The 70,852-nt window shown below is 51.6% G+C and overlaps 2 protein-coding genes and 1 long non-coding RNA gene across 3 annotated transcripts in view; all 3 read right to left on the reverse strand.

Moving 5' to 3' along the window:
* Positions 1-5,863: 5,863 nt before the first annotated feature.
* Positions 5,864-32,354, reverse strand: mtnr1ba (melatonin receptor type 1Ba). Its single transcript, XM_062473551.1, has 3 exons — positions 31,707-32,354; positions 8,416-8,534; positions 5,864-8,028 (listed from the first exon to the last, which is right to left on the reverse strand). Exons 1-3 carry the CDS (start codon positions 31,900-31,902, stop codon positions 7,279-7,281), a joined length of 1,065 nt encoding a protein of 354 aa, XP_062329535.1. The 5' UTR covers positions 31,903-32,354; the 3' UTR covers positions 5,864-7,278.
* A 10,265-nt stretch (positions 32,355-42,619) lies between these two features.
* LOC134028799 (uncharacterized) lies at positions 42,620-44,607 on the reverse strand. Its single transcript, XR_009931578.1, has 2 exons — positions 43,353-44,607; positions 42,620-43,148 (listed from the first exon to the last, which is right to left on the reverse strand). It is a non-coding gene; the product is annotated as an uncharacterized LOC134028799 (long non-coding RNA).
* A 372-nt stretch (positions 44,608-44,979) lies between these two features.
* Positions 44,980-70,852, reverse strand: part of fat3a (FAT atypical cadherin 3a) — a 105,019-nt gene continuing 79,146 nt past the window's right edge. Inside the window, exons 6-24 of the mRNA XM_062473542.1 lie at positions 65,516-65,712; positions 64,359-64,512; positions 64,033-64,266; positions 62,270-62,656; positions 61,916-62,130; positions 60,548-60,685; positions 60,214-60,357; positions 59,508-59,705; positions 58,591-59,395; positions 58,196-58,357; positions 57,807-57,961; positions 57,319-57,573; positions 56,854-57,100; positions 54,389-54,542; positions 52,947-53,638; positions 52,317-52,430; positions 48,250-48,309; positions 47,099-47,134; positions 44,980-46,262 (exon numbers count right to left, since the gene is read on the reverse strand). Coding sequence (XP_062329526.1) covers positions 45,550-46,262; positions 47,099-47,134; positions 48,250-48,309; positions 52,317-52,430; positions 52,947-53,638; positions 54,389-54,542; positions 56,854-57,100; positions 57,319-57,573; positions 57,807-57,961; positions 58,196-58,357; positions 58,591-59,395; positions 59,508-59,705; positions 60,214-60,357; positions 60,548-60,685; positions 61,916-62,130; positions 62,270-62,656; positions 64,033-64,266; positions 64,359-64,512; positions 65,516-65,712 — 5,060 coding nt within the window. The 3' untranslated portion in view covers positions 44,980-45,549. The remainder of the gene's footprint in view (positions 46,263-47,098; positions 47,135-48,249; positions 48,310-52,316; positions 52,431-52,946; positions 53,639-54,388; positions 54,543-56,853; positions 57,101-57,318; positions 57,574-57,806; positions 57,962-58,195; positions 58,358-58,590; positions 59,396-59,507; positions 59,706-60,213; positions 60,358-60,547; positions 60,686-61,915; positions 62,131-62,269; positions 62,657-64,032; positions 64,267-64,358; positions 64,513-65,515; positions 65,713-70,852) is intronic.

Consider the following 70,852-nt stretch of genomic DNA (forward strand, 5'->3'; position numbering starts at 1 on the left):
GGGTGGTGGCAGGGTGGTGGCAGGGTGATGGCAGGGTGGTGGCAGGGTGGTGGCAGGGTGGTGGCAGGGTGATGGCAGGGTGATGGCAGGGTGGTGGCAGGGTGGTGGCAGGGTGGTGGCAGGGTGGTGGCAGGGTGGTGGCAGGGTGGTGGCAGGGTGGTGGCAGGGTGATGGCAGGGTGATGGCAGGGTGGTGGCAGGGTGATGGCAGGGTGATGGCAGGGTGGTGGCAGGGTGATGGCAGGGTGGTGGCAGGGTGGTGGCAGGGTGATGGCAGGGTGGTGGCAGGGTGGTGGCAGGGTGGTGGCAGGGTGGATGGCAGGGTGGTGGCAGGGTGGTGGCAGGGTGGTGGCAGGGTGGTGGCAGGGTGATGGCAGGGTGATGGCAGGGTGGTGGAGGGTGGATGGCAGGGTGGTGGCAGGGTGATGGCAGGGTGGTGGCAGGGTGATGGCAGGGTGTGGCAGGGTGGTGGCAGGGTGGTGGCAGGGTGGTGGCAGGGTGATGGCAGGGTGGTGGCAGGGTGATGGCAGGGTGATGGCAGGGTGGTGGCAGGGTGGTGGCAGGGTGGTGGCAGGGTGATGGCAGGGTGGTGGCAGGGTGATGGCAGGGTGGTGGCAGGGTGGTGATGGCAGGGTGGTGGCAGGGTGGTGGCAGGGTGATGGCAGGGTGATGGCAGGGTGGTGGCAGGGTGTGGCAGGGTGGTGGCAGGGTGATGGCAGGGTGGTGGCAGGGTGGTGGCAGGGTGGTGGCAGGGTGATGGCAGGGTGATGGCAGGGTGGTGGCAGGGTGGTGGCAGGGTGGTGGCAGGGTGATGAGGTGATGGCAGGGTGATGGCAGGGTGGTGGCAGGGTGATGGCAGGGTGATGGCAGGGTGGTGGCAGGGTGATGGCAGGGTGATGGCAGGGTGATGGCAGGGTGATGGCAGGGTGGTGGCAGGGTGGTGGCAGGGTGGTGGCAGGGTGGTGGCAGGGTGGTGGCAGGGTGGTGGCAGGGTGATGGCAGGGTGATGGCAGGGTGATGGCAGGGTGATGGCAGGGTGGTGGCAGGGTGATGGCAGGGTGATGGCAGGGTGATGGCAGGGTGATGGCAGGGTGGTGGCAGGGTGGTGGCAGGGTGGTGGCAGGGTGATGGCAGGGTGATGGCAGGGTGATGGCAGGGTGGTGGCAGGGTGGTGGCAGGGTGATGGCAGGGTGATGGCAGGGTGATGGCAGGGTGATGGCAGGGTGGTGGCAGGGTGATGGCAGGGTGATGGCAGGGTGGTGGCAGGGTGATGGCAGGGTGGTGGCAGGGTGATGGCAGGGTGATGGCAGGGTGGTGGCAGGGTGATGGCAGGGTGATGGCAGGGTGATGGCAGGGTGGTGGCAGGGTGATGGCAGGGTGGTGGCAGGGTGATGGCAGGGTGGTGGCAGGGTGATGGCAGGGTGGTGGCAGGGTGGTGGCAGGGTGATGGCAGGGTGATGGCAGGGTGGTGGCAGGGTGATGGCAGGGTGATGGCAGGGTGGTGGCAGGGTGATGGCAGGGTGATGGCAGGGTGATGGCAGGGTGATGGCAGGGTGGTGGCAGGGTGGTGGCAGGGTGGTGGCAGGGTGATGGCAGGGTGGTGGCAGGGTGATGGCAGGGTGGTGGCAGGGTGATGGCAGGGTGATGGCAGGGTGATGGCAGGGTGGTGGCAGGGTGATGGCAGGGTGATGGCAGGGTGATGGCAGGGTGGTGGCAGGGTGATGGCAGGGTGATGGCAGGGTGGTGGCAGGGTGATGGCAGGGTGATGGCAGGGTGATGGCAGGGTGATGGCAGGGTGGTGGCAGGGTGATGGCAGGGTGGTGGCAGGGTGATGGCAGGGTGATGGCAGGGTGATGGCAGGGTGATGGCAGGGTGGTGGCAGGGTGGTGGCAGGGTGGTGGCAGGGTGGTGGCAGGGTGGTGGCAGGGTGGTGGCAGGGTGATGGCAGGGTGATGGCAGGGTGATGGCAGGGTGGTGGCAGGGTGGTGGCAGGGTGGTGGCAGGGTGGTGGCAGGGTGGTGGCAGGGTGATGGCAGGGTGATGGCAGGGTGGTGGCAGGGTGGTGGCAGGGTGATGGCAGGGTGATGGCAGGGTGGTGGCAGGGTGATGGCAGGGTGGTGGCAGGGTGGTGGCAGGGTGATGGCAGGGTGGTGGCAGGGTGATGGCAGGGTGATGGCAGGGTGATGGCAGGGTGGTGGCAGGGTGGTGGCAGGGTGATGGCAGGGTGGTGGCAGGGTGATGGCAGGGTGGTGGCAGGGTGGTGGCAGGGTGATGGCAGGGTGGTGGCAGGGTGATGGCAGGGTGGTGGCAGGGTGGTGGCAGGGTGGTGGCAGGGTGATGGCAGGGTGATGGCAGGGTGGTGGCAGGGTGATGGCAGGGTGATGGCAGGGTGGTGGCAGGGTGGTGGCAGGGTGATGGCAGGGTGATGGCAGGGTGATGGCAGGGTGGTGGCAGGGTGATGGCAGGGTGGTGGCAGGGTGATGGCAGGGTGATGGCAGGGTGGTGGCAGGGTGATGGCAGGGTGATGGCAGGGTGGTGGCAGGGTGGTGGCAGGGTGGTGGCAGGGTGATGGCAGGGTGGTGGCAGGGTGGTGGCAGGGTGATGGCAGGGTGGTGGCAGGGTGGTGGCAGGGTGATGGCAGGGTGGTGGCAGGGTGATGGCAGGGTGGTGGCAGGGTGATGGCAGGGTGGTGGCAGGGTGATGGCAGGGTGATGGCAGGGTGGTGGCAGGGTGGTGGCAGGGTGGTGGCAGGGTGATGGCAGGGTGGTGGCAGGGTGGTGGCAGGGTGGTGGCAGGGTGATGGCAGGGTGATGGCAGGGTGATGGCAGGGTGATGGCAGGGTGATGGCAGGGTGGTGGCAGGGTGGTGGCAGGGTGATGGCAGGGTGGTGGCAGGGTGGTGGCAGGGTGATGGCAGGGTGGTGGCAGGGTGATGGCAGGGTGATGGCAGGGTGGTGGCAGGGTGGTGGCAGGGTGATGGCAGGGTGGTGGCAGGGTGATGGCAGGGTGATGGCAGGGTGATGGCAGGGTGATGGCAGGGTGATGGCAGGGTGATGGCAGGGTGATGGCAGGGTGGTGGCAGGGTGGTGGCAGGGTGGTGGCAGGGTGATGGCAGGGTGATGGCAGGGTGATGGCAGGGTGATGGCAGGGTGATGGCAGGGTGGTGGCAGGGTGGTGGCAGGGTGATGGCAGGGTGGTGGCAGGGTGATGGCAGGGTGGTGGCAGGGTGATGGCAGGGTGATGGCAGGGTGATGGCAGGGTGATGGCAGGGTGATGGCAGGGTGATGGCAGGGTGGTGGCAGGGTGATGGCAGGGTGATGGCAGGGTGGTGGCAGGGTGGTGGCAGGGTGATGGCAGGGTGATGGCAGGGTGGTGGCAGGGTGATGGCAGGGTGGTGGCAGGGTGGTGGCAGGGTGATGGCAGGGTGGTGGCAGGGTGATGGCAGGGTGATGGCAGGGTGATGGCAGGGTGGTGGCAGGGTGGTGGCAGGGTGGTGGCAGGGTGATGGCAGGGTGATGGCAGGGTGATGGCAGGGTGATGGCAGGGTGGTGGCAGGGTGGTGGCAGGGTGATGGCAGGGTGGTGGCAGGGTGGTGGCAGGGTGATGGCAGGGTGATGGCAGGGTGATGGCAGGGTGATGGCAGGGTGATGGCAGGGTGATGGCAGGGTGATGGCAGGGTGGTGGCAGGGTGGTGGCAGGGTGATGGCAGGGTGGTGGCAGGGTGGTGGCAGGGTGGTGGCAGGGTGATGGCAGGGTGGTGGCAGGGTGATGGCAGGGTGGTGGCAGGGTGGTGGCAGGGTGATGGCAGGGTGATGGCAGGGTGGTGGCAGGGTGGTGGCAGGGTGATGGCAGGGTGATGGCAGGGTGGTGGCAGGGTGGTGGCAGGGTGATGGCAGGGTGGTGGCAGGGTGGTGGCAGGGTGATGGCAGGGTGGTGGCAGGGTGGTGGCAGGGTGATGGCAGGGTGATGGCAGGGTGGTGGCAGGGTGATGGCAGGGTGATGGCAGGGTGGTGGCAGGGTGGTGGCAGGGTGATGGCAGGGTGATGGCAGGGTGGTGGCAGGGTGGTGGCAGGGTGGTGGCAGGGTGATGGCAGGGTGGTGGCAGGGTGATGGCAGGGTGGTGGCAGGGTGGTGGCAGGGTGATGGCAGGGTGATGGCAGGGTGGTGGCAGGGTGGTGGCAGGGTGGTGGCAGGGTGATGGCAGGGTGGTGGCAGGGTGGTGGCAGGGTGGTGGCAGGGTGATGGCAGGGTGGTGGCAGGGTGGTGGCAGGGTGATGGCAGGGTGGTGGCAGGGTGGTGGCAGGGTGATGGCAGGGTGGTGGCAGGGTGGTGGCAGGGTGATGGCAGGGTGGTGGCAGGGTGGTGGCAGGGTGATGGCAGGGTGATGGCAGGGTGATGGCAGGGTGATGGCAGGGTGATGGCAGGGTGATGGCAGGGTGGTGGCAGGGTGATGGCAGGGTGGTGGCAGGGTGGTGGCAGGGTGGTGGCAGGGTGGTGGCAGGGTGGTGGCAGGGTGATGGCAGGGTGGTGGCAGGGTGATGGCAGGGTGATGGCAGGGTGGTGGCAGGGTGGTGGCAGGGTGATGGCAGGGTGGTGGCAGGGTGATGGCAGGGTGGTGGCAGGGTGGTGGCAGGGTGATGGCAGGGTGGTGGCAGGGTGGTGGCAGGGTGATGGCAGGGTGATGGCAGGGTGGTGGCAGGGTGGTGGCAGGGTGATGGCAGGGTGATGGCAGGGTGATGGCAGGGTGGTGGCAGGGTGGTGGCAGGGTGGTGGCAGGGTGATGGCAGGGTGGTGGCAGGGTGGTGGCAGGGTGGTGGCAGGGTGGTGGCAGGGTGGTGGCAGGGTGATGGCAGGGTGGTGGCAGGGTGATGGCAGGGTGGTGGCAGGGTGGTGGCAGGGTGGTGGCAGGGTGGTGGCAGGGTGATGGCAGGGTGGTGGCAGGGTGGTGGCAGGGTGATGGCAGGGTGGTGGCAGGGTGATGGCAGGGTGATGGCAGGGTGGTGGCAGGGTGATGGCAGGGTGGTGGCAGGGTGATGGCAGGGTGATGGCAGGGTGGTGGCAGGGTGATGGCAGGGTGATGGCAGGGTGATGGCAGGGTGGTGGCAGGGTGGTGGCAGGGTGATGGCAGGGTGGTGGCAGGGTGATGGCAGGGTGGTGGCAGGGTGATGGCAGGGTGATGGCAGGGTGGTGGCAGGGTGATGGCAGGGTGATGGCAGGGTGATGGCAGGGTGATGGCAGGGTGATGGCAGGGTGGTGGCAGGGTGATGGCAGGGTGATGGCAGGGTGATGGCAGGGTGATGGCAGGGTGATGGCAGGGTGATGGCAGGGTGATGGCAGGGTGGTGGCAGGGTGATGGCAGGGTGATGGCAGGGTGATGGCAGGGTGGTGGCAGGGTGATGGCAGGGTGATGGCAGGGTGATGGCAGGGTGGTGGCAGGGTGATGGCAGGGTGGTGGCAGGGTGGTGGCAGGGTGATGGCAGGGTTATTTCAGGTCTGGAAACCTACCAGAGAGCTGATTTGCATTTGGTACAAGCAGGGTAAACTCATAAGGCAGTTCCAGAGTAGCACTGCATAAAAATGTGTTACTGGCTCAATTATTCATAGCTGTGAAATCCACCTCTGGTTCACCTCCAGTCCTTCTGGACCCGGAGGTGAATATATCAAAGGTTGAGGCGACGGTCATCTCATGGGACCTCGTTGTCAAAATACTTTAGAACATTGAATTCATTAGGTTTACAGTATGGTAAATGTTTACGACAATGGGATAAAAAAAAAAGCTCAAATTTCAAAATACATTTTTTTAATGAACATTTAGATCTTTACATCAACAACTTTTTTAATCTAATTTATTATCAATGTTTAATGTAAGTCACAGCAATAAATACTATGCATTTCTCCTTTTTTACTTTAAACCAAGACATGTCTGTAGCTGGTCCTCCCAGTGCTCTTCCATGCAGACATACAAGGTTCCACAACAGCATTTTCCTTCTTCCCATCCTCTTCCTCCTCATCACACTAAGCAGCATGTTGCATGGCAACCAGAAACCATCTCATCTCTTCAGAAAAAAGCTAAATAAACATCAAAAAAATAAATCAAAGCAGTTAACAGTTCATGCACGTTCTTCCTCAACGTGGAGTGCAGAGTCACAGGGACTAGGTCAGAGAGACAGAATCATTCACTTGGTTTTTGTACTAAGATTAACTTCATAACAGCAGTAGCTTTATTAGCATAGAGCACTGAATACTGCTGTCCTCAGCAGTGTTTAAGGTAAATGATATGAAGTGTTAAATGCATAGAAAATGTTTATTTGTTGTAAATACTAAGAGTACAAGTGAACTGTGTAAACTGCATTTGTACAGTGGTCTCTGGATTTTATTGTGCTTTTGAAGGACCAATGATGATGTTTCAGAATAGGCTCTCTTCAAAGTGACGGGAACATCACAACCAGCAGCTGATCTTCTGGTCATCCCTCTGGCTCCATGCCAGGTTCAAGCTGGTCCTGACTGGCCCTAACTACCGACCCGCCTAACCATCATCGGTGATCAGAGCTTGTTTTTGGCAAATCTTTAGTTTGAGGCGGAAAGAAGTAGGCACCTTTATTATAGTAAGAATGTGAGGCTCGTTTGAGACATTCTTGACCACACTGGTAAGTTATTTCACATCATATGAACTATGTACTAAAAAAAACTAAAGGGGAACTCACTTTAGAAGCTATGTAATTTGGCACGACACACAGCTTCATTTAAACACCTTGGAGACCAATGGATTCAACAGCGTAGGAAGTAAAAACAAATAAATACAACTTTTGGTGCTTCCGTTAAAAATGCATAAAGCTCCAGCAGAGCGGAGACAGGCACCCTGAGGTGGACATACTAAGTTAGAACGCTTCATGAATGGCACTCGTACAGCCATGAGGAGCACAGCCGGTCATCACTGTCTGCTTTCATACATTCCTTCACAGGAGTTCATTGAGGCTTTGACGAAGCACAGCGGTGCAGTCAGTTAGAGATCAGAACTGGAACCCTACCATCGCCAGGAACACAGAGGAGGAGGGGGAGGAGTGGAGAATGCGAGGAGGAGAGAAAGGGTGCAGGATGAGGGTGAGGAGGGGGGGTGAGGTGAGGTGAGGTGGGGAGGGTGAGAAGAGAAAGGGAGCAGGGTGAGGTAAAGTGGGGAGGGGAGCAGAGTGAGGTAAAGTGAAGAGGAGGTGGAAACAGGGGAAGGTAAAGAGGGAGGGTCAGGGGAGGGTCATGGGGAGGTGAGGAGAAAGCCTGGACCTTCACAAGGTTTCAGCCTTAGCCTGCTCGTTGTTGTTGAGTCCAGGCGAGGGCTTGCTCTTCACGGCTTCCGTCCCACCCCGGGACGTTTCCTGGAAGAACAGGCGTGGCTTCCACATGGACGTCACAATGCGTTTGTATTCCTTGCGGAAGTTCTGGTTGAGCAGGCCGTAGATTATGGCGTTAAGGCAGCTGTTGAAGTACGCCATGAAGTAGCTGACCACAAAGAGCCACTCTGGGATGCGCGGCGCCACGGTTATGGGGTTGATGGCGACCGCCAGCCCGATGAAGTTAAGCGGCGCCCAGCAGATGGCGAACAGCACGAACACCACGAACATGGTGACGAAGTTCCTGACATCGCTGGGCTTCACGCGAGGGCGCACCTCTGACTTCACCCTCCGCCTCACCTGGATCACCAGGATCCAGATCCGCAGGTAACAGAACGTCACCACTGCGATGGGCACGAAGAAGTGGACGACGACCACGGTGATGGTGTAGGAAGCGCTCACGTCCTGAGCGAAGGTGCAGCTGTAGACCCTCGGGTCGTACTGCAGCGAGCCCACAAAGAAGTTGGGCACGATGGCGACCAGGGTGAGAGCCCAGATCAGTGCCACCAGCAGCAGGGTGTTGCGGTAGCTGTACAGCTTGTCGTAGGCGAAGCTGTGGCAGATGTAACAGTAGCGGTTGAGGGCGATGCCGGTGATGTTGAAGATGGATCCTATCACACTCAGACCCATCAGGAAACCACTCACCTGCACAGAGAGGGAGGGAGGGAGGGAGGGAGGGAGGGAGGGAGGGAGGGAGGGAGGGAGGGAGGGAGGGAGGGAGGGAGGGAGGGGAAGAGACAGAGAGGGAAGGGAAGAGAGGGATAGAGAGAGGGACAGAGAATGGGAATGAGAGAGAGACGGAGGTGTTGATGGAGGGAGGGACAGAGACAAGTAGCAGTGGCAGAGCACAGCAGATCCATAGGATGGATGGATGGACAGTAGATGGAATGATGGATGGATGAGTGGATGGATGGATAGGGGAAACAAACAAAAAACGAAGGTATTAAGACAGTCCAGCAAATAAGTAACTGACCGACAGATCAACTGACAGACAGACAGACAGGTAAACTGACAGACAGGTAAAACGGTCACCTTGCACTGAGTCTCTCCCAGCGACCAGCCGTCATGGAAGAGGGCATAGAGCACCAGAGGATAGGGGTAGAAGGCCACCACCAGGTCAGCAAATGCCAGGCTCACCACAAACACGTTCCCTGGGCGGGGGGGGGGGGGGGGGGGGGGGGGGGGGGCGGGGGGGGGGAGAAATAATAGACAGGTTCATCATTAAAACTAAGAGCACTTGAGGAGAGTGTGACGGATGTGTAAACTGTCTCCTCAGAAATCAATCAAGTATGTTCTCTAAACACACGGCATGTTTCATCACTCCTCTCTGCTTTCAGGAGACACCACCTTAAGTTTCACCTGAAGATCTTTCTCTTGGCCTTAAGGACTAAAGCAGCACTTTGCGGCATAGTACTTTTGTGAGACCTGAGAATGCATCTATTCTCTGCATGTTGTAATTGAGATGGTGTTTCTTGTGAGAGATGGCACCCATGGGATGGTTTGATGTTGTACTTCAGATGTGATGTTGTTTTACACTGTACAATGTAAGACTGTCATTAAGATTGTTATTTGTGTTCACAGTGCCTGGAAGAAGAGGTGTGGTGACTGTGATGTGAATAGTAAATACAGACCATGAAAATGCAGTTATAACTGCGGGGTCTGATGGCTGAGCGGTTAGGGAGTCGGGCTATTAATCAGAAGGTTGTTGGTTCGATTCCCGGCCATGCCAAAAGACGTTGTGTCCTTGGGCAAGGCACTTCACCCTACTTGCCTCGGGGGAATGTCCCTGTACTTACTGTAAGTCGCTCTGGATAAGAGCGTCTGCTAAATAACTAAAATGTAAAATGTAAAAATGTAACTCTTTCTGATCCTTGAGATGTACTTTGACATGCACCATTTGTAGCTGGCTTTGGATAAAAGCATCTGTTAAGGGAATAAAATGTCAAATGTAAATGTGAGTTATGTCAATCCTGATTCTTCCTGACAAAGGTGTGTGAATAACGCATTCAGGGATTGTGTTAGCCAGCCATAGTGTGTTATACTCAGGGCTCTCATCCCTCCCTCTCCTCATCCATACAGGGCTCTCATCCCTCCCTCTCCTCATCCATACAGGGCTCTCTCATCCCTCCCTCTCCTCTTCCATACAGGGCTCTCATCCCTCCCTCTCCTCATCCATACAGGGCTCTCTCATCCCCCCCCCTCCTCATCCATACAGGGCTCTCTCATCCCTCCCTCTCCTCATCCATACAGGGCTCTCTCATCCCTCCCTCTCCTCATCCATACAGGGCTCTCATCCCTCCCTCTCCTCATCCATACAGGGCTCTCTCATCCCTCCCTCTCCTCATCCATACAGGGCTCTCATCCCTCCCTCTCCTCATCCATACAGGGCTCTCATCCCTCCCTCTCCTCATCCATACAGGGCTCTCTCATCCCTCCCTCTCCTCATCCATACAGGGCTCTCATCCCTCCATCTCCTCATCCATACAGGGCTCTCATCCCTCCCTCTCCTCATCCATACAGGGCTCTCATCCCTCCCTCTCCTCATCCATACAGGGCTCTCTCATCCCTCCCTCTCCTCATCCATACAGGGCTCTCATCCCTCCCTCTCCTCATCCATACAGGGCTAACCATGACTGACAAGGAATTACCTTTTAGTACTTCTCTGAAATCATTCATTTTATCCCACTGATTGTGGTCATGGCTTTTATTTTCCTTCTAGAGATTTCCAGTATTTATGAATCTATTGATTCAATCAAGTTTACCATGACAGGCCAAAATATCTAATTACATGTCAAATTCCATGCGTTATTACATTACTTATGTGGAATTTGCATTTAGATTGCAGGGCATGGGTTCATAGCAGTACTGTATAGGAAGGCAATCATGCAATTGTTGTCTGTAAGTCATGTGCTGTTCTGTCCCATATTATTCCAGGTATTTAATGGAACGATAGCCACCACATAACACTTACATTTATTCTCGTGCCGACACAGCACAGCTGCTCTGAAGAGAAGATTTGTTTAATGTGTTCTGTCTCGCTTCCATGTCTCTATCTCTACCGTTACACCCTCACATCTCTACCCTCACATCCATCACATCTCTACCCTCACAACCACCACATCTCTACCCTCACAACCACCACATCTCTACCCTCACAACCATCACATCTCCACCCTCACATCCATCACATCTCTACCCTCACATCTCTACCCTCACAACCATCACATCTCTACCCTCACAACCATCACATCTCTACCCTCACAACCACCACATCTCTACCCTCACAACCATCTCATCTCTACCCTCACATCTCTACCCTCACAACCATCACATCTCCACCCTCACAACCATCTCATCTCTACCCTCACAACCATCTCATCTCTACCCTCACAACCATCTCATCTCTACCCTCACAACCGCCACATCTCTACCCTCACATCCATCACATCTCTACCCTCACAACTGTAGGTAGGAGGATCGTAAGGCCGGAGACGCTTGGTGTTTGTCCCCGGCTTGGGAAACCCTTCAATTCTGGTTAGATGTTCAGGGAGATAATTGACTCGTTAATATTTTACTCCAATTTTAGAAATGTGCACAAGTGCGTTACCTGTAACCTTGAGCGCTAAACAGTTAAGGACATGAAACTCTGGCGTAGGTAAAAATCATCTGCTTGATCAGAGCATCGACCCTAAAGTATGCGTGTTCACTAATCAGTCGTTTATCATTACTATAATATGGATTTAACCATAGTAGACCTAGTATGTAAACCAATCACTCAGAGGCTCCGGTAAATTCCTTCGGAGTGTGGAGATCCACCGTAAGTGACTCAGAGGCCTTAAGTTAAAACCTACTTCAAAAGTCTATGTTTATAATCAGTATTAGCCGCATCAACCAGACTATATCAAAGTTTTCACCGCCGTAGCGTGATAGATACGTTTCAAGGAGAACAAGTAACTTACAATGCACAATAATAGTTTATTATCTAAATAGTAAGATAATCAATACAATGATAATGAAACATCATCAAATACAAAACATACCTTTAGAGCAATGGTTAACAAAGGTATTCACAATGAAGACTAGGCGCCTAACGCACCGGAGCTGTATCGTAAACAGAACTCAAAGTTAGTGGTAAAAACGTCTTCCTATATACACCCAAACCTGACTAAAATGGGGACACCGGTCATATGACTGAAAAGCTGTCTAACGCATACAAATTAAAATTGGATCATCAATCAAGGCTGCAGTAGACCAAGTGGTGCCCTTGCAAGACAAGGGAATATGTTAAACACATGTTGGTCTGCTGCAAGCACAAACTCTGCAAACCCTGTAAATGTACATGTTACAGCAATACAATTATTTCTAGAATGTAATACATAAAATAAGAAACAAAATCATATCAAACATGACATTAAAAGCTGTTTAGAACTATATTTACAAGAACACAACTAATGGAGTCTTCCTCGGTCCACCTTCCTGTTCAACTGTTGAGACCACCTTTCCAGAGGTGTGTCATGAAGGTGTGATTGTCATTTTAGCATTCATGCAAATCAACGACTGTCCCAGACGAGTGACCAGTGACAAAGGGGCTGCCAAAACAGCCCTACACAACCACCACATCTCTACCCTCACAACCATCACATCTCTAACCTCACAACCACCACATCTCTACCCTCACAACCATCACATCTTTACCCTCACAACCACCACATCTCTACCCTCACAACCATCACATCTTTACCCTCACAACCATCACATCTCTACTATCCAGAGATGGCAAAAGTACACACATCCTTCACTCAAATAGAAGTACAGATACTCATTTAAAAAAATACTTTTTTACTCAAGCTAAAGAAGTGTGGACTTTGACATATCTACTACCTGTTTTATTGTCACCCTTGAGACTGGACCTCACATCATATTAATACGAGAATACAAAAACACACCGTAGACACTCATAAAGGAGTCATCAATGACGCAACCAGCCTGACCGGATTTCAGTTTCAAGTTTTTATTGTCAGGTGCACAGAACAACACAAGGTCAGACTGGGCACTGAAATTGTGGCATATGTGAGTTAGGATGTAAGTCTGGCATGTTATGTAAGGTTAACCTCAGGAGCTGGGGCTGGGGGGAGGCTGGGGGGAGGCTGGGGGGAGGCTGGGGGGAGGCTGGGGGGAGGCTGGGGGGACCTGCTTTGTGTTAGACATAACTTTGGTAACCGTGGAACGCACCCTTCACAGTTCCAGGATTCAGGAAACGAGGGCTGAACCAGACAGACTGCCAGGGAAACACACAAACACTGCAGGCTGTGAGATTATACTGACACAAGTCAGAACCTATCATTTAGGACACAGCGCAGCTACCAGACCACCTCAGGGTCAGTCAAGGACAAAACTAAAACAATAAAACAGAATGTCAACGTGTGAACTAAGCTTTAACTTGTATTAGTTTGTAATTATAATAATAATAATAATAATAAGAAGAAGACTTTATTTATATATCACATGTCATACAAGAATTGCAGCTCAAGGTGCTTTACATAAAATCAATAAAAACAATAATACAAGTAATACAATCCTTCTGAGGCCGCAGTCCTTCTGAGGCCGCAGTCTTTGCAGTATTTCTACCCCTGTGGTGATCCCACGATCCACCCCTGCTTCTTGAAGTGCATTCCTATCCCAGGCTCTACACTGATGAACACTGAGCACACAGCCTTCACCATCACTCAGACAGGAAACCAATCAACCGGCCAAATAGGAGAGGGCAGAACACATGACATCACCACAGGAAATGACAGCGCGGCTTGCTAATGAGACTGAAGGGGGAACAGGCCCATGTGGGTTTTATCCTGGACCCGACAAGACGTGTCAGTAGTACATTCTCCATTCATAAATGCATTCATAAATTCCCAATTAGCTAATGAGCCAATTACAGCACTGAACGTCCTTGGTGCTCTGTGCCTGGGGGATCCAGGCAGCAGAGGACTTGCTGATGCTGCAGGGAGGATTTGGGATCTGGGATCTACCAGCCACACTAGGCAGGAACAACAATCCACCACGATGGTGGTGATAACTGGGAGGAGGAGAGAGAGAGGACAGAGGGGAGTGAGGAGAGAGAGGAGAGGAGAGAGAGAGGGGAGAAAGAGAGGAGAGAGAGGGGAGAGAGGAGAGGGAGGAGAGAGGAGAGAGGGGGGAGAAAGAGAGGAGAGAGAGGGGATAGAGGAGAGAGGGGAGAGGAGAGAGAGGGGAGAGAGAGGAGAGAGAGGGGAGGGAGGAGAGAGGAGAGAGAGGGGAGGGAGGAGAGAGAGAGGAGAGAGGAGAGAGAGGGGAGAGAGAGAGGGGGAGAGAGAGAGGGGGAGTATTCCATAGTATAGAGTGCATGTGCTTCCCCAGGTTGGTGTGCATGACCCCCAGCTGACGGCCTCCATCTGAGGAGCTTAATAAAACAGGAAGGGCCAACATCTACATATATTATGTATAGAGGCACTCTATACTCATTAATGGCACAGGTCATCTTACCGTTTGAGCCAGCTAGCCTGACATCATACTGCTACTATGTGTCTGAGTATCTAGAAGAATACAGATGAGAGAAGAGGAGGGCATGGCGGGGCAGGACAGGACAGGGCAGGGCAGGAGAGGACAGGGGAGGGCAGGAGAGGACAGGGGAGGGCAGGAGAGGACAGGGGAGGGCAGGAGAGGACAGGGGAGGGCAGGAGAGGACAGGGGAGGGCAGGGCAGGACAGGGGAGGGGAAGGGAGGGGAGGGCAGGAGAGGACAGGGGAGGGCAGGAGAGGACAGGGGAGGGCAGGAGAGGACAGGGCAGGGCAGGAGAGGACAGGGCAGGAGAGGACAGGGGAGGGCAGGAGAGGACAGGGGAGGGCAGGAGAGGACAGGGCAGGGCAGGAGAGGACAGGGGAGGGCAGGAGAGGACAGGGGAGGGCAGGAGAGGACAGGGGAGGGCAGGAGAGGACAGGGGAGGGCAGGACAGGACAGGGGAGGGCAGGAGAGGACAGGGCAGGGCAGGGCAGGACAGGGGAGGGGAAGGGAGGGGAGGGCAGGAGAGGACAGGGGAGGGCAGGAGAGGACAGGGCAGGAGAGGACAGGGCAGGAGAGGACAGGGGAGGGCAGGAGAGGACAGGGCAGGGCAGGAGAGGACAGGGCAGGGCAGGAGAGGACAGGGGAGGGCAGGAGAGGACAGGGGAGGGCAGGAGAGGACAGGGGAGGGCAGGAGAGGACAGGGGAGGGCAGGACAGGACAGGGGAGGGCAGGAGAGGACAGGGCAGGGCAGGGCAGGGGAGGGGAGGGCAGGAGAGGACAGGGCAGGACAGGGGAGGGGAAGGGAGGGGAGGGCAGGAGAGGACAGGGGAGGGCAGGAGAGGACAGGGGAGGGGAAGGGAGGGGAGGGCAGGAGAGGACAGGGCAGGGCAGGGCAGGACAGGGGAGGGCAGGAGAGGACAGGGCAGGGCAGGAGAGGACAGGGCAGGGCAGGGCAGGACAGGGGAGGGCAGGAGAGGACAGGGCAGGGCAGGAGAGGACAGGGCAGGGCAGGAGAGGACAGGGCAGGGCAGGGCAGGACAGGGCAGGGCAGGAGAGGACAGGGCAGGGCAGGAGAGGACAGGGGAGGGCAGGACAGGGGAGGGGAGGGGAAGGGAGGGGAGGGGAACCTCTGCAAGGCGGGCTGAAGAATCCCTCATTCAGCAAACTGGTGTCTCATGAATTCCTCCAGAAGTTGTGGGTCTTTCTTCTTGACCCTCCTAACAGCAAACAGACCCTTCTAACTCCTAACGGAGATCCAGACAGCTGGATCACCAAGGGCTGCCGAGGCAAAACGGCGAGGCAGCTGAGTCAGACGGCGAGGCAGCTGAGTCAGACAGGACTCCAATCCACAGTGACGTACAAAGAGTGCATGTAGAAAGTACAGGACTACTCATGGCATGGGTGTGACATCACTGGTGCAGCGTGCAGGAAGGGACACAGGAAGGGATGAGTCTGGTGAGAGCAGGAAGGGATGAGTCTGGTGAGAGCAGGAAGGGATGAGTCTGGTGAGAGCAGGAAGGGATGAGTCTGGTGAGAGCCCTCTGGCGTAGAAATAGAAGATAGTGGAAGTGAAGCTTGAAGAGGAGCCACCTGAGACTACGTTATGTACGTTGTCTCAGGTACGTTGTCTCAGGTACGTTGTCTCATGTACGTTGTCTCAGGTACGTTGTCTCATGTACGTTGTCTCAGGTACGTTGTCTCAGGTACGTTGTCTCAGGTACGTTGTCTCAGGTACGTTGTCTCATGTACGTTGTCTCAGGTACGTTGTCTACGTTGTCTCAGTACGTTATGACATATGACAACATATGTTGAAGTGTATATTAATGTTGAAGTGGATTTTTATGAGCTTTTCTGCTCCATTTCTGTTTGCTGGATTTGTTTGCTGGATGCCGGTGTCATAGCATCTTTATGCCCACGGACAGGTGTGAAAACACCGCAACCAACATTCTAGTTTACCTGTCTGTCTGGTCCAGCAGTCTGTCTGCTGTCAAACTCAAACTGTCTCACTGCCAGACACTAAACTGTCTCAGACACTAAACTGTCTCACTGCCAGACACTAAACTAAACGCTTTCTCTCCCCTGTCCGAGGCAGAGGTCTCTGACCTAATTCTCGTGTCTGGCCCCCCAATGGTGGAATCAACTCCCCAACTCCATCAGGGACACTGACTGTCTCCCCACCTTCAAGAAAAGGCTCAAGACGCACTTGTTCCGGGAGTACAATGGCACTTAGGAATGCTTGGCTGGACCGGATGTTAGTTTCCTCCAGGATCACAATGACTCTTATTGAGAGACTTGTTGCTCTTGTTGGTTAGTTGTAACAGTTTCAAATTCTTGTACTCGCTGTGAAATATTTTACTGTTGATTGTTTTTCTACAGGTACACTCTTGCACTCTTGTGGGGAGTTTCATGTTGTTCAATTGTAACTTGTTTAACTGCATGCTCTTATGGTTCTTCCTTTTGGCACTTATTTGGTTTTCCACAATGTATGCTTCATGTTTTGGCTGCTCGCAATGTTTGGGGCTATCTCGTTGTTATGATCAGTGACCTTTGCTCTTTTGTAAAGCTCTCTCTTGGAAGTCGCTTTGGATAAAAGCGTCTGCTAAATGCATAAATGTAAATGTAAACTGTCTCACTGCCAGACACTTAACTGTCTCACTGCCAGACACTTAACTGTCTCACTGCCAGACTTAACTGTCTCACTGCCAGACACTAAACTGTCTCACTGTCAGACACTTAACTGTCTTACTGCCAGACACTAAACTGTCTCACTGCCAGACACTTAACTGTCTCACTGCCAGACACTAAACTGTCTCACTCCCAGACACTAAACTGTCTCACTGCCAGAAACTTAACTGTCTCACTGCCAGATACTAAACTGTCTCACTGCCAGATACTAAACTGTCTCACTGCCAGACACTAAACTGTCTGAAACTAGATAAACCAGCAGGTGGAGGAGTAGATGCTCACACACACGCTCACACACACACACACACACACACACACACGCTCACACACACACACACACACACACACACACACACACTGACTCTCCCACACACACACACACTGACTCTCCCACACACACACACACACACACACACTGACTCTCCCACACACACACACACACACACTCACACACACATGGATGGGGAGGTGGGTGAGCGTGGAGGGACAAGGTCTCATGCAGAGTTGTCAGGCACCTTCAGGCAGCTGAGACGGTAGCTGTGGAACACCTCCCAGGGTGATTCAGGAAACATTCTGATGCCATTTAAACTGTTAGTTGAAATGTTAAAGTGATCGAGAGGGTTAGGGGAGGAAGAAAGGACAAAGCAAATGATTTCTCTCATGTTCTCTCTATCCTTCCCTATCTCTCTCGATTTCTCTCTCCCTTTCCCTCTTTCTCCCTCCCTCTTTGCCTCTCTTTCTCCTTCCCTTTCTCTCTCTCCCCCTCTCCGTCCTCTCTCCCTTCCTTTCTCTCCTTCTCTCTCCCGGCCTCTCTCTCTCTCCCTCTTCATGAACTCCTGTATCCTTTTCCTCCTTCTTTATCTCTCCCCACTTCCTCCTCCCTCTCTCCGCCTTCCTCCTGCCTCTCTCCTCCTCCTAATCTTCCTCTCTCTCAGTAGGTTCCAGCAGATGAACAGATGAAGACAGAGGGTGTTTGTTTCTGCTTGAGTGACACTTCCTCAGAACCAGAGACATGAACACAGACTTAGTCCAAGCACACCACTTTCAGTAAGACAGAAGAAGACAGGGAATGAGAGAGAGAAAAAAAGAGAGAGAGAAAAGAGATAAACAAAGACGGATTGAGAAAAAGAGAGAGAAAGAGAGAGCCAGGTTTATCCGGAAATAAAAATAGAACACTATTTCTTGGCAACAGGAGATATTAAGTTTTAAAGCTACAGTATGCTCTGTGGTGTCTCACCCAGGCTGACTGGGAACAGACGTTGCACTGCTGTCAATCTCCATAAACAAACAAGTCATTATTTATGCAAATAAGCAAATCCTCCCCTGGACTTTGGCAGCACTTCCCAATCAATCATGCTGAGGAAAGAGAAAAGTGTTTGTGAGTGCGTTTGGGTGTTCATGTTTGTATGTATGTGTGTGTATGTGTATGTGTGCTTAGAGACTTGTTGCTCTTGTGGTTAGTGGTAACTGACTTAAATTTTTGTACTCGCTGTGATATATTGTTTTTATTATTGTTGCTTGCTTTTTTCCACAGGTACACTTGCACTTATAGCAGTTCATGTTGTTTAATTGTAACTTGTTTAACTACATGCTCTTATGGTTCTTCCCTTTGGCACTTATTTTGGTTGTTCACAATGTGTGCTTCATGTTTTGGCTACTCGCAATGTTTTGTGGCTATCTCGTTGTTATGATCAGTGACCTATGCACTTTGTAAAGCTCTCTCTTGGAAGTCGCTTTGGATAAAAGCGTCTGCTAAATGAATAAATGTAAATGTAAAATGTAAATGTGTGTGTGTTTTTGTGTGATTTTTATTTTTCTTTGTGTTGGGAGTGGCTATAGAGTCCATTCACCATTTACCATGTAGACACCATGGTAAATGGTGAATGGACCACATCTATATTTACATTTACATTTATTCATTTAGCAGACGCTTTTATCCAAAGCGACTTCCAAGAGAGAGCTTTACAAAGTGCATAGGTCACTGATCATAACAACAAGCCACAAAAACATTGCGTCTCTAAGCAAGGGTCATTGTGATCCTTGAGGAAACTAACATCGGGTCAAGCGAACCATTCCTAAGTACCGTTGTACTCCCGGAACAAGTGCGTCTTGAGCCTTTTCTTGAAGGTGGAGAGACAGTCAGTGTCTCTGATGGAGGTGGGGAGTTGATTCCACCAATGGGGGGCCAGACAGGAGAAGAGCTTGTGTTGGGACCGGGTGGTCTTGAGCGGTGGGACCACCAGGCGGTTGTCTGAAGAAGACCGTAGGTGACGGGTGGGGGTGTAAGGCTGCAGGAGAGACTTGATGTAGACGGGTGCAGTCCCGTTCACTGCTCGGAAGGTCAGTACCAGGGTCTTGAATCTGATACGGGCCACGATAGGTAGCCAGTAGAGAGAGATGAGGAGCGGGGTAACATGGGAGCGTCTGGGTAGATTGTAGACCAGGCGGGCCACTGCGTTCTGAATCCTCTGGAGAGGGCGGGTTGCGCATGCTGGGAGACCGGCGAGCAACAAGTTGCAATAGTCCAACTTGGAGAGGACAAGTGCTTGGACTAGCAGCTGGGTGGAATGCTCAGACAGGTATCTCCTGATCTTCCGGATGTTGTAGAGGGTGAATCTACACGACCGGGAGACTGCAGCAATGTGGGCTGTGAGGGAGAGCTCGTCGTCCATGGTAACCCCAAGGTTCCTGGCAGAGGATGAAGGGGTCACCGTCGCAGATCCCAGGGTGATTGAGAGATCGTGGGAGATAGAGGGTTTAGCCGGGATGATGAGAAGTTCTGTTTTGGTGAGGTTCAGCTGGAGGTGGTGCTCGGTCATCCAGGCGGAGATGTCTGTGAGGCAGGCCTCAATCCTAGCTGAGATCCCCGGATCGGTCGGGGGGAACGACAGGTACAGCTGCGTGTCGTCAGCGTAGCAGTGGTTGGAGAAGCCATGGGAGGTGATGATTGGTCCAAGTGAGGTGGTGTACAGAGAGAAGAGGAGGGGTCCAAGGACAGAGCCCTGTGGGACACCAGTGGAGAGCTGGCGGGGGCCTGACAGTTTGCCTCCCCAGGAGACCTGGTAGGATCTTCCCGACAGGTAGGATGAGATCCACTGGAGTGCAGTGCCAGTGATGCCCATCTCAGAAAGTCTGGAGAGCAGGATGTGGTGGTTAACCGTATCAAACGCTGCAGAAAGGTCCAGCAGAATGATGACGGATGACCTGGAAGCCGCTCTGGCTATATCTATATGGCACTTTACTATCTTAGTGGCACTCAAAGCGCTTTATAATTTTTGTAGTGGTGGGCCGTTATCGGCGTTAACGCAGTGAGACTCTTATCGGCCGATAAAAAAAATATCGCCGTTAATCTATTCTCAAAGTTGTGTTGGGAGCTGGGTCTATACTACACAAGCTATAATGACTTTCACCTTGATATTTTAGCGCGGATGTATACCTTGCCGAATTGCACTGTAGGGGGCGAGAACGAGTCTTTGAACCTGTGTGTATGCCTTGTGTATTAAATTATCACATCAAACGTGACGTGCTAACATGGATGCAGCTATGAAGCCGCCTGGTTTGCTTCAGGGAAAATGTATTTTTAAGAAGCTTCCCAATGGAAACCTCGACCAGACTAAGGTTGTTTGCACTTTGTGCTATGCGGAATTAGTTTACTGTAGGAGTTCTTCCAGTCTCAAATACCACCTAAACGCAAAGTATCCCTTAGCTAATGCGGAAGATGCCGGGCCAAGCACTGATGTAGCGCAGGGGAAGAGTCGTCGTCAAACTACGATGTTTGAGTGCAACCGAGGCAAGCCCGTCAGCACAGCTCTATCAGCCAAGCTAACTAATCTAATAAACAGTTAATAAACACAAGTACATATTATTGAACATAATTTATTTTCATCACCAATTATCATAGTAAAACAGCTTTCTCAAGCAGTTTGTGATGCATTTTGGAAACAGGAGATGAGCTCCTGGTCTAATGCGCCTGGCTTGAGAAACCCGTTCTCAAAGACGTACTTTTAGTCATTATTTGGGTAGCACACATATTCTGAATGCCTTCGGCGGAATTCAAATGAGCCATTTTAATCTAGATTAATCTAGATTAACGCCAAGATTACAGTGAGATTAATCTAGATTAAAAAAATTAATCTATGCCCACCACAGATTTTTTGCCTCACATTCACCCATTCTCTCTCTCATACACACACCAATGGTGGCGGAGCTGCTATGCAAGGCGCTGGCCTGCCCATTAGGAGCAACTTGGGGTTCAGTCTTGCTCAAGTCTCTACCTCCTGAACCACGGCCGTGCCTTCTAGTGGACGACCTTCTCTACCTCCTGAACCACGGCCGTGCCTTCTAGTGGACGACCCTCTCTACCTCCTGAACCACGGCCGTGCCTTATAAGTCTGGGTTCTAGAACATCTGCAACATCTCCAACAAATGGTCTGGTCTGAACTGGTCTGAACTGGTCTGGGACACACATGGCACAATCTAGACATGCTGACGTACATTATTCTACTTCGTTGCTTTTTTTATTTCTCTCTCTTTCTAACACACACACACACACACACTTCATATCCATCTAATCACATAATGGAAATGTATCTGCTGACTGCTTTGCTTTCAAAGTCGACTTTGTCTCAGAGCATCCTGAAGGGCAGGCCAGCACACCACTGATGTAACCTGCCAGTACATAGTACAGCACTGAGGTAACCTGCTAATACATAGTACAGCACTGAGGTAACCTGCTAGTACATAGTACAGCACTGAGGTAACCTGCTAGTACATAGTACAGCACTGAGGTAACCTGCTAATACATAGTACAGCACTGAGGTAACCTGCTAGTACATAGTAAGCACTGAGGTAACCTGCTAGTACATAGTACAGCACTGAGGTAACCTGCTAGTACATAGTACTCTCCTCTGACCCAGTTTTCCACCAGACCATAATGCCCACATGTCCTGAAGGTCAAAGGGTCAAGGACAGGCTGCAGACGTAGAAAAGACAGGAAGAGAGAAGCAGCTCTCAGCCGGTCTGCCAAGTCCTCTGGATGAATGGATCATCAGTGAAATGTGAGATTTGAAATTTGCTCTGAACAAGGACACTGGTTAATGTGGGGAGAAGACACACACACACATCCAAACACACACACACATACACAGTACCCCCCCCCCCCCCCCAGCACATCGATATGTGACACCACTTCTCTCTCTCAGCTAAAGGACACACTCACTACCCATCATCGCTTTGGTTTCAAGGAACAATCAAATGTCTCACCCACGAGGCCGAGCACACTGGCTGCATCCAATCACCACACGCCTGGACCTGGCTGCATCCAATCACCACACGCCTGGACCTGACCCCCAGCATGATGATGTTCACACTGAGAACACCTCTGCATCACAGGTACAGCACTTCTGCCTGGTACACTAGAGATGCATCACAGGTACAGGACGTCTGCCTGGTACACTAGAGATGCATCACAGGTACAGGACGTCTGCCTGGTACACTAGAGATGCATCACAGGTACAGGACGTCTGCCTGGTACACTAGAGATGCATCACAGGTACAGGACGTCTGCCTGGTACACTAGAGATGCATCACAGGTACAGGACGTCTGCCTGGTACACTAGAGATGCATCACAGGTACAGGACGTCTGCCTGGTACACTAGAGATGCATCACAGGTACAGGACGTCTGCCTGGTACACTAGAGATGCATCACAGGTACAGGACGTCTGCCTGGTACACTAGAGATGCATCACAGGTACAGGACGTCTGCCTGGTACACTAGAGATGCATCACAGGTACAGGACGTCTGCCTGGTACACTAGAGATGCATCACAGGTACAGGACGTCTGCCTGGTACACTAGAGATGCATCACAGGTACAGGACGTCTGCCTGGTACACTAGAGATGCATCACAGGTACAGGACGTCTGCCTGGTACACTAGAGATGCATCACAGGTACAGGACGTCTGCCTGGTACACTAGAGATGCATCACAGGTACAGGACGTCTGCCTGGTACACTAGAGATGCATCACAGGTACAGGACGTCTGCCTGGTACACTAGAGATGCATCACAGGTACAGGACGTCTGCCTGGTACACTAGAGATGCATCACAGGTACAGGACGTCTGCCTGGTACACTAGAGATGCATCACAGGTACAGGACGTCTGCCAGGTTATATAACAGTATAACTGTTCAGACGAAAGCGTCAGCTTAGCATTCTGTTCTAGAAAGCCCCACCCAGGAGAGCGGGGAGGAGTGCATGTCCGAAATTACAACTTAAAGATAAAAAAGTGGATTATGTAAAGACCCACCGCGAAAAGGAAAGGGTTCAGGTGGGCTGGGAGAGAGAGGAGGAGCCCAGGTGAAGCCCAGGTGAAGCCCAGGTGGGAAAGGGAGATTTCTGTCCCAGCAACAGATATGTCCACGTCATCACTGTTGAGGAAAAAAAGATTTGAACAGAGAGAGACCTGGGGGCTGGTAAACACGACATGTAAGAGGTAGGGGGGGCTGGTAGAAGCTATCCCCGACAGGTAAACAGGTCCCCATCATGGAGGTGGTGTGACTGTCGATAAGCTGCGCGGACATAACAAGCTGGCCACATCTCACTATAAGAGCATGTCTGGTTTCCTGTCCAGAGGAGAGATGGGGGCGAGCGGAGCACCATCACGGCCGGGCTGCCAAGTAGGACAGAAACATGTTCTACTGGCGGACAAGAGCTAATACGCTCCCCGGCTGAGTCACCCTAACCCTAACCCGGGGACCGAGATTGGAGGCTGACAGAACACACAATTATGTGAGTGTTAGGAGGAACAAGGAGATGGTTTTCATTACTGCTGTTCGTCTGTAAAATCTGATGTAATTATCTTGGTGATGAGAGTCATCTTCAAGCCTGTGGTGGTTATTCTGGGAGCCGTCTATGATTGATGGTTTTTGTCCACAATGTAGATCTTATTTCAACCAATTTCATCATGGACGTGTTGTTAGTCTCATTATCAGCATCAAAAGAAGGATCACTGATCATTTCTAGGGAGCAGGACTGTGAGGTTATTAGAGGAGAAAGGAAAGGGGCACAATGTAAATACTGTGAATCACAAAGAAAAATAACGTGAACCTTCACTGGGATTCTGACTGAAAGACCAACTGAGTTTGTATGAACTACAACGTGACAATCGGTCATTTGGGGAAGGATTAGACTGTCGGCCTACTGTCAGCTGCAGCTCAATACCGGAGGATTAGACTGTCGGCCTACAGTCAGCTACAGCTCAATACCGGAGGATTAGACTGTCGGCCTACAGTCAGCTACAGCTCAATACCGGAGGATGAGACTGTCGGCCTACAGTCAGCTACAGCTCAATACCGGAGGATTAGACTGTCGGCCTACAGTCAGCTACAGCTCAATACCGGAGGATTAGACTGTCGGCCTACAGTCAGCTACAGCTCAATACCGGAGGATGAGACTGTCGGCCTACAGTCAGCTACAGCTCAATACCGGAGGATTAGACTGTCGGCCTACAGTCAGCTACAGCTCAATACCGGAGGATTAGACTGTCGGCCTACAGTCAGCTACAGCTCAATACCGGAGGATTAGACTGTCAGCCTACTGTCAGCTACAGCTCAATACCGGAGTTTGCAAGCGGACAGTTTGTAGCCTAAAAAAACATTTGTCAAGTTTTATGATGATTTATAATGTAGAGGCATGGTTTAGTTCATAGACTGTGAACTTTGTTATTACATGATCTGGGTCACAAGACAGTGAAATCACCAAAATAATCATGGGATTCATATAAAACATTTAAAAAATAAAATAAATACTAAGATATAATTTTAAAATAAATATATATATTTGGCCGAAACAGACAACTATATTGTCAATGTTAAGGTGAAGGAGAAGCACTTCCTGTACAAGGAGAAGGACTTCCTGTACAAGCAGAAGGACTTCCTGTACAAGCAGAAGGACTTCCTGTAGAAGCAGAAGGACTTCCTGTACAAGCAGAAAGACTTCCTGTACAAGCAGAAGGACTTCCTGTCCAAGCAGAAGGAAAGTTAAAGAAGAAATCTCCGGCACATCAACCTCAGTTTTTAAAAACCTACATAAAAAAACTGAAGGGAGGGTCGGTAAAGTTTTGCACTATTCTCAAAGCAAGCGATCGTCATTGATCACAAATATTTGCAAGTTTTGAAATGCAAAGTTCTCTAAGCCCAAACAGGATTTCTCCCTGGAACGCACCAGAGAGCAGCGGCGAGAAATATTGACTTTTTCAAATCGAGCTGACTAGTTTACGTTGGAGGAGTATTCCCCGAGCTGCAAAACCACCTGATCTCTTTCAACAGCCTGGACTGCTAATCTGGCATACCGGGCCGATCAACAGGCCTGGACTGCTAATCTGGCATACCGGGCCGATCAACAGGCCTGGACTGCTAATCTGGCATACCGGGCCGATCAACAGGCCTGGACTGCTAATCTGGCATACCGGGCCGATCAACAGGCCTGGACTGCTAATCTGGCATACCGGGCCGATCAACAGGCCTGGACTGCTAATCTGGCATACCGGGCCGATCAACAGGCCTGGACTGCTAATCTGGCATACCGGGCCGATCAACAGGCCTGGACTGCTAATCTGGCATACCGGGCCCATATGATATTGAAGATATAAATCTTTACATCTGTTTTAATTTTTATTTTTTCTAAACGTAAAATTGCCCAATGACCGGCCGGACCATACAGCAGGGACAGCCCATTGGTTCATTTTCCATACTGACACTGGGCTGGTCCAATCACATCTCTTAACAAGCTCCAGTGGTGTCTGACCGATTGTGGTGGGTCGATCTGAGCAAAGATGCCAGGACCAGTCCAGCCCTGACTCTCAGCCTGGGTCTCAAACCATTGCAGCCCCTTAGACCTGCAGCTAGTTAGACCCGCAGCTAGTTAGACCTGCAGCCCCTTAGACCTGCAGCCAGTTAAACCTGCAGCCAGTTAGACCTGCAGCCCGTTAGACCTGCAGCCAGTTACACCTGCAGCCCCTTAGACCTGCAGCCAGTTAGACCTACAGCTAGTTAGACCCGCAGCCCCTTAGATCTGCAGCCAGTTAGACCAGCAGCTAGTTAGACCTGCAGCCAGTTAGACCTGCAGCCAGTTAGACCCGCAGCCCCTTAGACCTGCAGCCAGTTAAACCTGCAGCCCCTTAGACCTGCAGCCCCTTAGACCTGCAGCCAGTTAGACCTGCAGCCAGTTAGACCTACAGCTAGTTAGACCCGCAGCCCCTTAGACCTGCAGCCAGTTAGACCTGCAGCTAGTTAGACCCGCAGCCCCTCAGACCTGCAGCCAGTTAGACCTACAGCTAGTTAGACTTGCAGCTAGTTAGACTTGCAGCCAGTTAGACCTGCAGCTAGTTAGACCCGCAGCCCCTTAGACCTGCAGCCAGTTAAACCTGCAGCCCCTTAGACCTGCAGCCCCTTAGACCTGCAGCCCGTTAGACCTGCAGCCAGTTAGACCTACAGCTAGTTAGACCCGCAGCCCCTTAGACCTGCAGCCAGTTAGACCTGCAGCCCCTTAGACCTGCAGCCAGTTAGACCTGCAGCCCCTTAGACCTGCAGCTAGTTAGACCTACAGCCTGTTAGACCTGCAGCCAGTTAGACCTGCAGCTAGTTAGACCCACAGCCCCTTAGACCCGCAGCCAGTTAGACCTGCAGCCAGTTAGACCTGCAGCCCTTTAGACTTGCAGCCCCTTAGACCTGCAGCTAGTTAGACCTGCAGCCAGTTAGACCTGCAGCTAGTTAGACCTGCAGCCCCTTAGACCTGCAGCCAGTTAGACTTGCAGCCAGTTAGAGCTGCAGCCAGTTAGACCTGCAGCCAGTGAGACCTGCAGCTAGTTAGACCTGCAGCTAGTTAGACCTGCAGCCAGTTAGACCTGCAGCTAGTTAGAACTGCAGCCAGTTAGACCTGCAGCCAGTTAGACCTACAGCCTGTTAGACCTGCAGCCCCTTAGACCTGCAGCCAGTTAGACCTGCAGCCAGTGGGACCTGCAGCCCCTTAGACCTGCAGCTATTTAGACATGCAGCCCGTTAGACCTGCAGCCCCTTAGACCTGCAGCTAGTTAGACCTGCAGCCCCTTAGACCTGCAGCCAGTTAGACCTGCAGCTAGTTAGACCTACAGCCTGTTAGACCTGCAGCCAGTTAGACCTGCAGCTAGTTAGACCCACAGCCCCTTAGACCTGCAGCCAGTTAGACCTGCAGCGGGATCAGACTCGGAGACCCAGAGGCGAGGCATTCATAATGAACCATGCCTGCCTCCCCCTCTCTCTCACCTCCTCTCTCTCTCACCTCCCTCTGTCACCCCGCCCTCTGGGCGGGGTGACAGCAGGGTGAAAGCAGAGCTCCGTCTCTGTCATGTGGGGCCCCCACTCTCTTTCACGGGGTGAAACCATAGCTGTGTCTCTACCATGCCACGTTAGTGACGTGCCTCAAAGTCACCTTGCAGCCAACGGAAGGCTAAGCGCGGGGCAGGGGGGATGGGGCAGGGAGGACAGGGGGGGTAGTGGTCTAGAGCAGGGCAGGGGGGAGAGGCGGGGGCAGGGGGGAGAGCTAGTGCCTTAGACCAAGGTAAGGAGGGGGGCAGGTGGAGAGATGAGGGGGCAGAGGGTGAGCACAGCCTGCAGCTGCGATGACAGGAAGGATGGCAGAGGGGATGACAGAGGGTATGACAGTAAGGATGACAGAGGGGATGACAGTGAAACACAAGGTGACCCTGCAGCCCTTACTTTGATAGAACTGCTCTGCCCCTGCAGAGAGGGGGAGAGAAAAGAGGAAGGGTAGAGAGAGGGATATCAAGAGAAACAGGAGAAAAAGGAAGAGAGAGAGGGGGGGAGAGAGAAGTGGGGAGAGAGAGGGGGGAGAGAGAGGGGGGGAGAGAGAGGGGGGGAGAGGTACACAAGAACTGACACGTTAATTTGCTCTCTGAAAACATGAAGATGCACACTGACACACTATCACCTATGATGACATCACTCACACACACACACTTTCTCTCTTCCACACACACAAGCACTCACCTATGATGGCTTGACATCACTCACACAAACGTATACACACCCACTTGAATACACACTGGCGTGTCAAACACAAGCACAGTGTAACTGTTTATGCATCATTCCTGCACAGACCTGAGGGCCCACACACACCCTTTATCTCTCCCTTCTCACACACAAACACACACAGATGAACACATACACACAACTACTTTTAGCAGTGAGCATCAAAGCACAGCACAGCAGTGAAAGGAATCCATGACGAGATCCTGATCATATGATGAGGGTATTGGGGGGTAAGGAGTGTAGGCTGGGATGGTGTCGAGGGGGTGCAGGCTGGGATGGTGTTGAGGGGGTGTAGGCTGGGATAGTGTTGAGGGGGTGTAGGCTGGGATGGTGTCGAGGGGGTGTAGGCTGGGATGGTGTTGAGGGGGTGTAGGCTGGGATGGTGTTGAGGGGGTGTAGGCTGGGATGGTGTCGAGGGGGTGTAGGCTGGGATGGTGTCGAGGGGGTGTAGGCTGGGATGGTGTCGAGGGGGTGTAGGCTGGGATGGTGTTGAGGGGGTGTAGGCTGGGATGGTGTTGAGGGGGTGTAGGCTGGGATGGTGTTGAGGGGGTATAGGCTGGGATGGTGTTGAGGGGGTGTAGGCTGGGATGGTGTTGAGGGGGTGTAGGCTGGGATGGTGTTGAGGGGGTATAGGCTGGGATGGAGGTAGGACTGTTAATGGTGGAGGTAGGACTCTTACAGTACGTATGTAACCACACACACAGACAACACACCAAGATAACAGCTAGCAGCTAACCGCATACAAAGACAGCACACCAAGATAACAGCTAGCAGCTAACCGCATACAAAGACAGCACACCAAGCTAACAGCTAGCAGCTAACCGCATACACAGACAGCACACCAAGCTAACAGCTAGCAGCTAACCGCATACACAGACAGCACACCAAGATAACAGCTCGCAGCTAACCGTCAGCATTCCTCTGAGGACCAGGTCCAAACTGTACAACTACACTACACCACCAATCCATCAATTATACATGATGGCAACAGCTGCAGAGGGATTAAACCCTTTTAGAAAGAGAGACAGGATAGAGAAACAGGAGACAGGAAAGAGAGAGAGAGAGAGAGAGAGAGAGAGAGAGAGAGAGAGAGAGAGAGAGAGAGAGAGAGAGAGAGTGTGTCAGTGTGTAAGATGGAAAGGGTGGAAGACACTGAACCATATGTTGTATTAATAAGGTACAGAGTGATTGTAACAACGTTAACATCAAGCACACACACAGACAATCCAGACCACTTAAGCTGGTGCACTGTACGGGGGAGAGTGAGACAGAGGAAGGGAGGGAAGCTGGTGCACTGTACGGGGGAGAGAGAGACAGAGGAAGGGAGGGAAGCTGGTGCACTGTACGGGGGAGAGTGAGACAGAGGAAGGGAGGGAAGCTGGTGCACTGTACGGGGGAGAGTGAGACAGAGGAAGGGAGGGAAGCTGGTGCACTGTACGGGGGAGAGTGAGACAGAGGAAGGGAGGGAAGCTGGTGCACTGTACGGGGGAGAGTGAGACAGAGGAAGGGAGGGAAGCTGGTGCACTGTACGGGGGAGAGTGAGACAGAGGAAGGGAGGGAAGCTGGTGCACTGTACGGGGGAGAGTGAGACAGAGGAAGGGAGGGAAGCTGGTGCACTGTACGGGGGAGAGTGAGACAGAGGAAGGGAGGGAAGCTGGTGCACTGTACGGGGGAGAGTGAGACAGAGGAAGGGAGGGAAGCTGGTGCACTGTACGGGGGAGAGTGAGACAGAGGAAGGGAGGGAAGCTGGTGCACTGTACGGGGAGAGTGAGACAGAGGAAGGGAGGGAAGCTGGTGCACTGTACGGGGGAGAGTGAGACAGAGGAAGGGAGGGAAGCTGGTGCACTGTACGAGGGAGAGTGAGACAGAGGAAGGGAGGGAAGCTGGTGCACTGTACGGGGGAGAGTGAGACAGAGGAAGGGAGGGAAGCTGGTGCACTGTACGAGGGAGAGTGAGACAGAGGAAGGGAGGGAAGCTGGTGCACTGTACGGGGGAGAGTGAGACAGAGGAAGGGAGGGAAGCTGGTGCACTGTACGGGGGAGAGTGAGACAGAGGAAGGGAGGGAAGCTGGTGCACTGTACGGGGGAGAGTGAGACAGAGGAAGGGAGGGAAGCTGGTGCACTGTACGGGGGAGAGTGAGACAGAGGAAGGGAGGGAAGCTGGTGCACTGTACGGGGGAGAGTGAGACAGAGGAAGGGAGGGAAAGAGACAGAGAGACAGAGGCACACTGTACACACACTGCACAAATACAAGCCACACACTGAACCCCCCCCCCCCCAACACACACACACACACACACTCCAGCTTTATCCAAAGCGATATTCAATTCAATTTAAGGGGCATTATTGGGATTTTTAGAACAAATGTTTATATTGCCAAAGCAACATTGGAATTCCAGAAGTATTTATATTCTATTTGAATAATAGCCTTATACATATTTACATGTATACACACACACAAAAAGCATTTGATAAATACATGAAACTACATTAGATAAGTATATAACTGCAGCTACTTATACACACCTACCCTCTGGCCCCACTTACACTTCCTTTGTATTGTGATAGCCTAACTGCTCCGGGATGACGGGAGGCAGAGTTTAGAAGCAGCAAGATAATGACGGGTCAAACCTCCTGCAGTGAGGGTGACACACCATTACCCCATTTACTGCGTAAGCCAGTAAAGCCGGATTGGAAATATGGACATGAATACTGCCGCTAACGAGTGGGAAAAGGCCTGTTTTGTTTGGATAAAGTAGCATCGAACATGAAAACAAATCTGACTCCTCTAACATGTGGAACGCAGCCTACACCACATGTGAGACACAAAAGTTGTTGTTGGTCTGACTGTGTTGTGTTGGAAGATAATGCGAACTGTCACTTCACGTTGTTAGGCTGCATCCACGCGGTGTACAGGCCCCCCCGCAGCGCACTTGTAAAGGCAAGTCAACCGAGTTATGCGCTATTAAATCAGTTTAGCGACGGCTGTTAAACTCAACTACAGAGCGAGGGAGAGCAAGTTACACATCCAGCTCGAGTTTCCAAATTTGCTTCTGCATGTGGAGCGAGCCATCACGGCCGAGGAGCAGGGTTTGACCTCAAAGGGGAAAGGTCATACTGAAATGAATTTGATGATAAAAAAAAACCTTATTTTCAATAGCTAAAAAACTGCTGATAGATTATAGTTAAGAGCGAACTCTAGACCTACCAAAAATTTTCCATATCACAAATATATCGAATAATAGGATAGCTCCCTACAGTGCGATGAAAATGTCTAAGTTTAGATTTAGAATGGGAAACATTTCTCGTGAAACAGATGTGGAATCAGTTTGCCATATGCGCCTCGTGCAGCCCGGGAGCTTTCTGATGATACCAGAAGGCACTGAGCAAAGGACGACAACTAAATGATCATTACAGTCATTGCCTGTGCAAACTGCCAGCATGGCCTAATGTGTAACCCATCAAACAAGATAAATAATTTAAATAATATGAAAACATGAAAGACAAAACTCGGTGTGTTCCGGAGAAGAATTTTGATTTATAGTCAGAGTCCACACGCCTCGTGAAGACAGGAGCAATTATTTTAAGCTACATACCTGGTGGTTAGCCTACCTAAGACATTTAATACATAACCAAAATTGGTCAGTTTCGCAGTTGGAGGCGTAACCGTTCATTCATTTCAGATCCGCCTCATTCATACAGTGCATGTCTGCGTGGGCTCTTTTATGGTTGCGAATGAGACGGCTCACTGATTCAGATACTTGGCAAGAGAACGATCACATTTGCAATCCATATTTCATAAACTATTTACCAGATCAGGTTATATTAAAGGCTACGGCGTAGTCAAATAAAACGCCCCAATATGAGATTGCAATGCTTTCACTAAACACACATTTCCAGTTGTGCGCTCGCTACAATTTTCTCGCTCTCTAACACGTGAACATACACACAGATGGAAACACACATGCTACCTTGAAACACACACAGTAAACGAAGGTTTTTCAGCTACTTACCTGCGTTTCTAAGTTTCCGGTTTCTAAACACCGAGATGATGACCAGTAAGTTCCCCAAGACGTCCACCACCGTGGTGAATATCAGCACGGTGGCCAGCACCGTGATAACCCATGCGGGACGCGCTCCCGGTCCCAGCGCACGGCTGTGCTCCGGATCCGTCGTGCGGTTCCTGAGGAACGTAACATTCTCTGGCATGTCGAAAACCTTAGCGCTGCCGAGTTATGTCCTCCCGGTCCGAGTCATTCAAACACCGATGCCGTTCTGACAAACACCGAACATGCTGCTACAACAAGTCCGTTGCTGGTCCGTCTACAAACTGAGTTGACAGCCTTAATGTCAAACTTGTTTCCTTAGTGTCTGTCACGCACGCAGTTTGTCAACTTGCTATGAGTGCTCGCGCCGTCATCTGGTTGTTTATAAGGTGCCAGCAATACCAGTCCCGTCACTGGCCTGATTATTCCCTATCGATAGAATAGGCTACTGGCGAATACGTGGGTGCTCCGTGCCCAAATACATAGTAGCTCATTTGAAGACAATCCAGCTGTTATCACGAAGTATTCGTGTTTTTTCTTCTTTCTTCTGTTTTTCTACATGGAGCCGTGCTGCTCAGGCGGAGTCTGCTGCGCCTTGCCGCTCGCACAGTGCCGCGCCGTGCTGCTCAGGCGGAGCAAGTCTGCTGCGCCTTGCCGCTCGCACAGTGCCGCGCCGTGCTGCTCAGACGGAGCAAGTCTGCTGCGCCTTGCCGCTCGCACAGTGCCGCGCCGTGCTGCTCAGACGGAGCAAGTCTGCTGCGCCTTGCCGCTCGCACAGTGCCGCGCCGTCTGAAATAAACTGGGCGATCGGTAGGACCAGTTCGAAATTGCAAATCCAGCGCGCAATCACACTGCGCGAGCCAGACAGTTGGCCCTTGTTCAGAAAAAGGGTATGTCGGGGGCGGATTCTTCTACGCGTGTTTGGAGACTGAGCTCAGGAACCGCACGGTTCGTGAGGATCGTTTCACGCTCAGACGCGGTTACAAGTCATTTCTTTCTGTTCACTAAAATGGGATTTTCTATCAGCTGAGCAGCGAATGGAAACTATTTTATTCATAACATATATATAGAAAGTGTTAGCATACTCGGAATCAGATGCCATATCGGCTAATACTACTGCGCTCTTGGCATCTGAACAGATATCTACTACTAAATTGATACTAAATTGTATTAAAAAGATCTTGTAATTATTGTGCAGCCTATTGTTTTGGTGTCACTATCTTAGCAGCATTCCTTGTTATATCATAGTCTGACGCTCAAAAATGGAGGTAGGCTGATCTGGCGTCCGGTTTCCCGCGAGCGAGCCAGTCCGCTTGTTCCAGTCCATGTCTGAGAGAACCGAGAAGGCGCGTCTCCGACGTGACTTGCTCGGTTTCACTAAAGTGACGGACAGTCTTCAACTCTCCGCTTTTAAACGCTTAAATAACTTTTAACCGCCGTGGTACAGCCTTCACGATGGACTTGGCCTGCAGCTACACCACACCGGTTCTCCATGAAATAAAATAGTATTACCTATTTTTCTCGGTTCACTTCACACACACGTGCGCGCGCGCACACACACGCATTTCATGTGTAATAATAATAGGCTATGTGTGGGATCAAATGAACAGACTGATCAGTGCGGGGCCTCTCCACTGTGAAAGTCTTACCTCCTGCTCCAACAACACATGTCTCTGCCCCTACACTACCTGCGTGAAGATATTTCAGTATTAATGGGATTAATAACCACAGGCCATTAGTACATTTCTCTGAGAATGGAACAGGAATAAGCGCGGTGTTGTTTTCACGCTGCCTGGCTTCTCTCACGCAAGGGCAGCCTTTGATTGTTCCAGCGCGCGTCTCGCTTACGTAACCGCTGTCTCTTCCTGACTGCTCCGAGGCCTACCGTCTTTGATGTCGGCCTCGCTGGCTCGAGTTTCGAAAAAGAGGTTTTGAAAAATGGAATATAATTTTTTTATATAAATTTTATTTTTTATTTAGTTTCGAAAAAGAGGTTTTGAAAGATAGATTTTTTTTTTCAAATATAAGTATGAGTGTGGCTTACGCCTCAGCCTAACACCTCAGTGCAGGCCTGGACATCTGGCATACCGGGCATATGCCCGGTGGGCCGACGCACTTGGGGCCGATATGATATTTAATATATATATATATAAATCTTGATCTAATTTTTTACAAACTTAAAATTGCCCAATGACCGGCCCATAAAGCAGGGACAGCCCATTGGTTCATTTTCCATACTGACACTGGGCTGGTCCAATCACATCTCTTAACAAGCTCCAGGGGTGTCCGACCGATTGTGGTGGGTCGATCTGAGCAAAGATGCCAGGGCCAGTCCAGCCCTGACTCAGTGTGGCCTGTTAAACCCCCCCCCCCCCCTAAAACAATGAGAAAACCCACCAAAAAAAAATGAAAAAAAATATTCTAAATGTTGAAAGATAAGGTCGAAAAAGAGTTATGGGATGGATAAAAAATGGGGTGGAAGAAAAAAAAGTTTCATGCATGTGGCGCCTTCCTAGTCAGAGTTAGGGGTGAACAAATGTAGACGGACAAAAAAAATGAAAAAAATGATACCAGCATCAAATGGTTGTTACAGCACATTAAGGGGACTGGTATGAGTAACCAGACCAAGTTTGGTGCATGTGGGACCTTCCTAATCAGAGTTATGGGGTGGATAAAGGTGATTTTTTTTTACTTCATCTTGTTCTGGGGCTAAGTCAGAACTTGTCCAGTCAGTAGTGCCAGATCCACAGATACACTAGCTACAGAAATAGAACATGTGTTGCTATCCTGACCTGGAAAGCGAGCCATGCTATTCAGCATGTTCATCTCCTGCTCACTCACCTCACCTGCACACAGATGGTCCACGTGTCTGTATTGAGTTGTTCCAGCGTCTTAAGGCGATCCGCCCACGTTACATAATATCAGAGTCCCTTAGAACACAGAAACACCTCCAAGAGTAGATTCCCCGCTTCTACAGAGCTTAAATAATAAGAAGTCAGGTGGCTGAGCGGTTAGGGAAGCGGGCTAGTAATCAGAAGGTTGCCAGTTTGATTCCCGGCCATGCCAAAATGACGTTGTGTCCTTGGGCAAGGCACTTCACCCTACTTGCCTCGGGGGGAATGTCCCTGTACTTACTGTAAGTCGCTCTGGATAAGAGCGTCTGCTAAATGACTAAATGTAAATGTAAGAATGAAAACACAACACCTTGAGGTTGAGAGAGTTCAAGGCACTGAGAGGCTTCCAGCTTCCAGTACGCACTCCAGCAGGGAGCACTCAAGCACACGCAGATACTCTCTTTAAGGAAGTACATGGCAACTTTATACTAAGCTTATATGTCACTTTGGATAAAAGCTTCTGCTAAATGAATAAAACTCAAGCCTGAGAGAATAAACTGAGGTAGGGCTTGCTTGTGTGACCCGTTTCCATAACAACATTGATCCCACACGGATGGCCACCCCACAAATATAATATAATCATAACTCCCACCAATCACCATGACGATGCTATGTAGTCTTTTATGCATACAATGAATCACAACAATATCCATGACCAGGAGACTTCCTGTTTCATCGGGGTCGAGGACACAAAGTGTGTATTTAGTCAGAAGTCTTCTCCCAGCGCAGCAGCGAGGCTGGGGGGGTCGGGGGTGAACCAAGTGGGCGTGGAGTCACGCCGGGGAGTCAGACGGGTGCGGACGTACCTGTGAAGTGAACGAGTAGCAGGCACGCTCACTAGTGAAGTGAACGAGTAGCAGGCACGCTCACTAGTGAAGTGAACGAGTAGCAGGCACGCTCACTAGTGAAGTGAACGAGTAGCAGGCACGCTCACTAGTGAAGTGAACGAGTAGCAGGCAAACCCCTCTCTGTCTCTAGTAGTGTTCGTACGCAGCCAGAGAGGGCTGGACCCTTCTGGTTCTCTCTGGTTCCACCAAGGGTTCTAATGAGGGATCCTGAAAGGCTCGTAGTTAGTGTGGAAGTTCCAGCCTCCGTCCTGGTGTTCACGCTCCACGGTCTAAACCAACGGTATCGGCCTCTGAGGCAAACAGACCCGCTGTGTGGTGCTGAAGGAGCAGATCTCTGCTCCATCTGGTCCCTGCAGGGCTCTGAAGCTTGGATGGACATTTACTGGAGCAACCCAGGAGTGCTCACACTGCATTTATTTCATGTGTCCACAGGTTCTCTCTCCCATGTGTCCACAGGAGTATGGGGTTGCTCCAGTGTTATGTGATAGCCAATGAGCAGCTAATGAGCAGCTAATGAGCAGCTCGTTTCACAAACTGCTGATCAAAGAAAGCTGCTGTAGAAATAGCAGCAATTCTGAGGAGTTTTAGTGAGCTCCATTAGTGGTGATCTGCAAGCAACCACAGACATGGTGTAATATTACCACCACACACAGGATAACCCTGACCCCACACACAGGATAACCCTGACCCCACACACAGGATAACCCTGACCCCACACACAGGATAACCCTGACCCCACACACAGGATAACACTGACCCCACAAACAGGATAACCCTGACCCCACAAACAGGATAACCCTGACCCCACAAACAGGATAACCCTGACCCCACACACAGGATAACTCTGACCCCACACACAGGACCCGCAGCCTCAAAGGGACAAAAGGCTTCTCAGAATACACTGATATTATCCAGGACAGCAAAAGAAAACTGTCCAACTATGATATGAATGACTGCCAGCCAAGCTTTACTGAGAAAAATTAGAGTAATATTTCAATTTCATACCTCAGAGACTGAGGGCAAAGTCTGAGGTGAGAGCAGCGGGCCCAGAGCACAGGGAGAGCAGAGCTCCCAGACAACAGCCAGCTAGCTCAGTGGTTAGAGAAACTAAGTGACTATCAAGAGGTTGAAGGTTCAAATTTTCCTTCAAATTGTGTTTTGTTTTAGATGAAAGTGTCTGCTAAATTAATACAATATAAATAATAATCATAAAAAAATGAATTAAAATTACTTGAAGATTTGATGTCCTTCAGGTCAATGATAGGTTTTTGATGGTTTCTGTAATCATGTTCAATGATTCTGTCACGTTGACAAAATATTAAACATATATTGTCTATAAATCACTGTAATGGTCTCGGTGCATGTTTTATTTAAACTACCGGGAAATATGTGCATGCGATTAACCTTGTCAACTCCTTAGAATTATGTGTGAGTGTGTGAGTGTTTGTGAGTGTGTGTGTGTAATGTAACACATACATAACAGGACTTTGCAAAGCGGGTCTAACACAGGCAGACACTACCAACACTGTAGCTCCTCCCACTGAGGTAGCACCGCCCCCCCCCAGGACAGGGGGGTTGGCCAGAGGGGGAAAGAATGCTGCCTCCCCCCACACACACTGGATTTCATCAAGAGCTCGTGTTCATATTACATCAACTTTAATTAATTAAATTGCAATGCAATGTAAATGTCAGGGAGATTCTCTCCATCTCTGTTCATTAGCAGTGGTTCCACATGCTGCCCTAGTTTCAGGGGTCTGAGTGTGTGTTGAATACCACCCATCTCACCCACTCCTCTCTCACTCTCATCCCCACTCCTCTCTCCCCACTCCTCTCTCACTCTCATCCCCACTCCTCTCTCACCCATTTCCCCCACTCCTCTCTCCCCACTCCTCTCTCACTCTCATCCCCACTCCTCTCTCACCCATTTCCCCCACTCCTCTCTCCCCACTCCTCTCTCCCCACTCCTCTCTCACCCATTTCCCCCACTCCTCTCTCCCCACTCCTCTCTCCCCACTCCTCTCTCACTCTCATCCCCACTCATCCTCTTTGCCTTCTTCATTTTGAACACACATTCATCCCACACACACAGTTAGACACACATTCATTGTATAATTCATCACAATTACAATCATATACACACACACAAACAAACCTACATTCAGCACACAGTCATCACACACACCTTCAGTAAACAGATTCATCACACACACAAACTTTCAGAAAGTAAGCTCTATATCTTCAGTACCAGACACACAAGCATTCAGACAGATTAAAGTGTGAAACATGTCACTATATACGCGCACACATCCCCACCCCCACCAACCCCACTGTGAGTGTGAGGGACAGGTGTGTGTGTGTGTGAGTGTGAGGGACAGGTGTGTGTGTGTGTATGAGGGACAGGTGTGTGTGTGTGTGAGGGACAGGTGTGTGTGTGTGCGTGTGAGGGACAAGTGTGTGTGTGAGTGTGAGGGACAGGTGTGTGTGTGTGTGTGAGGGACAGGTGTGTGTGTGTGTGTGAGGGACAGGTGTGTGTGTGTGTGTGAGGGACAGGTGTGTGTGTGTGAGTGTGAGGGACAGGTGTGTGTGTGTGTGTGAGGGACAGGTGTGTGTGTGTGAGTGAGGGACAGGTGTGTGTGTGTGTGTGTGAGGGACAGGTGTGTGTGTGTGTGTGGGAGGGACAGGTGTGTGTGTGTGTGTGTGAGGGACAGGTGTGTGTGTGTGTGTGAGGGACAGGTGTGTGTGTGTGTGTGAGGGACAGGTGTGTGTGTGAGTGTGAGGGACAGGTGTGTGTGTGTGTGTGGGAGGGACAGGTGTGTGTGTGTGAGTGGGAGGGACAGGTGTGTGTGTGTGTGTGAGGGACAGGTGTGTGTGTGTGTGTGTGAGGGACAGGTGTGTGTGTGTGTGTGGGAGGGACAGGTGTGTGTGTGTGAGTGGGAGGGACAGGTGTGTGTGTGTGTGTGAGGGACAGGTGTGTGTGTGTGTGTGAGGGACAGGTGTGTGTGTGTGAGTGGGAGGGACAGGTGTGTGTGTGTGAGTGGGAGGGACAGGTGTGTGTGTGTGAGGGACAGGTGTGTGTGTGTGAGTGGGAGGGACAGGTGTGTGTGTGAGTGTGAGGGACAGGTGTGTGTGTGTGTGTGAGGGACAGGTGTGTGTGTGTGTGTGAGGGACAGGTGTGTGTGTGTGAGTGGGAGGGACAGGTGTGTGTGTGTGTGTGAGGGACAGGTGTGTGTGTGTGTGTGAGGGACAGGTGTGTGTGTGTGAGTGGGAGGGACAGGTGTGTGTGTGTGAGTGGGAGGGACAGGTGTGTGTGTGTGAGGGACAGGTGTGTGTGTGTGAGTGGGAGGGACAGGTGTGTGTGTGAGTGTGAGGGACAGGTGTGTGTGTGTGTGTGAGGGACAGGTGTGTGTGTGTGTGTGAGGGACAGGTGTGTGTGTGTGAGTGGGAGGGACAGGTGTGTGTGTGTGTGTGAGGGACAGGTGTGTGTGTGTGTGTGAGGGACAGGTGTGTGTGTGTGTGTGAGGGACAGGTGTGTGTGTGTGAGTGGGAGGGACAGGTGTGTGTGTGTGAGTGGGAGGGACAGGTGTGTGTGTGTGAGTGGGAGGGACAGGTGTGTGTGTGTGTGTGAGGGACAGGTGTGTGTGTGTGAGTGGGAGGGACAGGTGTGTGTGTGTGAGTGGGAGGGACAGGTGTGTGTGTGTGAGGGACAGGTGTGTGTGTGTGAGTGTGAGGGACAGGTGTGTGTGTGTGTGGGAGGGACAGGTGTGTGTGTGTGAGTGGGAGGGACAGGTGTGTGTGTGTGCATCTGTGAGGGACAGGTGTGTGTGTGTGTGTGAGGGACAGGTGTGTGTGTGTGAGTGGGAGGGACAGGTGTGTGTGTGTGAGTGGGAGGGACAGGTGTGTGTGTGTGAGGGACAGGTGTGTGTGTGTGAGTGTGAGGGACAGGTGTGTGTGTGTGTGGGAGGGACAGGTGTGTGTGTGTGAGTGGGAGGGACAGGTGTGTGTGTGTGAGTGGGAGGGACAGGTGTGTGTGTGTGCATCTGTGAGGGTAGGGAGACCTCTACTGGTCAGCTGTTTCTTTGCTGATAATGACTGTGTGTGTGTGAGTGTTTATGTCAGTAAGTGTGTGTGTATTAGTGAGGATGGGAGGAGGGTATGTGTGGGTGTAGGGTTGTGCGTGTGTGCACGAGGTTGTGTATGTTTGTGTACAAGGTTGTGCGTGTGCAAGGTGGTGTGTGTGTGTGCAAGGTTGTGTGTGTGTGTGTGCACGAGGTTGTGTATGTTTGTGTACAAGGTTGTGCGTTTGTAAGGTGGTGTGTGTGTACAAGGTTGTGCATGTATAAGGTGGTGTGTTTGTATGAGGTTGTGCGTCCTTGAAACTCCAGAAGCTGTTTGTTTGTTGTAATGCCAACACAAGCATGTCTAGACTCTGCTTTGATGTGCTGATATTTAAGGCAAAGTTATTTCAGAGTTGAAGTTGAGCAACAACGGATAAACTGTAACCCAGGAGAGATGGAGGCAGGCTGGGAAGAGAGATGGAGGCAGGCTGGGAGGAGAGATGGAGGCAGGCTGGGAGGAGAGATGGAGGCAGGCTGGGAAGAGAGATGAAGGCAGGCTGGGAGGAGAGATGGAGGCAGGCTGGGAGGAGAGATGGAGGCAGGCTGGGAGGAGAGATGGAGGCAGGCTGGGAGGAGAGATGAAGGCAGGCTGGGAGGAGAGATGGAGGCAGGCTGGGAGGAGAGATGGAGGCAGGCTGGGAGGAGAGATGGAGGCAGGCTGGGAGGAGAGATGGAGGCAGGCTGGGAGGAGAGATGGAGGCAGGCTGGGAGGAGAGATGGAGGCAGGCTGGGAGGAGAGATGGAGGCAGGCTGGGAGGAGAGATGGAGGCAGGCTGGGAGGAGAGATGGAGGCAGGCTGGGAGGAGAGATGGAGGCAGGCTGGGAGGAGAGATGGAGGCAGGCTGGGAGGAGAGATGGAGGCAGGCTGGGAGGAGAGATGGAGGCAGGCTGGGAGGAGAGATGGAGGCAGGCTGGGAGGAGAGATGGAGGCAGGCTGGGAGGAGAGATGGAGGCAGGCTGGGAGGAGAGATGGAGGCAGGCTGGGAGGAGAGATGGAGGCAGGCTGGGAGGAGAGATGGAGGCAGGCTGGGAGGAGAGATGAAGGCAGGCTGGGAGGAGAGATGGAGGCAGGCTGGGAAGAGAGATGGAGGCAGGCTGGGAGGAGAGATGGAGGCAGGCTGGGAGGAGAGATGGAGGCAGGCTGGGAGGAGAGATGGAGGCAGGCTGGGAGGAGAGATGGAGGCAGGCTGGGAGGATAGAGGCAGGCTGGGAGGAGAGATGGAGGCAGGCTGGGAGGAGAGATGGAGGCAGGCTGGGAGGAGAGATGGAGGCAGGCTGGGAGGAGAGATGGAGGCAGGCTGGGAGGAGAGATGGAGGCAGGCTGGGAGGAGAGATGGAGGCAGGCTGGGAGGAGAGATGGAGGCAGGCTGGGAGGAGAGATGGAGGCAGGCTGGGAAGAGAGATGGAGGCAGGCTGGGAGGAGAGATGGAGGCAGGCTGGGAGGAGAGATGGAGGCAGGCTGGGAGGAGAGATGGAGGCAGGCTGGGAGGAGAGATGGAGGCAGGCTGGGAGGAGAGATGGAGGCAGGCTGGGAGGAGAGATGGAGGCAGGCTGGGAGGAGAGATGGAGGCAGGCTGGGAGGAGAGATGGAGGCAGGCTGGGAGGAGAGATGGAGGCAGGCTGGGAGGAGAGATGGAGGCAGGCTGGGAGGACACGAGGGGGTTATGGGTACAGGACACACCCAGGGGTCACCGTCCCCAACTCACTCTCACACACACAATCACCGTCCCCAACTCACTCTCACACACACAATCACCGTCCCAAACTCACTCTCACACACACAATCACCCTCCCCCACTCACTCTCACACACACAATCACCCTCCCCCACTCACTCTCACACACACAATAACCCTCCCCCACTCACTCTCTCACACAGCTGTCAGGAGGTATGCAGTGACAGCGTTATATAACCTGCTGGTTGTTGACAACCACCTCTGACTCACACACAGTCTGTGTGACCCGGGACAACCCTGACAAGCAGCCCTGTGTGAGAGAGTGTGTGTGTGTGTCATGAGAGAGAGTGTGTGTGTGTGTGTCATGAGAGTGTGTGTGTGTCATGAGAGAGTGTGTCATGAGAGAGTGTGTGTGTGTGTGTGTCATGTTGCTTGGCCCATTTACTTTGAGGTGGTTTTGCTCGGTGTTTGTATGTGTATGTATGAGTGTTTGTGTTTGTTTGTATGAGATGCAGTATGTGAATTTTTTTTAAGAAGACATCTTTAGAAGCCACAGTTTTATTTCTCTGTACAGGAACAAGTGGACTAAGTTTTTGTCAACTGGACCCATAGCTGAACGTTTGTATAGTCAAGCGATTGAGATTTTGTGAAGTATTTTTTCAAATTTTTTTTTTTCAACTTTCAAAATATATATACTTTTTATTCTTCTTGTTGCCTTTTGCCTTGCTCCACAGTAGCTTCATAGACTCGATTTCATGTGTTGTGCATGATATCCAGGAAATGAAAAGAAGGCACGCAATGACAAGAAATAATTTTGATTGAATTAATAGTGAAGTACTGATACCAGAAAAATCTACTTGAGTACAGTAACAAAGTATTTGTTCTTCGTTACTTGCCATTTCTAAAGGTATCATGTGAAATCCTCAAATTCAACGAACAGGTAAGGAATAAAGTCTTATCTTCACCACTATGCAACATCCTCACACCTGGTTCTGTAGTTACCATCACATACCTGGGTTCCGGTATCTGATTTAGATGAACCTGGAGACCAGTCACAGATCCGCGTGGATGCAGTTTCTGGCAGAAACGGGGGAAAACCGGGAACATGAGTCTGTCTGATGAGTGACCTCCAGTTTCATGGTAGTTGTTCTTCCAGGTTTAATCCTGCTAACAGGGTTTGTTCCTGTAGGAGCAGTTTGCTGCCCAGAAGAGGAGACATGACAATCATTTATAATAAGTTATTTTGCTGTTGCTCAAAAGCGAAAAATTAATTCCAAATTAATATAAAGTCGGCAGATTTGTCGCTAGATGAGATTTTTTGTCGCTAGGGAAGGTGACACACTGAAGACCATCAATATTCTTTTTATTTCCAGCATTGATTAAAAAACAAACAAACAAACAGCTGTTAAAAAATAACTCATTTTGTACAGTCAGTTAGACCTGTTCTGTTCTGAATCCCGCCTAAAACTCTGGAATAGACCTGCAAAATGATTACTCAAAACTAAAACATTTCCAAACTAGAAAGACAATGGCATCAGAAGATTCGATGAAATGCTAATTGTTGTGATTTAATACCGTGCAAATTTCATCTACAATATCAGATTTGTACATTGTAAGTGTAGTTATGTTTCAAAGCAATTGTGAATAACAAAAAATTGAAATAAAAACACTTCAACTGAAAAGTCAAAAAAAGAAAAGAAAAAGAATGTTTCCGTGGTCATAACCACATCAAAAACAGCCAAGAGGCAATAGGGGATTGCAATATCTACAAAATGGGCATTTTAACAACCTAGCTATGTACACTGTACAGAGAATTGAAAACAAACTTACATCTTTTGCAAAACAAAAAAAGGAAAAAAACCAAACCTGTGAGGTGTCTATCACCTAGCTAGCTAACCCTCCCAGCCTGCCGCTAACTATCACCTAGCTAGCTAACCCTCCCAGCCTGCCGCTAACTATCACATAGCTAGCTAACCCCTCACCAGCCTGCCGCTAGCTATCACCTAGCTAGCTAACCCTCCCAGCCTGCCGCTAACTATCACCTAGCTAGCTAACCCTCCCAGCCTGCCGCTAGCTATCACCTAGCTAGCTAACCCTCCCAGCCTGCCGCTAGCTATCACCTAGCTAGCTAACCCCTCCCAACCTGCCGCTAGCTATCACCTAGCTAGCTAACCCTCCCAGCCTGCCGCTAACTATCACCTAGCTAGCTAACCCTCCCAGCCTGCCGCTAGCTATCACCTAGCTAGCTAACCCTCCCAGCCTGCCGCTAGCTATCACCTAGCTAGCTAACCCCTCCCAACCTGCCGCTAGCTATCACCTAGCTAGCTAACCCTCCCAGCCTGCCGCTAACTATCACCTAGCTAGCTAACCCCTCCCAACCTGCCGCTAGCTATCACCTAGCTAGCTATCCCCTCCCAACCTGTACTTCTCCACACTTTAACAAGTGAGAAAAATAAAGACAGAATACAAATGTATTTCTTTTTTTCTAATTTAAGAATGTTTATTACTTAATAAACAGTTTATTACTGTTTAATTTTTCTCTTCAGGGGACCTGTATGCAGCGTGGAGGTGTGTGTATGTGTTAGAGTGTGTGTGACAAGGGAAGAGAGGACGCTACCTGTCCCAGGATGCTCCGAGGCTGTTGGGATCTATTGCTTCCGTGTCTTTGGGTATCGCTGAAGTGAACTACAATAACCAGCTCAGTGAACTACAATAACTAGCTCAGAGGGACGTCAGCTCACAGAATGACTGGGCGTGTATTAGGGTCCTTCACCCACTCATCTGCAGGCCACAGAGAGGTCATCCATCTGCAGGCAAATATGGACGTCAACACCTCCAGCCATCTTCTACGGAGGTTGTTACCAGGAAATACATCTCACCGGTGTCCTTTAGAGGATTTCAATTTTATGGCACGGTTTCACGAAATCAGACGTAAAAAAAATAAACTAGTGCAAAAAAATATATAAAAAGTAAATAAATCCCATTAAAGCCAGAGTGTAACTAGATGAGCAGCTGGACAGGACTGTTGTGACAAGGTTAGGATGACGCAACACCTCCTGGGTCAGGGTGGGGTCAGGGTGGGAGGTCAGGGTGGGGTCAGGGTGGGGTCAGAAGAGGTCAAGGTGGGGTCAGGGTGGGGTCAGAAGAGGTCAAGGTGGGGTCGGGCTGGGGTCAGGGTGGGAGGTCAGGGTGGGGTCAGGGTGTGGTCAGAAGAGGTCAGGGTGGGAGGTCAGGGTGGGGTCAGGGTGTGGTCAGAAGAGGTCAAGGTGGGGTCGGGCTGGGGTCAGGGTGGGAGGTCAGGGTGGGGTCAGGGTGTGGTCAGAAGAGGTCAAGGTGGGGTCGGGCTGGGGTCAGGGTGGGAGGTCAGGGTGGGAGGTCAGGGTGTGGTCAGGGTGGGGTCGGGGTGTGGTCAGAAGAGGTCAAGGTGGGGTCGGGCTGGGGTCAGGGTGGGAGGTCAGGGTGGGAGGTCAGGGCATGGTCAGAAGAGGTCAAGGTGGGGTCAGGGTGTGGTCAGAAGAGGTCAAGGTGGGGTCAGGGTGGGGTCAGAAGAGGTCAAGGTGGGGTCGGGCTGGGGTCAGGGTGGGAGGTCAAGGTGGGGTCGGGCTGGGGTCAGGGTGGGAGGTCAGGGTGGGGTCAGGGTGTGGTCAGAAGAGGTCAAGGTGGGGTCGGGCTGGGGTCAGGATGGGAGGTCAAGGTGGGGTCGGGCTGGGGTCAGGGTGGGAGGTCAGGGTGGGGTCAGGGTGTGGTCAGAAGAGGTCAAGGTGGGGTCGGGCTGGGGTCAGGGTGGGAGGTCAGGGTGGGGTCAGGGTGTGGTCAGAAGAGGTCAAGGTGGGGTCGGGAGAGGTTGGGGTAGTAATAAGTCCAGATGATTTTCTTGGAATACGGACCCAGGCAGATTTGATTGCACTAGTATTGTCATCCCTTTCATCCTGATACTGGATTCATACTGTCTCACATTCTGTACAAGCTCTGAGCAGGTTAGGGTTGTAGAGTTCAGTGTGCTTGGCCTGGAGGTGGGGGGTATTAGATAAGGGGGTGATTGTCCTTGTTTTCTACCTTCACTTTAACATTCTGTATCTTTATCCTCTTTTCCATTCTAACTTCTTTATGTCTGAAGGTTCATCTCCAGAAGGTTCTCTTCTCAGCCTGGCTGTTCACTTACTTCTCTGCTCTCTTTTCTCGAGTACTACCTGCTTCCCCGTCACTCCCCCCCCCCACCCCCCCGCTCTCCCCCCCCCTCCCCTCCCCCAGTGTCTCCTCGACAGGGTCACGGTGAGGCTACACCTCGGTCTGCTGCTGCGTCTCCATGGTGACGATGTCACCGCGGCGCAGCTGTGTCTCCATGGTGACGGTGTCACCGCGGCGCAGCGGCGTCTCCATGGTGATGGTATTGCCACGGTGCGTGTCATCCAGGCTGTCCAGGTCGCTGCTCGCTGAGTCATCCAGCACCGGCGTGGAGGCGTCCGAGGCCGACCAGGCTCCGCCCGAAAGCCTCAAAGAGCCCTCCTCCCCCACGCTGCCCGCGGGCACCCCTCCCCCTACCAGAAGTGGGCTGAACTCCTCCCCCCCCTGAGGAGGTTGGTGGGGGGGCAGGTACTGGCTGGGGTGGAAGTCTGGACGTGCTGAGTGGACGCCCCTCCCGCTCAGGGTGCTCTGGGTGGACGGGGTCTGGGAGGGGGTCTGGGAGGGGGGCAGCGTGTCGTAGGGGGGCTCCTGGTAGTCCTCCTCCAGGGGCAGGGGCAGGGGCGGGGGCATCTGGTCCTGGCCCAGGAAGTCCTCCTCGTGAGGGGGGGGGTAGTCGCTGTCAATGTCGTAGCCCCCCAGGTAGTAATCAGTCTCCAGCTCCCGGCTGCTGCTCCCCAGCTGTGCCGACCCAGGGCCCTGGCCCCCCGGGGCCCCCTGGCCCCCCGGGGCCCCCTCGTGGGTGGGCAGCTCCTGGATGTCAGGGAGCCGTGTGCTGGGCATCCAGTCAGACGTGTCCCAGTGGTACGCTGTGGAACCAGGACACAGCCAGCATGAGACAGGAACCACAACACAGCCAGCAGGTTCCATCACGCATGTCTATGGACAGCTACACCAGCACAAAAAACAGATCCTGTTCAGAGAGCTTGTTAGCTTTGATCTGGGGGTTACACAACATGCAGGAAGAGGTCTGGTCGAGGTCAGGGGTCATGCCAGAGGTCATGGGACATGAGTCACAGCTGGACACAGTTGCATACATCGTGATGATGATGACAGACATGCAGCAACGCTCACGATGCAGGAGCAACCTCCTGTCACTGAGTCACAGCTAGTCACATGACATCACATGACACATCACATGACACATCACATGACATCACACAACATCACACGACACATCACAGAGGCCGCAGGCAACAAACGTGGCAAAACACAAGAGGAGCAGTGGAGGATGGTGGTCCTGGTTGCCGTAGGAACTGGGGGTTTCGCCCCGTCAACTGCAGCATCCCAAAATGCATTGCTGTCAACGCCACAAACACTGTCTGACAGGTGGATGCATGCTGCAGGTGGGGGAGGGACATGCGATGAGAGAGAGAGATGTAGTTAGAGAGAGGGGGATTGGAGACAGGAGAGAGGAGTAGAGAGAGGAGTAGAGAGAAGAGAGAGAGAGAAAGAGTGAAAGTAAGAGAGAGGGAGAGAGACAAAAGGGAGAGGAGAAGATAAAGAGGGAGAGATAGGTAGAGACAGAGAGGGGAAGGGAGAGAGAGGAAGAGAGGGGAAGAGAGAGAGGGGAAGGGAGAGAGAGAGGGGAAGGGAGAGAGAGTGGAAGAGAGAGAAAGGGAGAGAGGGACAGAGAGAGAGTCACCTCTATTGTAGCTCTGACCTTGGTCCATGACTGACACTGTCAGGTGGGAGGAAACAGGAGAAGAGAAAGCTTAGAGTGTGTGGTGTGTGTGTGTGTGTGTGTGTGTGTGGTGTGTGTGTGTGTGTGGTGTGTGTGTGTGTGCTTGTGCTTGCCTGAAAGACAGACTGAGGTGCCAGACAGGTGCTGGCTTCCTGAAAGACTGAGTGTGTGTATGTGTGTTTGAAAATGAGTGTGTGTGTGAACTCTAACTACTCCGTCTACATTCACTCTATCACACTCTCTCTCACACATACACGCAAACACTCTGAACGGAGGAATGGTCCATGCATCCTAAACAGCTTTGTGTTTATAATGTTTATGATGTGTGTGTGTGTATCCAGCAAGACGTGTAGCCTCCCCCCTCCTCCCCCACCTCCTCCCTCCCTCACCCCCCTCCCCCCTCCCCCACCTCCTCCCTCCCTCACCCCCCTCCCTCATCCTCCCCCACCTCCTCCCTCCCCCACCTCCTCCCTCCCTCACCCCCCTCCCCCCTCACCTCCTCCCTCCCTCACCCCCCTCCCCCCTCCCTCATCCTCCCCCACCTCCTCCCTCCCTCACCCCCCTCCCTCATCCTCCCCCACCTCCTCCCTCCCTCACCCCCCTCCCTCATCCTCCCCCACCTCCTCCCTCCCTCACCCCCCTCCCTCATCCTCCCCCACCTCCTCCCTCCCTCACCCCCCTCCCCCCTCCTCCCCCACCTCCTCCCTCCCTCACCCCCTCCCCCCTCCCTCATCCTCCCCCACCTCCTCCCTCCCTCACCCCCCTCCCTCATCCTCCCCCACCTCCTCCCTCCCTCACCCCCCTCCCCCCTCCTCCCCCACCTCCTCCCTCCCTCCCTCACCCCCCTCCCTCATCCTCCCCCACCTCCTCCCTCCCTCCCTCACCCCCCTCCCTCATCCTCCCGCCCCCTCCCCCCTCCCTCATCCTCCCCCTACTCCCTCCCTCACCCCCCCTGAGTGTGTGTGTGTGTGTGAGAAACTGAAACTCAATCAGCAATTTCCTTCTGTCATAGAAGAGGCACAAAAAGAGAGAGAGAGAGAAGTAGAGAGAGCTAGAGAGAGGAATAGAGAGAGGTATAAAGAGAAGTAGAGAGAGAGGATGGAACATGGTACCTTCGTTTTCGATCGTGTCGACAGCATCATTGACCAGTCGAATGACGGTAACTATGGAGGCTTGAAGAGGAGACATGAGACAGTCAGACAGCTGCTCACTCCTATTGGTCAGGCTGGTCATACGGTCTCTCCTATTAGTCAGGCTGGTCATACACTCTCTCCTATTGTTCAGGCTGGTCATACACTTTCTCCTATTGGTCAAGGCTGGTCATATGCGCTCTCCTATTGGCCAGGCTGGTCATAGGCTCTCCCCTATTGGTCAAGGCTGGTCATAGGCTCTCTCCTATTGGTCAAAACTGGTCATAGGCTCTCTCCTATTGGTCAAGGCTGGTCATAGGCTCTCTCTTATTGGTCAAGGCTGGGCTGTCATCTCTGATATGATCATGTCTTGGAGGAACTCAAGAGCTCTGTCATGTTTAAACTGTAATTTAACTCTACATGGAACAGCTGTTTCAGTACTAAGTCAACTTAACCACAGTCTTGGGGAACAGCTGTTTCAGTACTAAGTCACCTGAACCACAGCCTTGGGGAACAGCTGTTTCAGTACTAAGTCACCTGAACCACAGCCTTGGGGAACAGCTGTTTCAGTACTAAGTCACCTGAACCACAGCCTTGGGGAACAGCTGTTTCAGTACTAAGTCACCTGAACCACAGCCTTGGGGAACAGCTGTTTCAGTACTAAGTCACCTGAACCACAGCCTTGGGGAACAGCTGTTTCAGTACTAAGTCACCTGAACCACAGCCTTGGGGAAAGAACACACAACTGTGAAATAATACAAATAAAACACCAGGGGGGTATTCCATCAACGTCGCCAACGAAAGCCGCTGCACGAAACAGGCTTGCCTGGGTAAACATCAACTTAGACTTAAGCCTCAAGCCGTTCCACTAACGTTCCGTTCCACTAACAGGCAACGCTAATTCAAGCTAGACCTGAATAAGCTTAGATTGTGTGCGCACACAGAGAACCAAAGCAGCCCAGATCAGGCGATCGTCGAAAATAAGAGTTATGTCGCAAAAAGCAGAGCGTAAACCAGCAAAGAGATGTTATTTTCAGCAGCATAACTGGATTTTTTGAGTTTTGTGGAGTTATCCCGAAAAATTGCAATACATCTGATCTGATCATGATTTGGCAAAACATTGTTGACCGTTTAAATTAGTAAATTGTAGGCCTACCAAATCTACTTAACATAACTAATGCATTTAGGCCTACTGATAATTAGCGTAATTTGATGAGCTGTCTGAAACCATTCTGACAGTAATCAATGGACGATATTCTCAACAGGAGGTTGAGAATAATAGCCAAAAAAAGAACGTGGCAGAAATTGAAAATTCTATTTGGAGGTTGTGTATAAATTCAAGACACTGCAGAAGACAAGTGATGTGGGCTAATAATGTTTTTGTCTTCACATCAACAAAATTAATAAATTACTTCAAAATAACTTTGCCACACACATTTATTAACTGATAGGCTAAATGCTGAGCTTTAAAATAAAAAGGGTTAGATAACTATGACTGAAATGGGATTCACTGAAATAAGTATTATTGCACAGACCCAGCAAAGACTTTCAGATCAGAAGGTGACACAAACTGTAGCCCCCTTTCTTGGCAGAGCAGTCATTTAAAATTACTCAGCATGACTAAGACTATATATTTATTATATTACGCATGCATATTTAATCCAAATCCAATTATTATACTTTAAACAATGAAAATACGTTATAAAATTGAATAAAAAGTCTCCTTGATTCTTTGTGTTTCAAGATGACCTGGAAAACTGATGATAATATTCAGGTACTGCTTTGGAGCAAGGTATACCCTTCTTATTTCCTGGCATAGTTGCCTTTGCTAAACCTTTCTAAGTCACCAACCCTGTTCAACAATGTCCCACATGCAAAGACACACAGAGATGCAGACAGACTGAACAGTGGTCAAGGCTTGGCTACAGTGGGTTTGCTTCCTTGTGTGTGATTCCAGCAGACTACACAGTCTAGGCCTACCTACATAGAATCAGAATCAGAATGGGATTTATTCGCCATGAAAGTTTGCACAGACAAGGAATTTGCTTTGGCAGGAAGGTGCATACAATAAACATATAGTTACCTAAAATTTAAATATGTGGACTATCTATACTAAGGGTACATAAACTAGCAGTACTAAGACTGCAGTCTACTACCCATAATTTCTACTATTATAGTCTACTACTCTCCTTTCTACTACTATCTACTAAGGATGGTAGGCTGCTCTTATGTGTTCATTGCCATCCTTAAGAGTTGCTAAAGTGTTTTTCTGTACTGTATATATATATTGTTTTTAAAGAATGACAATAAAATAGATCTAGATAAACTATGCTGGGCCTGCTGAACCTATACCTCTTCCACAGATACTGGTCAGGGAAGCATAACTTCCGTCTCTGAAGACCCTTGGGGCTGGTGGGATAAACGCTCTTTGTATAATCGGAGCACCTTCATCCACAGGGTTGAAGAACGGATACGCCATAATTGACAAAACTTGTCAAGACGCACTGCTTATTATAGGCCTTATTTTATGTCAATTAACCAATGGCTTTTGAAAACAGTGAAAGTGACATTATTTGTTAACATGTTTATTTAACTTAATACATTCTTTGGAGATGAAGTAAACACATAAATTAATTCATGCTGGGTCATATTGTGAAAAAAAAAGTCAGCACCTATGTTTCCGAACACGGAATGGAAAATGCGTGCTGGAATTCACTCGACTGAACTGTCTTTTGACATTCTGTGTCCGCCTGTTTGAAATTATTTGCAACACATCTTAATTTAGCTTGACTTTTAGCCTGACACGGAGCAGTTTAGTTCAGAAGTATAAGTTACCTTGGTTACTTCGCTAGATCTATAATAAGCCACCTTAATGGAACGGAACTCTCGCTGAAGTAAGCGAGACTTGTCGAAATAAGCCTGGCTTTTCCTTAATCTACGTTGATGGAACACCCCCCCAGGAAAATAGGAGACAGAGTGGGAGTGGCATCGATTTTGGCATGGCAACATGGATGTGGGCATGGCTGGCAGGATGTGGTAACCCCAGCTATGTTTGGTTGTTATGGTGACAATGCAGATTGGAAAATAAGAAGCAGCAGACAGACATTTAACTCCAAACCAAAACAAACAAACTGGCACGACCACAACAACAACAACAACAAACAACATCATCACAGTGTAGCTGACCTGGTGTCAGATGTTGTCAAATCAGCAGCTTTTTAGACATCAACAGCCACATTTAATGAATTTTTTTTAAATAATTGTAATAACTATGAAAACACCCCAGCTCTTTCAAGCGATGTGACTTCCTGAATAAGCACAGCAGCACAACACCAGCAGGATGAAACACTCAGCGAGCAGCAGTTTGAGGAACCAGCTGATGAATCAACCATGGTGCTGATGAGGATGCAGCTAGGCTACGAGGCTAATGAGGCTAACTAAGCTAGCTAGGCTAACAATGCTAGCTAGGCTAGCGAGGCTAACTAAGCTAGCTAGGCTAACAATGCTAGCTAGGCTAGCGAGGCTAACTAAGCTAGCTAGGCTTACAAGGTTAGCTAGGCTAATGAGATTAATAGTTCTACGACTGGATAACTCATCTAACATGCAGGCTGATTCAAAACTACAGGATATACAATATGCTTCTACATTTCTAGCTTCTACAGATTTCCCGAATGGCCGGTCAAACGGCCGCGGCATAATGCACATTTTTATTTTTTATAATAATACACGGTCATGGGCCGGTCTGCGTTTCAAAGTCCCGGGCCGTTTCTCAGTCCGAGACCTTCTTACATATCGTACACTTACATATCCTACACTTACGTATCCTACACTTACGTATCCTACACTTACGTATCCTACACTTACGTATCCTACACTGCGACATAATACACTTAACGTGCATAGCTCCACTGTGCCTGGTGACAACAAATGACACTTCCTGTTCAACACATCCTGCGACGTGTCTACATGTCTGGCGTCCATGGTGACGGCTGCCATGGTGACGGCTACAGCGCTGAGCTGGATGATGGGGAGAAGAGGGCGGGTCTTACCGTTGTCATCGCAGGAGTCGGACTGAAAGGAGCTCAATGATTGGACCTCGGAGCTGCTTCCTTTGTTGCTCCCGGAGAAACAGGTGACCTCCTCGCCCATTTCCACCATCTTACCTGTCAGGGGTCAGGGAAGGGCATCATGTTAGACTGGAGTAGGTTAACAATGATTCAATCAAGATTGACCAAGACTGTTTCTACAAGAGACTGGCTGGCATCAGTGGTTGGCTGAGGGACTGCGTTTGTGTGTGAGTGCCAACCAGCTTGTCTAAATAGTAGAAAGGACTTGTTAACCAGGGGATGATTCTGTGTAATATGAATATGGATGTGCTGCTGACAACACTGCACATCCTGGAAAACAAGACACACACACACACACACACACAGTGTGTCAGGATGAGAAGATCACACACACACACACGCAGTGTGTCAGGATGAGAAGATCACACACACACACACGCAGTGTGTCAGGATGAGAAGATCACACACACACACACACAGTGTGTCAGGATGAGAAGATCACACACACACACACGCAGTGTGTCAGGATGAGAAGATCACACACACACACACGCAGTGTGTCAGGATGAGAAGATCACACACTGCATCATCCAGAAGGTGCATTTCTCTCACCCTCGTCGTCCCAAGGGCTCTTGCGGAGGGAGTCACAGTCAGACCGGCATGGCGACACGGGCGGCATGTTGGGTGCTACACTGCACACCACCACGCCCCTGCGCCCGCCGGTGCCCAGTATCCGTGGCGACTCAGGGTGGAAGGTGGTCATCTCCGTCAGCTCCGCCCCCCGCCCGTCCGCCATCTTGTCCAGTGTTGTGCGCGGGTCGCCCTGGAAACATGGCGTGTACGCCATCGGCCTGACGGGCACCTGGGGGGGGCCCCCGGCCCCCAGCCCCAGCCCCGCCTCTGCGTACAAGTTGAGGCTGTCGGCCGGAGAGCAGCGCAGTGCCGAGAACTGCAGCCCGTTAGCCTTGTTGAGCAGCGCGGCCGTGGCCGGGTCCTGCACCAGGGACAGGTTGTTACGGGAGTAGTTCTTCTGGAACACCTTCTTCCTCAGCGCAATGAAGAGAACGATCAGGACGATGATGACGAGCAGCACGGCAGCCAGGCCAATAAGCTCCTCCTTCCCCAGCAGGGCGTGGCCAGCCTGCATGTCGGGCACCACCACGGGACGCAGCCCGCAGCGCTGCCCCACAAAGCCCAGGGAGCAGTTACAGTAGAAGGAGCCGTGAGTGTTCACACACACACCCCCGTTCTCACACTCCCCTTCCGGAGAGCCCCGCTCACACTCGTTCACATCCTCCTGGCATCTGGAGGGGGGAGAGTTAGAGAGGGAGGGGGAGAGAGAGGGATGAAGGGAGTTGGAGGAGAGTTATGGAGGGGGCAGGGAGGGAAGGATAAAGGGAGGAGGGGATAGAGGAAATTGGAGGAGTTAGAGAAGGGGAGTAGAGGGAGACATCAGACCATCTTCTAATCTACTGTCTTCAGACAACAGCGTCTCACAACACAGACGAAAGAGTCAGAAACAGAGGACAGCGAACGAGAGAGGGAGAGAGGGAAACGAGAGAAAGAGGGAGGGAGACGATAGACAGAGAGAGATGGAAAGAGAGAGAGGGAGACAGAGAGAGAGAGGCAGAGAGAGAGAGGGAGGCAAAGAGAGAGAGAGAGGCAGAGAGAGATGAGTGTGTGTGAATATATATATATATATATATAACACTGAAGTTGAAAGTCCCCTGTGAGAATAGCAACAATCAGAATGAAATGCCATCTTCATCTGGTTATGAGAGACGCAGGAACACAGTTTTCTAGCTCACACTGCCCCCTGCTGAGCGCAGCAGGAACCACACCTGCTGAGCGCAGCAGGAACCACAGCAGCACAGGACAGGGTTAGGTAACCCGGACGGGTGGGTAGGAAGGAGATAGAAAGATAGATAGATAGAAAGATAGAAAGATAGATAGATGGATTGAGAGATATAGGTACAGAAAGATAAAACTAAAATACATAGATGAGTAGATAGATATACAGACAGAGAGATATATATATGTAGATAGATCCGTACGTCAACCCTCTGAAGCCTCGTCTACAGCCACACAGGAAGGCATTGCCGAGGGCTTTACACACGCCACTGTTCTGACACGGGTTGGGAATGCACACCGTCACCTCTGTCTCACAGCGCCCTCCGGTGTACTGGAGGCTGCAACTACACGCAAAACCTGGGAGAGGGAGAGCACATGGAGGAAGAGAGGGGGAGGGAGAGAGGGAGGGAGGTGGAGGAAGAGAGGGGGAGGGAGAGAGGGAGGTGGAGGAAGAGAGGGAGGGAGGACGAGAGGAGGAGAGAGAGAGGAAGGGAGGTGGAGGAAGAGAGGGGGAGGGAGAGAGGTGGAGGAAGAGAGGGGGAGGGAGAGAGGGAGGGAGGTGGAGGAAGAGAGGGGGAGGGAGAGAGGGAGGGAGGTGGAGGAAGAGAGGGGGAGGGAGAGAGGGAGGGAGGTGGAGGAAGAGAGGGGGAGGGAGGGAGGTGGAGGAAGAGAGGGGGAGGGAGAGAGGGAGGGAGGTGGAGAAAGAGAGGGTGAGAAGAGAGGGAGAGGAGAGGGAGGAAGAGGGAGAGGGAGGGAAAGGGAGGGAAGAAGGCGAAAGAAGAAAGATGGTAAAAGAAGAGACAGGAAGAGAGAATAAATGAAGCGTTCAGAATAAAGGAGACGTGGTACTGGGACAGAGCTCAGAGGCACACACACATTAAAGACACAGCACACATACTATCACACACACTTCTTTCAAAACGCACACTTTATCACACACACAGACACACACTTTATCACAAACATGCAGGAGTGTGTTCATGTGTGCACATGCATTGTTTTGGTTTTTGGCAGCGTTGCCGTGGAGACTTGGCAGGGGTGAGAGCCAGCCTGCCAGCCTAAACACAAACACACACCTCTGGGAAATCATTCTAGTACACACACACACTTACATTCCGGCTCACACAAACACACACACAGTAGGGAAATCACCTAGGCATACCAGGGAAATGCCATTGTGAGTGAGCTTACACATACACACACACACACACACATTCGCCTATTCACACACACACACACAAAGCCCCAGATAACCTTTAGACAGAAGTCAGGCATGACAACAGTAATAACAGGGGGTATCACAGCATGAGTGTGTGTGTGTGTTTGTGTGTGAGATTTGACAACAGGAAATGTGATGACTCTGTAGAGGTCAATGATGGGGGATGAAGGCCAGTCAGGGAACAGGGGCTGAAAACTTAACATACGTTCTTAAAATAAGGCGAGAGATAAGAGAGATGGAAAGAGCAGAGAAGGGGACCTGAGTGTCAACGAAACATTAATGAGTTATTAATCTGAGATGTTGGAGAGGGAGACCCCCGTCTCTGGAGAGGTAACCATGACGCCAGGCTTGCCAGCTGGCACACGGGCACATGGCACGGCGCCATGGTTACCAGCAATCAATTACTTCCTCGTCCATCCCTCAGGGAGACTGTAGCGTCCTGGGAGACTCGTCACAGACATTATCAGATACAAGTGTGTGTGTGTGTGGGTGTGTGTGTGTCTTCATCAGAGATGGCAGTAAATATACTCATGTTTAAAAGGACTCTGGTAAATGTTTTTGTTTTAAAAGTTTTTTCCCCAAACACACAAAAAAGGAGAGGACAGAGAAGCCTAAAACAGAAAGATTAAAGCAGAGCGCAATAGAGTACAGTAGAGTATAGTAGAGTCCTCATCAAGTGATGCAAACTTTTAGTTGGAAAATATTTGTAGCTAAATATAGCTGATAGCGTACAAGAACTCTGGTCGCGTGAAGTATTTAAACAAATATGTAAAACAATCTGTATTCTTGATCTGAGGCAAAGGATCGGTTAACAGAGAATACGGCCCATACTCTTGACCTGGGGAAAGGATCTGTTAACAGAGTGTATGGTTTTATATATACAGACCAGGGGTGAACCAAATGTATATGTTACTTTTAAGATGCATGTTTAAAGTTGTTTTCTCTCTTGAACAGAGATCTTATTGGGATTTTTATTTTTGTTTGAATTGTTTATCACTTGTATTATTGTTTTTATTGATTTTATGTAAAGCACCTTGAGCTACAATTCTTGTATGAAATGTGCCATATGAATAAAGTCTTACTTACTTATTTACTAAATATTTTTTCAACCTTTTGAAACTTTTTCTTTTAAAACGTTTCTAGTCCCAAAAATGCACTAATGTTTCCCCACACATAGAGAGACTCTCCTTGTTGCCTTCTGCTTTGCTCCATGGTAGCTTCGTAGACTAGCTTACGTTTGTTGGGCGATATAGCCAGGAAATTAAAAAATGAGTGTGTGTGTGTGTGTAAGTGTGTGTGTGTACTAGTGTGAGTGTAAGTGTGTGTATGAGTGTGTGTGTGTACTAGTGTGAGTGTGTGTGTAAGTGTGTGCCTCCTCTTGAACAACGAGGAGGAAGTGAGAGAATTCCAGTGCCCACAATCCCCTGCAGCTTCTGTTCCAGCACTCACCACCAGAGGGTAGGCTGGTGCAGGTGGCCCCGTTGAGACAGGGCAGGGCGAGGCAGGCATCGGGGTAGAGGTAGCACCCCAGCCTCAGCTCCGTCAGACCCACCACCTCGGCGTAGCGGCTGCGCTTGTTGTGCAGCGGCAGCTGGTTGTTGTTGAGCACCACAGAGTCCAGGCAGCCCTGGAACCCATCCAGCACCCTGGGACCCGTCTTACTGTCCAGCAGGCTGCTGGGGTTCGGGGGCTGCACCTGGACACACACACACAGGAAGGGAGACGTGAGCTGGATGTGTAACTGTAGATCCCCACTAGAGGGTGCTGTGGTGTTATAACAGCTGATGCTTGTGAGGATTAAACATCCACTACTAACTCTCTCTCACACACACACACATCCAGTCACACACACACACATCCTGTCACACACACACACATCCTGTCACACACACACACTCCGTCGGTCATGCCCACCTGGGCTCCAAAGTAGATGGCTCCGTCGGGGCCGAGAGGCAGCATGCGGGGCGGTCCACGGCGTCGCTCCACGTAGCTATCGTCCAGAGACAGGCTGGTGAAGTTGGAGTTCAGCTCCAGGGAGACGGAGTGCCACTTCCCATCGTTGACGGGCCGCCCTGAGATGCCCAGCGCTCCCAAGGCGTTGCCAGGCACCCCAGGGTGACCAGGGACGCTGCCACAGTCCAGCTGGAACCACAGCCTTCCCTCCTCCAGCTGGGGGAGGAGCCATGGAGAGGGGTGTGGTTACAGAGTCAGTTATGTCCGTTTTTAAAAGGAACAGTTGTGAAGGTCATTAAAGTTTAGTTAAACAGAAAAACAGGTTAAAAACAAACAGATGAGTAGTGCAGAAACATGAGCCCATGAATTCCATGTGTGTGTGAGGTGTGTGTGTGTGAGGTGTGTGTACGAGGAGTATGTGTGTGTGTCAGGAGTATGTGTGTGTGTACCTTGAGCAGGGTGCAGGGGTCAGAGTGTGTGTACATGATGATTCCTCGGCTCTGCAGGGTTCTGATTCGTAGTTCCAGCTTCATCTCTCCTCTGAGGCCGTCTGACACCTGGTACTTTATATAGCTGTTCCCTGAGAAGCTGAGAGACGCTTGGCCTGCGCACACACACACACGCACACACACACACACACACACACACACACACACACACACGCACACACACACACAGGATACAGTCACAAGAGTCCCTTCACACAGTATTTTCCTAAGAATAGCTGTATTGATCATACTATCACACACCCACACACACACATGCAGATAGAGGCAACACCAACACACACACACACACACACACACACACACACACACACAGTGTCCTCTGCACTCACCTGCACACTCCCCCAGCTTCCCAGCAGGGCACTGGCAGACGTAGGGCCCAGTCGTGCCCCCGGAGGCAGCGCCCCCGGAGGCAGCGCCCCCGGAGGCCACGCACTGCATGTCCCCGGGGCAGGGCTGCCCCTCACACAGCCCCGAGGGGGGGCAGCTGGAGTCTGAGGAAGGGGGGGGTTACTGAGATGTTACTATGTGTGTGTGGAGTGTGTGAGGTGTGTGTGAGGTGTGTGTGAGGTGTGTGTGAGGTCGGTGTGAGGTGTGTGTGAGGTGTGTGTGAGGTCGGTGTGAGGTGTGTGTGAGGTGTGTGTGAGGTCGGTGTGAGGTGTGTGTGAGGTCGGTGTGAGGTGTGTGTGAGGTGTGTGTGGAGCGTACAAGGTGTGTCTTGAGGTACCTGTGCAGGAGCAGCGGGCGGAGCGGTGGAAGCGAGGAGACACAAAGCTGATCCTGGGGGTGGAGTAGACCACCAGGTGGTGTGAGTCTAGCTGGATGCTCTGCTCACAGCGGCCCCCCCTGCAGTCCAGGCCGGAGCAGTTCTTCTCCAGGATGGCTGACACCCTGAGCAGGTGCTCCAGGCTCCTCCTGGCAGCGCTCAGCTTCTGCGTCAGGTACGCCGCCTGGTAGAACCCTCCCTCCGCCGTCTCCACGGCGACCAGCAGGTCCAGCTGCTGCGTTCCGCCCACGGGCTGCAGACTGAGCACGTGCAGCTCGTCCCTCTTCCCCTGCGTCTCAGCGGCGACCCGCAGCACCCGGACGACAGCGTCGAGGTAGGTGGCAACGAAGTGGTGCGGCGCGGCGCTCTCAAAGCGCACGGTCACCGCCTGGCGCAACATCTCCAGTGAGGCCTGCCGCACGTGCACGCTCACGGGCACGCTCACGGTGAAGCGGCCGTCCGTCACCGTGGCGTTGAGGGCGTAGCGGCCTGCGTCCAGCCCGCTCAGGGCGATGATGCGGCCGTCACGGGGGCTGATCTTGAAGAGGCTGCGCTGGGCCGGGGGGGCGTGGCCGAACACCAGCGCGTCATACGGGTCGGCGTCGGTGGCATGGAGCTGACCTATCACCCCGCCTGGGAACTCGTCCTCCATAGTGACGATGCTGATCTCCAGGGGCAACGCCACGGGCCTGTGCAGACTCTCCTCTATGACACGCACCGTTACCGTGGACGACGACGACAGGCGAGGCTTCCCAGAATCCTTCACCTGCACGCAGGGACAGCTCAGCATGGTGGGACCAATCACAATAGCTACAGGGTAGAACTGGCCAATAAGAACAGCTACAGGGTAAAGCTGGCCAATCAGAAGGTTTCCTCACCTGGACCATGATGACGTACTCCGTGGCGAGCTCTCTCCTGAACACCTGATTGGCTACGAGAGTCCCGTCGCGTTCCAATAGGAACTCTCCGCCCTCATTGCCAGACAGGATATGGAACTCAAACGGAGGACCGTTGTGGGTGGAGTCCTGGTCGGTGACGGACAGCTGGAGGATGCTGGTGCCGATGGCCTTGTTCTCCTGGAGAGGAGAGGAGGAGGAGGAGGAGAGGGGGAGGAGGAGAGGGGGAGGAGGAAGAGGATAAACAGAAGATCAAAATGTTTAGATTTGTTGAAGTTTTTAAAAGTGTGTGTTCACTGAACCCCGGGTTAGGGTTAGTGTGTGTTCACTGAACCCCCGGTTAGGGTTAGTGTGTGTTCACTGAACCCCCGGTTAGGGTTAGTGTGTGTTCACTGAACCCCAGGTTAGGGTTAGGGTTAGTGTGTGTTCACTGAACCCCCGGTTAGGGTTAGTGTGTGTTCACTGAACCCCCGGTTAGGGTTAGTGTGTGTTCACTGAACCCCCGGTTAGGGTTAGTGTGTGTTCACTGAACCCCCGGGTAGGGTTAGGGTTAGTGTGTGTTCACTGAACCCCCGGTTAGGGTTAGTGTGTGTTCACTGAACCCCCGGTTAGGGTTAGTGTGTGTTCACTGAACCCCAGGTTAGGGTTAGGGTTAGTGTGTGTTCACTGAACCCCCGGTGTGCCTCACCTGGATGACGGTAGTGAGGTTGGCCGGGCTGAAGGTGGGTGGATTGTCATTGATGTCGGAGACGTCGATGTTGACCGTGACAGTGGAGAACATGGGGGCGGAGCCTCCATCCTGGGCCCTGACCGAGAGAGAGTACCCTGACACCTGGGGGAGCAAGCACAGGAAACTAACTTCTGACTTGCCCATGAGAAACCACATTAAAGCAGGGTAGGTAATGTTTTTGAGAAGCACTTTTTGTCATATTTGCTTAAATAAACCAAGCTACCAATAAATCTAAAAGTTTAGTGTGTGTAGCCTGTGTGCGTGTGTGTGTGCGTGTGTGTGTGTGTCTCACCATCTCTCGGTCCAGCTGCTTGTTGATCTTCAGTAGGCCAGTGACAGGGTTGATGTAGAAGTGTTTGTCTCTGTCTCCACTAACGATGGAGTACTCCACCTCCCCGTTCACCTGGCTGTCCACATCTTCTGCTGTCAGCTGCACACACACACACACACACACACAGGTTATACACACACACAGGTTATACACACACACAGGTTATACACACACACACAGGTTATACACACACACAGGTTATACACACACACACACACACACAGGTTATACACACACACAGGTTATACACACACACACACACAGGTTATACACACACACAGGTTAGATACACACACACACACACACACAGGTTATACACACACACAGGTTACATACACACACACACACAGGTTATACACACACAGGTTACATACACACACAGGTTATACACACACAGGTTATACACACACACACACACAGGTTATACACACACACAGATTATACACACACACAGGTTACATACACACACAGAGGTTATACACACACACAGGTTACATACACACACCTAGGTTATACACACACACACAGGTTATACATACACACAGGTTACATACACACACACACAGGTTATACACACACAGGTTACATACACACACACAGGTTATACACACACACACACACAGGTTATACACACACACAGGTTACATACACACACACAGGTTATACACGCACACACACAGGTTATACACACACACACACAGGTTATACACACACACAGGTTATACACACACACACAGGTTACACACACACACAGGTTATACACACACACACAGGTTATTCACACACACACAGGTTATTCACACACACACAGGTTACACATTCATTTTTCAGAAAACTTACTTTCACTCCTTACATTTTTTAAACAAATATATTTTTTAGGGGGTTGAAAAACATGAAACTTTTTTATGTGTGGGGGGCCCAAAAAAAGTTGACAAAAATATATATTTTTAAAAGGTTTAGAAAAAAAAGTTTCGAAAGGTTCAAACATATATATATATATATATATATTTTGTGTGTGGGGAAAACACATTTAAAAAAACTTTAACTTTTAAATGTTTGAAAGAACTAGAACATTTTTTGTGTTCTAGTTTTGAAAAATGTTTTTTTTAAATGTTTAGGAAATAAAGTTTTGTAAGGTTGAAACATAAAACATAAAAATAAAATAAAAACATTTTGTAGATAAAGTTTCAAAAGGTTTAAAAAAACATTTTGGAAAACAAGTTTCCAAGGGTTACTTCAACTTTTACCAGTCTTTTTAAACATGAGTATCTGTACTTCTACCTGAGCAAAGGATGTGTGTACTTTTGCCATCTCTGCTCCGTGGCTCACCTTGACGACGGGCTCCCCGATGGCAGCATCCTCCGCTACCACAGCAACGTAGGCGTCCCGGCTGAACATGGGGGCGTTGTCGTTGACGTCCGTTACATTGATGTTCACCGTGGTAACAGCACTGAGGGGCGGAGTCCCGCCGTCTGTGGCCTCGAGAGTCAGGAAGTAGTCTTTACAGGTCTCATAGTCCAGGCGGCTGGATACCAGGACGGCTCCTGGGGGAGGGAGAGGAGGGGTTAAAGAGGGTGTAAACAGACCAACTCTACGTCCTTCCCTCCCAACCCTTCATGTGAGCACATCATCCTCCCTCAGCCTTCCTCACTGCACCCCTCTCCCCCCCTCCCGTCTCCTCACCAGTCAGAGGGTGGATGTGGAACTTCCCGTGCTCGTTCCCAGAGCGGATGCTGTATGTGATCTCTGCGTTGGTGCCGATGTCCTTGCTGGCGGCATGCACTCTGAGCACCTCCTCCCCCACGGCCGCGTCCTCCGCCACGCTGGCCAGCGCGTCGCGCCGCCAGAACACCGGGGGGTTGTCATTGATGTCCAGCACCGTCACGGTCACGTTGGCCAGCGAGGAGAGGCGCGGCGAGCCCTGGTCGGAGGCCCGCACCGTGATCAGGTAGGATGGCTGCTGCTCGCGGTCCAGGGAACGCTCCAGAACCACGATGCCCGTCGTCTGGTCAATGGAGAAGCTGCCCTCTGCAGAGTCAGCCAGGGAGTACAGTACCCTGCGACTGGAGCCTGGGGGGGAGGAGGAGGAAGAGAGTGGTTAAGGTTGAGATACAGGCAGGAGGAGAGGTTCCAGTTTGCCATCAATCTGTGTTTCATTAACCTCTCTTCTCTCTTCTCCTGATCCCCCCTTCTCATCTAGCCACAAACCTCTACCAGAGAGAGAGGAGCAGGAAGAGAGGAGCAGGAAGAGAGAAAGGAGCAGGAAGAGAGAGAGGAGCAGGAAGAGAGAGAGGAGCAGGAAGAGAGGAGCAGGAAGAGAGAGAGAGGAGCAGGAAGAGAGAGAGAGGAGCAGGAAGAGAGGAGCAGGAAGAGAGAGAGAGGAGCAGGAAGAGAGGAGCAGGAAGAGAGGAGCAGGAAGAGAGGAGCAGGAAGAGAGAGAGAGGAGCAGGAAGAGAGAGAGGAGCAGGAAGAGAGGAGCAGGAAGAGAGAGAGAGGAGCAGGAAGAGAGGAGCAGGAAGAGAGGAGCAGGAAGAGAGAGAGAGGAGCAGGAAGAGAGAGAGAGAAGCAGGAAGAGAGAGAGGAGCAGGAAGAGAGAGAGGAGCAGGAAGAGAGAGAGAGGAGCAGGAAGAGAGGAGCAGGAAGAGAGGAGCAGGAAGAGAGGAGCAGGAAGAGAGAGAGGAGCAGGAAGAGAGAGAGGAGCAGGAAGAGAGAGAGGAGCAGGAAGAGAGAGAGGAGCAGGAAGAGAGAGAGGAGCAGGAAGAGAGAGAGAGGAGCAGGAAGAGAGAGAGGAGCAGGAAGAGAGAGAGGAGCAGGAAGAGAGAGAGGAGCAGGAAGAGAGAGAGGAGCAGGAAGAGAGAGAGGAGCAGGAAGAGAGAGAGGAGCAGGAAGAGAGAGAGGAGCAGGAAGAGAGAGAGGAGCAGGAAGAGAGAGAGGAGCAGGAAGAGAGGAGCAGGAAGAGAGAGAGGAGCAGGAAGAGAGAGAGAGGAGCAGGAAGAGAGGAGCAGGAAGAGAGAGAGGAGCAGGAAGAGAGAGAGAGGAGCAGGAAGAGAGAGAGGAGCAGGAAGAGAGAGAGGAGCAGGAAGAGAGAGAGAGGAGCAGGAAGAGAGAGAGAGGAGCAGGAAGAGAGAGAGGAGCAGGAAGAGAGAGAGGAGCAGGAAGAGAGAGAGGAGCAGGAAGAGAGAGAGAGGAGCAGGAAGAGAGAGAGGAGCAGGAAGAGAGAGAGGAGCAGGAAGAGAGAGAGAGGAGCAGGAAGAGAGAGAGGAGCAGGAAGAGAGAGAGGAGCAGGAAGAGAGAGAGGAGCAGGAAGAGAGAGAGAGGAGCAGGAAGAGAGAGAGGAGCAGGAAGAGAGAGAGGAGCAGGAAGAGAGAGAGGAGCAGGAAGAGAGAGAGGAGCAGGAAGAGAGAGAGGAGCAGGAAGAGAGAGAGAGGAGCAGGAAATGGTCTCACCCTCGTCGGGGTCGCTGGCCTGGATGCGTGTGAGCAGGGCTCTGGGTGCGGTGTGTTCGTACACGCTGGCAGCATACAGCGGCAGGGAGAACACTGGGGCGTGGTCGTTCACGTCCAGCAGGCTGAGCTGCACCACAGACCGGCACCACAGACCACCCCCGTCTATCGCCTGGGCTACCAGCCGGTACACCGGAGTCTTCTCCCGGTCCAGAGGGGCGGCGGTCTGGATCTCACCTGGACACACACACACGTTACATACACACCATTTACACACACACACAACCACATACACACTGGTGTCTGGGTGTGACAGCAGAGAGGGTTACCGGTGTCAGGGTCCATGGTGAAGTCCAGGGCCCCTGGGCCCTGCAGGGAGTACTGCAGCCAGGAGTGCAGCCCCAGATCTGGGTCGGACGCCCCCACCTTCACCACCACCCGGCCCACCGCCACGTCCTCCAGCAGCAAAGCTGTGTACAGCGCCTGCACACACACAGGGAGAACACACACACAGGGAGAACACACACACAGTTAAAACACACACACAGTTAAAACACACAGGGCCTCATGTACTAACGCTTTTGCGCCCACTTCAGGCGTATTTGTTTCGCAACTTGCGTGTAAAAGCATGGCGAGGTATGTACAAACATGCCGCACTGAGGTAAAAGCGCAGACTGCCTGTCGCGGGAACTGAAAATGGCAAACTGCGCTTTTTGGTGTCATGCATATGCATTCATGGGAGGGTCAAGGGGAAAGTGGGAGTTTCCCATAAAGAGATGGGAGGGGATGCGTAAAGTGCGCCTGATTATGTATTCCGTGGTATGTACAAAAACCGCCTGTGAAAGCGCACCACTATTTTGAGGTGAAAATTCTCCGCCTGTTAAAAGTAGGCGTAAACCAGGATGCGCATATGCCTCCTGGTGAAATGGCAGCCGTAACCCGAGCAAGACGAAAACATAGGCCAAAGGATTTTTGCCACAAGGATCACACTTTTTGAGTTGAGTGAACACAAAATGATTACGCGTAACAACCATGCAATATTAGTTACTGGAAGAAATCAAAGATTAAATCGAATCTCTGACTCAGCGTTCACATTCCATTCCAGCAGTTGTTAAACTCTTAGCTACATTACAAATATTGCCATCAGGATCATTTCAAACAGTCATCACTGTTTTGACTTTGGTGGCTGATCCATGATAGAAAGAGAGGAGGCCCATTCAATTGCGCGTTTAAATGCTCGCAATGTACGGTATAGTGGCCGGAGAAAGGCGCTGATTACCCGATGACTTTCAGGTTTCGTAAATACGACGTAAACTGTATCACAAAGTATCACAGCGTGCGCTTTCTGCGTGTTGGCCATGGCGCTAATAACGCTACGTTTGCAAATGTACGTACATGAGTGTGTGATAGTGTGGGTGAGTGAGTGTGTTGCATGAGATGCATGCGTGTGTGTGTGTGTGCGTGTGTGTGTGTAGGACAAACCGACCTGGTCACAAACGGGTCTGTTGTCGTTGGCGTCTGTCACCGCCACCTCCACCGTTGCCCTGGTGACGAAGAGTCCGTCGCTAGCGGTTACGTTAAGTGTGTAGAGGTCCTGCTCCTCACGGTCCAGTGGCCTCTTCACGTACATCTTCCACTCCCCCTGCACCTGGCCCAGTGCAAACACTCCCCGCGGGTTCCCTCCTGAAGACACACAGCATCAGTACTGAGCCTGACCTCTGACCCCTCACACTGACCCTGAAACAAGGGTCTTTACACTACATTCTAACTACAGCGTATGTGCGTTCAACTCCAAACATTTGAACACCACATCCCCCTACAGCAGCACTGAGTCCAGAACAAAACCTGCTCACACACTTCAGACTGCTGTATGTGTGTGTGTGCGCGCATGTACACAGGAAGCCATTAAGCAACTTCAATAAGGGCCCTTCACCAACAGCCTCTTCACTGCTCCATCACTAACGACTCAAACATGTTTAACCCTCGTGCTGCCTTCGGGTCACATGACCCAAAGGTTCATAACGAACCATCGTTGTGTTTACCCAATTTTACCCAATACAAAAACAAATTAAAATAATTTTCTTTTAACCTTTGCAATGTGGGGGGTCTGAGACAGCCCAACGGTTAAAAGAAAATGCTTCACTTTGTCTTTGTATGCGGTAAATCTGTCGCAATACAACGGTGGGTCACAATGACTGATGGGTCAGAATGACCCGAAGATAACACAAGGGATAAACACACACTTTATGAAAGATTAGCACATTTAAACAACACACAAACACAAGCAGTACAAAATTGCAGACAAAGGCACAAAAGACACACACACACACTTATAGGCAGACACACAACAGAGACAAACACACAGACTTGCGTCCTACGGTGACACACACTATCCCTATATGAACCAGAGAAGAAATTTGTTGAAAAGAATAAAAGGGACTTATATGGTTAACCCAATGCTCTCACCTCCTCCTGTACCAGACCAGACTACATTTACATTTACATTTATTCATTTAGCAGACGCTTTTATCCAAAGCGACTTCCAAGAGAGAGCTTTACAAAGTGCATAGGTCACTGATCATAACAACAAGATAGCCACAAAAACATTGCGAGTAGCCAAAACATGAAGCACACATTGTGAACAACCAAAGTAAGTGCCAAAGGGAAGAACCATAAGAGCATGTAGTTAAACAAGTTACAATTAAACAACATGAACCGCTATAAGTGCAAGTGTACCTGTAGAAAAAACAAGCAACAATAATAAAAACAATATATCACAGCTTGTACAAAAATGTAAATCAGTTACCACTAACCACAAGAGCAACAAGTCTCTAAGCAAGAGTCATTGTGATCCTTGAGGAAACTAACATCGGGTCAAGCGAACCATTCCTAAGTACCGTTGTACTCCCGGAACAAGTGCGTCTTGAGCCTTTTCTTTAAGGTGGAGAGACAGTCAGTGTCTCTGATGGAGGTGGGGAGTTGATTCCACCACTGGGGGGCCAGACAGGAGAAGAGCTTGTGTTGGGACCGGGCGGTCTTGAGCGGTGGGACCACCAGGCGGTTGTCTGAAGAAGACCGTAGGTGACGGGTGGGGGTGTAAGGCTGCAGGAGAGACTTGATGTAGACGGGTGCAGTCCCGTTCACTGCTCGGAAGGTCAATACCAGGGTCTTGAATCTGATACGGGCCATGATAGGTAGCCAGTGGAGAGAGATTGAGGAGCGGGGTAACATGGGAGCGTCTGGGTAGATTGTAGACCAGGCGGGCCGCTGCGTTCTGAATCCTCTGAAGAGGGCGGGTTGCACATGCTGGGAGACCAGCGAGCAGCGAGTTGCAGTAGTCCAACTTGGAGAGGACAAGTGCTTGGACTAGCAGCTGGGTGGAGTAACCCTCACCTCCTCCTGTACCACACCAGACTAACGCTCACCTGCTGCTGTACCAGACCAGACTAACCCTCACCTGCTCCTGTACCAGACCAGACTAACCCTCACCTGCTGCTGTACCACACCAGACTAACGCTCCCCTGCTCCTGTACCAGACCAGACTAACGCTCACCTGCTGCTGTACCAGACCAGACTAACCCTCACCTGCTGCTGTACCAGACCAGACTAACCCTCACCTGCTCCTGTACCAGACCAGACTAACCCTCACCTGCTGCTGTACCAGACCAGACTAACCCTCACCTGCTCCTGTACCAGACCAGACTAACCCTCACCTGCTGCTGTACCAGACCAGACTAACGCTCACCTGCTGCTGTACCAGACCAGACTAACCCTCACCTGCTGCTGTACCAGACCAGACTAACCCTCACCTGCTGCTGTACCAGACCAGACTAACGCTCACCTGCTGCTGTACCAGACCAGACTAACCCTCACCTCCTCCTTTACCACACCAGACTAACCCTCACCTCCTCCTGTACCACACCAGACTAACCCTCACCTGCTGCTGTACCAGACCAGACTAACGCTCACCTCCTCCTGTACCACACCAGACTAACCCTCACCTGCTGCTGTACCAGACCAGACTAACGCTCCCCTGCTCCTGTACCACACCAGACTAACCCTCACCTGCTGCTGTACCAGACCAGACTAACCCTCACCTGCTGCTGTACCAGACCAGACTAACGCTCCCCTGCTCCTGTACCACACCAGACTAACCCTCACCTGCTGCTGTACCACACCAGACTAACCCTCACCTGCTGCTGTACCAGACCAGACTAACCCTCACCTGCTGCTGTACCAGACCAGACTAACCCTCACCTGCTGCTGTACCAGACCAGACTAACGCTCACCTCCTCCTGTACCACACCAGACTAACCCTCACCTGCTGCTGTACCAGACCAGACTAACGCTCACCTGCTGCTGTACCACACCAGACTAACCCTCACCTGCTCCTGTACCAGACCAGACTAACCCTCACCTGCTGCTGTACCAGACCAGACTAACGCTCCCCTGCTCCTGTACCAGACCAGACTAACGCTCACCTGCTGCTGTACCAGACCAGACTAACGCTCACCTGCTGCTGTACCAGACCAGACTAATGCTCACCTGCTGCTGTACCAGACCAGACTAACGCTCACCTTCTTCCATCTGCTTTGTTCATTCACCCAACAGGAAGCTCTTCCCGCTACAGAACATCATCAACACTTAATAATTCATGAGCTTGTTCTCCCTGCGTGTTTGTTATCACGTTCAATCATGAAACTCTGATGCGGACAAGATGGATGAATTTTGGAAGACCAGGCATGTGTGTCTAGACGGCTGGTTGAGAGGCAGAGCGATTTGCTGCCGAGAGCGACATCAACACCCACACATCCTCCAGGAGTTTAATAAACCCAGGATGTCGAAGAGAGAGGAACTGCTCACAAAACAAAGCAGGACTGAACTCAATAACAGAATAAAACAGCCAAGATGAAGTATGTGACTCCAGCTATTATATTAAATCAAGTGTTATTTGGTGTGTGATGTTAGGGCCTGTTCCGACTTCTAATTCCGAAGTCCCGAAAATCTAATTAAATTGTACTTGTGTAGCCCCACAAGCCATATCACAGAGCACTTCACAGATGCCCACAGATCAGCACCTAGGCTAAGACTTCCCAAAAACCTGCAGAGCGGAATAAAATGTAGGAAACCTTGGGAGAAGCAACTCTGCTGTGTCAGTTCTCTACAGCTCAGAGAAGCAACTCTACAGCTCAGAGAAGCAACTCTACAGCTCAGAGAAGCAACTCTACAGCTCAGAGAAGCAACTCTAGTTGCAGTTAGTTGCCAGTATCTATTCTCTCTTTCTCTCTCTCTTTCTCTCTCTCTTTCTCTCTCTCTTTCTCTCCCTCCCTCATGGGAAAGGTTTGTGGTGTCATTAGCTTTATTTCTCTCTCTCCCTCGTTCTCTTCTACTCCTCCTTTAATGTTAGTGTGTTAGTGTGTGCCCCTCTCCTATTCAACCTCTCCCTCCATCTTCACCCCTCTCTCTCCCTCCATCTTCACCCCTCTCTCTCTCCCTCCATCTTCACCCCTCTCTCCCTCCATCTTCAACCTCTCTCTCTCCCTCTCTCTCCCTCTTCACCCCCTCCCTCCCTCTCTCTCCATCTTCACCCCTCTCTCCCTCCATCTTCAACCCCTCTCTCCCTCCATCTTCATCCCTCTCTCTCCCTCCATCTTCACCCCTCTCTCTCTCCCTCCATCTTCACCCCTCTCTCCCTCCATTTTCACCCCTCTCTCCATCCATCTTCAACCCCTCTCTCCCTCCATTTTCACCCCTCTCTCCCTCCATCTTCAACAGCTCTCTCCATCCATCTTCAACCCCTCTCTCCCTCCATCTTCAACCCCTCTCTCCCTCCATTTTCACCCCCTCTCTCCCTCCATCTTCAACCCCTCTCTCCATCCATCTTCAACCCCTCTCTCCCTCCATTTTCACCCCTCTCTCCCTCCATCTTCAACCCCTCTCTCCCTCCATCTTCAACCCCTCTCTCCATCCATCTTCAACCCCTCTCTCCCTCCATTTTCACCCCTCTCTCCCTCCATCTTCAACCCCTCTCTCCATCCATCTTCAACCCCTCTCTCCATCCATCTTCACCCCTCTCTCCCTCCATTTTCACCCCTCTCTCCCTCCATCTTCAACCCCTCTCTCCCTCCATCTTCAACCCCTCTCTCCCTCCATTTTCACCCCTCTCTCCCTCCATCTTCAACCCCTCTCTCCATCCATCTTCAACCCCTCTCTCCATCCATCTTCACCCCTCTCTCCCTCCATCTTCACCCCTCTCTCCCTCCATCTTCAACCCCTCTCTCCATCCATCTTCAACCCCTCTCTCCCTCCATCTTCAACCCCTCTCTCCCTCCATCTTCACCCCTCTCTCTCCATCCATCTTCACCCCTCTCTCCCTCCATCTTCACCCCTCTCTCCCTCCATCTTCACCCCTCTCTCCCTCCATCTTCAACCCCTCTCTCCATCCATCTTCAACCCCTCTCTCCCTCCATCTTCAACCCCTCTCTCCCTCCATCTTCACCCCTCTCTCTCCCTCCATCTTCACCCCCTCCCTCCCTCTCTCTCCCTCTTCACCCCCTCCCTCCCTCTCTCTCCCTCTTCACCCCCTCGCTCTCTCCCTCCCTCCCTTTCCTCCCTTTCACCCCTTCCCTCCCTCTCCCCCTCTATTCCTACTGTCATCTAGAAGGTCACACCCTTCATAATGTCTCTGATCTGTGCGTAGCTCATTAACGTGCCTTGGGGTGGTGGATCTCCCAAATCCTTCATCATCTCTCCTGCTCCCCCCAGCATCTCTCCTGCTCCCCCCAGCATCTCTCCTGCTCCCCCCAGCATCTCTCCTGCTCCC

This window comes from Osmerus eperlanus, chromosome 11 (genome assembly GCF_963692335.1).
Source record: "Osmerus eperlanus chromosome 11, fOsmEpe2.1, whole genome shotgun sequence".
Classification (NCBI taxonomy): domain Eukaryota; kingdom Metazoa; phylum Chordata; class Actinopteri; order Osmeriformes; family Osmeridae; genus Osmerus; species Osmerus eperlanus.

Bases quoted from the DNA above. Each gene is read 5' to 3' on its own strand.
- mtnr1ba (XM_062473551.1), bottom strand. From the start codon at position 31,902: ATGCCAGAGAATGTTACGTTCCTCAGGAACCGCACGACGGATCCGGAG. The intron at 8,535-31,706 runs GTAAGTAGCTGA...CCCCCCGCCCAG, and splicing joins CCGGAAACTTAGAAACGCAG to GGAACGTGTTTGTGGTGAGC. The intron at 8,029-8,415 runs GTGACCGTTTTA...CTCTCTGTGCAG, and splicing joins TGGGAGAGACTCAGTGCAAG to GTGAGTGGTTTCCTGATGGG.